The following is a 72,089-nucleotide window of genomic DNA, read 5'->3' on the forward strand; positions in this document are numbered from 1 at the left end:
GTGCAAATCAGTTATGCTAATGACACACTTTCTGTGATGTCAAGGGTATTGGCATATGCTAATGAGTTATGCTAATGAGTTTCAGCAGCTCTTTTTCTACAAAATGATCCCTGGAGGTATGCGTGCTCTAATTTTACAATGCTCATCCAAGTATATGTTTGCAGACTGTAAAAGCTTGGTCTAAACTCTTTGTTGTTGATTTCTCTAGGAATGCTGCCACTTAGATACTCCTGGTCTGATATGGCCCCAGAACTGGATATCCTTCAAGAGGATTACATGAACCCTAAAAATCGAAAATCTGCAATGAATGTAGTCAAAGCTGTTTCATATTCCATTTTGAACCATTGTTTCAGTGAGATGTTTTTTAAATGTACAAGGTGTATTGAAGATATTCCTGCCTGGGGGGCAGGGGCATGATTGCCTGACATGGGAAGAAGATTTCTATAACCAGAACTTGAAATATGTATCTACTAAACTCTCCATGGGGCCCATGCGCTATATTGTAACACTGTTAGCCACAAGTATCCACTGTTTTACAATGAATAAGCGGCATATTAGATGGCTAAGAAGGTATATAGAAGTAATTCAAAATGCTACAATTGCACAAGATGCTCTAAAAGGATTATTAAAGCAGTCCAGACGTTATATAGATCTCACTATGATGATTATTAGGGATAAATTCACACATCATAACTCCTTACTGAATTACTGTGGTATATGTGCTCCAGTATTAGAGATCAGGATGTAGCCCGAGTCTGATATATAACAGAGAGAGCAGTTTTCAATTTTTAAAAATGTGTTCATGCCATTTGTCTCACAGAGAACTGGCAGCCTTCAAAAAGGAGATTGTGCAGAATTTAGTCCATGTTTGTATAAATAAAGTTGCTTTTCAATCAGTTTAATTTGTTTATTCCCTTTGACTTACCACCAGAACAATGTCTGCCTACAGATGATAAAGAATGTGCCATTGTGACATTATCACGCAGGGTGGTCATGCTGCCAGTGGAGCGGCGGCAGCACTGGTGGCTGGGAGGCCACCCGCACCACTCACCTGCCCTGCTGAGGGGGCAGCCAGCTTGCTGAATGCTCCCTGTCCTGTGGGGCAGGCAAATGGCATGGGCAGCCTCCCAGCCCTCCATGCCACTCGCTTGCCCAGCAGGACAGGGAGTGCCCAGCAAGCTGGCTGCCCCCTCAGAAGGGCAGGCAAATGGCACAGAGGGCTGGGAGGCCATTAGACTACCCTGCAGGACAGGGAGTGCGTGGCAAGTCAGCAGCCCCATCAACGGGTAGGCGAGTGGCACAGGCATCCTCCCAGCTCTCTGTGCCATTCACCTGCCTGGCTGAGGGGATGGCCAGCTTGCCATGTGTTCCCTGTCCTGCTGGGCAGGTGCGGGCGACTGCTCAGCTGCCAACGCTGCCATCAGCATGCTCCCGGAAGCTGGCAGCTTTGCCTGGCACCCTCTCTTTGGTGGTGCTGGGGCAGACTACCCTCCCTGCCCCCCCAATCTGGCTCTGCTCCTTGTTGCCCTAGAGATCTGTATCTCAGTTTGTCATTGCCTATTTTTGTCATTGATGAGTCATATGTGCTTTGAATTCATGCTTTGTAAATTGTTTAAGACAGGTCTGTCATTATAGAAATTACTCAGTGCTAAATAAATGGATGAATGCTGAGATAGATTTCTCATGTGAATGGAAAATAAGCCTGGTATGTCATTGATGCATACCAATAAATAAAGTCCCATAAAATTTCATCATGTATTGTTTTGCACATCACGTAATGGCACATCACGTAACCCCACAGGACTTCTGAAGATGGCTAACATTCATATCCCAGTGAACGAAAATAGGTAAAGGTGGTCCCCTGTGCTACCACCATGTCATTACTGACATGGGGGATGTCACATCACAATGTTTTCTTCGTGACTTTTTACAGAGTGGTTTGCCATTGCCTTCTTCAGTCATCTACACTTTAACCTCAGGAAATTGGGAACTCATTTTACCATTTTTGCAATGATGGAAGGCTGAACGAACCTTGAGCTGGCTACATGAACTCGGCCTCTGCCAGGATCGAATTCAGGTCATGAGCTTGGATTGCAGTACTGCAACTTACCACTCTATGCCACAGAGCTCATATTCCAGGGAAGAAAGACACTAAATTGAGAAGTGATGTGGTGGTGGGAATGGGGCAGACATCAACAGATGGATAGCAACCATTTCACTTTGATGAAAGTCTCAATACATCTAAATAGGAAGGAAGGTATTACACAGGTTTTAAAACCTTCCTCTTAAGTTTGAAAATAAATTTATGAAACAGTTAAACATGCACAGTTATATCCCGGTGAACCCAAGGCCGAGCCTCATAGAATCTCATTTTAGAAGCTTTTTAAATTGTCCATTTAATGCAACTGGGAACTGCAACTCTACCTCTTTGAGTCAACATTTTAGAAAATTTTTCTCTTTTAAACTTTAAGAAATTCTGTGCTGAAAAGATGTATTGTTTCCCCCTTCATTTACTTCCACCAAGGTGCTACTATTCGTTAGGTTGCAGTTGCTTTATCCTCTTCAAGATTGTGGAGAATAATTTCCTATTTTTCTTCTCCAGTTCTGAGGACCATAGAAGGATTAGTATAGTTACTGTTTACATAAAATCATGAATGATCACTCAAACAAGTTCCTTAAATTGATGGCCAAATGTTAAAATGTTTTTGTCTCTCTTAAACTTGAGTCCATAGGGCAATGAAACTTCTATGTATCACTGAAAATATCTTCCAAATTAGATATAGTTTTTGGGTGATGCAATTAGTATGTGCAATGCACAAATTCAGTGCTGCTTAGAATACTGCAGCTTCTAACCCAGTTTATTTTTTTGGATTGAATGTGTTAAAAGGTTGTACCTGACATCACCCATTGTACTGTAAAAGAATACTTAGGCTGTATTGTCGAAGGCTTTCACGGCCGGAGAATGATGGTTGTTGTGGGTATGACACTGAGAGATCTCTGTCTTTTGGTGCTACACCTCTGAAGATGCCAAGACCCGGAAAACCCCGGAAAAACCACAGCAATCATCAATACTTAGGCTTTCCATGGCTGTATTGAGAGAGGACACTGAGAGAGCTCTATCTTTTGGTGCTACACCTCTGAAGATGCCAGCCACAGCTGCTGGCGAAACGTCAGGAACTACAATGCCAAGACCACGGCAATACAGCCCGGAAAACCCACAACAACCATCGTTCTCCAGCCGTGAAAGCCTTCGACAATACATTAAGACATCTCTGTATGAAGACATCTGTTAGGGATATCCTGTCAATTACCATGAAACACTCAAAAATGAGCATGACCTGGAAAAGAGAGATCAAATATTGTCTCCTTGTTTTCTCAAAAGTGATATGAATACATTATGGATCCTCGAGAATGTTGTTTTGTGTTCTTAGAACCTAGTAACATCTGAGCCCCTACAATTTAAAGTCCAATATATTCGTGTTCACTCTTCAATTCAGTAATGGCATTCTACTACCTTCACCTTTGGATTTCTTAAATTTGGATGAACCCAAATGCTGGCCATTTCTATGTATAATGAACTAGCACCTTTTCAGAGCACAGAACCACTATTTCTAAAGGCTGCCCTATAGGAATGTCACATCTAAACATAATATTTAAATTACAAAGGTTTGGTACCACATAAGATTTTGTACAGCTCTTAAAAGTCCTGTGAGTCAAGACTGTCCTCATGCACAAGCATAGAAAAGTAGACATCTTTCAGGTTCTTTGAAGACCCAGTCTAATACACAGAACTGGCTCCAGTTCCTCCTCTCTTGAGAAACAACCAGAGCAGGCAGAATGCTGGGCCAATGACTGTTGCAGTCTGTTGCAGAGTGAGAAAGAGAGGCCTTTGACGTTCCTGTGAGAAAGCAGCAGAGAGATAGCTGGCAGTTAATATGTTCTGTTACATTGAAACAGTCCATGTCTAACCACCGTTTGTTAATGAATATAAAAACCATTCACTTTTATGTGTCATCTTGTAAATAAAGTTTATTTTGTTTTGTTTAACCCTGGCTGGCTTGTAGTTGTTGGCTGAGTTGAATTAAAGAGTGCACACAAACCTCAGACCCTTTAATCAAGACAAGGGTCATTAATCTAAATGGTGGCAGTGTATACAAGATCAAAAAGAGTCCAGTAGCACCTTTAAGACTAACCAATTTTATTGTAGCATAAGCTTTCGAGAATCAAGTTCTCTTCATCAGATGCCTGTACATTGGACAAACCAGCCAACCTCTACGCAAAAGAACAAATGGACACAAATCTGACATTAGAAATGGAAACGTCCAAAAACCAGTGGGAGAACACTTCAATCTACCAGGACATTCCACCAAAGACTTAAAGGTCGCTGTGGTTCAACAGAAACCTTTCAAAAACAAAATCCAACGGGAGGCTGCTGAATTGGAATTCATATGCAAATTTGACTCTGTCAAGCTGGGACTGAATAGAGACTATGAATGGTTATCACATTATCACAGGTAACTGATTTCCTTTACAGAGGCATGGTCTGGGGGAGCCCAGTGACGCCTGGTGTGGGCTTTCGGGGACCACAGTTCTCTTTGTCAGATGCATCTGGCAGGGAGAGCTGTGGTTATCGAAGGCTTATACTACATAGGAATTGGATACTTTCACTGCTGAAAACTAACACGGCAAACTGACTCCACACCAAAAGGAGATGTTTACATTTACTAGCAAAGGAATGTTTGGGTTGCCTCCCCGCTAATTGCATCCTGTCCCCTTGTGATATATGTCCCCTTCTTTCCCCTCTCTCTCCTCCTCCTCTGTATTTGACCAGTTTGGATCAGGCATCTGACGAAGAGAACTTGATTCTCGAAAGCTTATGCTACAATAAAATTGGTTAGTCTTAAAGGTGCTACTGGACTCTTTTTGATTTTGCTACTACAGACTAACACGGCTAACTCCTCTGGATCTATGAGTGTATACAAGAGAAACTATTTTTCAGTTCCCTTTTCGAGAGCTCTGGACAGTACGTGAGTGAGAGGAAGTAAACACAGGGAGTGGAGTGCTTATCTGGTGGAGGCTCCAGGATAGGAGAGGGAACCCTGGGAAGTTTTGGGTCAGGGCTCTCTGACTTAAACTTAGAAGGTAGACAGCGTGTGGTAAATGTCTTTTTCTGCCAGGGAAGCCCCTGAACCAGTGAAAAAAGGTTTAGAGAGGATGGCAGGGTGTGGGAAGGCTGTTTCTTCCACTTTCTCTGAGTTGAAGAGGTTTTTCATTGCTTTTCATATTTCACTGCAGATGCTCATAAACATTTGTAAACTTCTTTGTGTGAGAAATGTCCCCCATTAACTAGCCTGGGAAAAATTGTCCATCTATCCAAATATTTCAGAGACAATGTGTGTTTGCAATTTAAAAATGTTTTTGATTTATTTATTCTTTTATTTAATAATAACATCTTAATGCCTTTTCTACAGAGGATCCCTCCTGAGGCATCTCACAACACAAAATAGTAGTTTCGCAAAACTCAATAGAAAGAAAACTCCAGTCGTGGAATAAAAAACTTCAAATTATTTTGACACATTCAGGGTTGTAAGCACAGTATAAAAAGGTGTTAAAACATCAACCATTTAATTAAAAGCCTGGGCAAACAGAAACATTTTGACTCTAGAAGAAAATTAATACAAATATTACTGAAAGTCGTTATTTTTTACTCAAAGTTTAAACTATTTTTATTGCTTACATCATTGGCCTCTGTCACTATGCATCATTGTGTGTTTTATCTTAAATTTTTGGCAGAGAAATTACCAAACACATTGTATCTAATTACAAAAAATTACATAACATTTCCCCTTTTATACATAATTCACATTTCAATGATTACAGAATTCAACATTTGTATACTTTACAGATAAAGTATTTGTATTTATCTTCTACTCCTCTGGTTCCACATAATCTCCGCTGAAAGAAAAATTTCTTTGCAACAGAGGATGTTCTGTAAATAAAAAATAAAAAATAAAATGTGTAGATTTTCAAAATGCTGGTAGAATTTTGGTTTACAATTCCCAATGGTGTGGGACTGCATAAACTGCTGTGCCCCCAAAATAATTTTGAGTGGCAGCTGCCCTCCCCATTGAAGGAAGGATTGGCATCGGTTCCCCTTTGGGAAGAGTCACAGGAGTTTGGGGATGCAAAATTTGTGTTGCAGCTGCTCCGTTTGCTTACTTGGGGCTTATACAGAAATTGCTGGAGGTATCCACATATAAAACCTTTGTTTTCAAACCCGTTATTTTTCCATAACATATTTTGATAGTTTATTGTTTTTTCAGAGTACTAAATGTGCTTAAGTTTGTTTTCCTGCTTAATCGAAGTACACAGAAACCAGTGGCAATTAATATACAAAAACAAAGAGCAATTGTGGTAGTCAAGCATAATCTTCATTTATTTCTCACAACCTGCCTATTGACCCTATTGTCAAGATAATGCATCACACAAAACTTACTCCCAGACCACATAAACCAAGAAAAGTAAGGGGCAACAGCTTTCCTCTTCCCCACAATGAATAAAACAATCTGGTAGTACAGTGCCATAGCAACAGCTCTACCATAGTATTTCTGCATTTCTTTTTTTCCATAACAGAAATACATGAGAAAAAAATGCAAGGAGTGTTCTCTTTGAAATGTTAAAACTGACAGTAAGGTATGTTCCTTGTAGGATATTATTATGAAGGCTAGTCTGTATGTCTGCCAAAGGAGAACTGCCATTGACACTGTGTTCAGGGAGCATTTCTTTTTTTTTTAAATAAACATAAATTACAAAGACAGTCTCTTCTTTTTCCTCTGGGGATGCATGAGTGGAAAGGAGGTTTATCCTTCCCTCCTTATTTACTACAACTCTAAGAAGCTACTGTTTCCCCCTTGGAGCAGATATACTAGTTTAGAAGTTGTTTACATAATTTATACTCAGCTTGTTCTCCCTGAGCAGATCAAAATGAGCTTACAACATTACTCTCCATTTCTGTATTTTATCCTCACAATAAAAAAATTAATACTTCCTCTACAGCTCTCTTGCACAAGCAGAACCATGAGAAAAGATGGTGATCTCTCTCTCTCACACACACACACACACTCAGAAGTGCTGGATGAGTTAGCCTGGGTGGAGCGGCCTACCACCCTTGAGGCCTTGATTGCACTCAGCCTGCAAATAAATGGGTGCCTGGAGGACAGATGCCAGGCTAGGAGTAGCAGCCGGGGCCACATGACTACCAATTACCCTTCCCCCAGGGGGGCCTGCAACCTTTGACTCATTCCCCAGAAGACGTGGTGGAGCCTATGCAACTTGGGGCTGCAAGACCACGCCTTACCCCAGCGGAAAAAGGCCAGCGGCACCAAGCTAACCTGTGCCTCTATTGTGGGGCACCAGGACACTTTGCCAGCACCTGCCCTGAGAAGCAGCAGACACCGGGAAATGCCAAGCCCCAGGGGCCTTGGGCCCTGGCTTCCTGGGGCAAGCAAAAGGGCTCGATGGACCTGGTGGCAGAGGACCACAGCACATCCTAGTCCCTGTCTGGCTACAAGCACCAAGGGGGGGGCATGGATCCTGTCCCATGCCCTAGTGGATTCTGGGGCCTCATGCTTCTATATGGACCTCATCTTTGCCACCCAACACCAGGTGCCACTACAGGACAAGGCTACAGCAGTCCAGGTGGAAGCTATTGACAGCTGGCCCTTGCGCTCTGGACCAGTCATGAAAGAGACCCAACCCTTGACTTTGTGTATCCATCAGCATCAGGAGACTCTGAGGTTGGACATTGCCCATATGCCCCGTTTCCCGATTGTACTGGGAATGGACTGGCTGATGTTGCACAATCTGCTGATAGATTGGACAGCACAAGAGCTTAGTTTCTGGGATTCCTGCCCTCATCTAGACCACTGCACCCTGTTAGGAGTGACTGCGCCTACGGAGACCCAGTCTCCCTGCACCGTATGCAGATTTTCAAGATGTATTTGAAGAGAGGGGGGCAGACCAACTTCCCCCGCACTGTCCTTTTGATTGTGGGATTGACTTGCAACCAGGAGCACCCCTGCCTGTTGGTCAGTTGTACTTGCTTTCCAAGCCGGAGTGCCATGCCCTCCGGGATTTTCTGGACAAACGTGGGTTCATCCAACCCTCTACCTCACCCACCTCAGCACCTGTGTTGTTTGTGGTGAGCTTCGTCTCTGCAATGATTACCGTGCCCTCAATAAGACTATGGTGAAGAATCGGTACCCCCTGCCATTGATCCCGGAACTGTTGGAGTGAGTGAGCGGGGCACAGCAACCTCAAGTGGAAGCACCTTGGACTGGGATACAGGAAAGTGGGTTAAACGCCTTGGACAGATCCCAGTGATGTGGACTGAAGTGTAAAAGTGAAGAATTGGAGAATCAGAGAGGTAGAATGCAGATTGTTGATGAACTGCCTATATTGCCTGCAATGTTGCAAACAAACTTGGGGAACCCAGTGACAGTTGTGACAACTACTGCAACTTCAAAGCCAAATGGTGATGGTGATTATCAGTTAGTGCATCATGGGGTATGCTCTGTGACAAATACTTATGAAGTTGTTGATTTCCTTGGCTAAGGGACCTTTGGACAAGTTGCAAAGTTCTGGAAAAGAGGAACAAATGAGATAGTGGCAGTCAAAATTCTGAAGAACCATCTGTCTTATGCACGTCAAGGGCAAATTGAAGTGAGCATATTAGCAAGACTAAGTAATGAAAATGCTGATGAATTTAACTTTGTGAGAGCATATGAATGCTTTCAGCATCACAACCTGCTTAGTTTTTGAAATGTTGGAACAGAATTTATATGATTTTCTGAAACAAAACAAGTTTAGCCCTCTTCAGTTGAAAGTTATATGGCCTATTCTGCAACAAGTGGACACTGCACTGAAAAAACTAAAAAGTCTTGGTTTAATACACGCTGACCTCAAGCCAGAAAACATGTTGGTGGATCCTGCCCTGCAGCCATACAGGGTTAAGGTAATTGACTTTGGGTCTGCTAGCCATGTATCAAAGACTGTTCAACATACTTGCAGTCTCGGTACTACAGGTATGACCTCACAAGTCTTGGTCTATCCACCATATGTTTATCAAACCCAGTCAAGTGCCTTTTGTAGTGTAAAGAAACTTAAAGTGAAGCCAAGTAGTTGTGTGTACCATGAAAGAACCTACCCACAGATCTGTGTGAATGGTAAAAATATTGGAATCATTCAGCATCCAAGCAGGGTTGGTACTTTTTTTCAGGCAACAAACCTATTGGACAGACCTCAAGGAGAGACTTGTAGGGATGTACAGATAAAGATTTTTTAACAAGATAATAGACTAAATTATTTACAAGTTTTCACTATATTGAAGTATGCCAATACATAAATATGATGTGAAGAAACCCATTATAAAGCTCTGCTCTTTGTAGCTTTCACCCTTTAATGCTAACTAATTGTTCTGTGCCACTGCTTTGAAGATTAGAAAAATAGTCTGATGTATCTGGGGTCTGAGGCACAGCCCTTGGACTTGCTGGGAGGAGGAGATGGGAGACAGCCAGGATACAGCTGCCCAGTTGCCCCAGCAGGCTACCAGGGCCAGAACCTACCAACACAGGAGGGAGGGAAAGAAGCATCCAAGCCTCAGAGGGTTAGAAGGGGCAGGTAGAGGCCAGCTAGTCTCACCCTCCAGTGGGAGTCTGTATCTCAGCCGATTATTTTGGATACACTGGAAAAATATCTTGCTGGACAACCAAAGGACATTATGCAGATTGATGAGATGATGCTGGTCAAAAAGTTGTTGATGGAGATCTGCCACTTTATCCACACCTACTGTTAAGGGAATCAACATGCAGTGGAACTTTGCAATTCTGCCTTGGGAGTTCTCTCTCAGCTGCAACAACTTCAATGCAATGTTCAGCCGCATTTCTACCCAATTACAGGAACTGACAGTGTGTTTTGAAGACAATGCCAATGTTCATGACATTGAACTTTTGCAATACATCAGGGTGGACTGTGCTAAACTGAAGCAGATCCTGCAAGAGACTGTTTAAATTCAAAGCCCTAAATCAAGTAACGCAACTGGCTGTCATTGACAGTCTTGAAAAGGCATTTTGGAACTGAGTAGAAAACTATACAGATGAGTTTATGAAACTGTACCAGACACCACAGATGGATCTTAAAGCCATATCTCAAGCTGCAAAAGAGTAGCCTCTTGAAATCAACCAGGATCCCCCACAAAGCCCACCCAAGAGCCAACAGAGACTGGGAAAAGAAGAAAACCGTAGCAGCCCCAAGGCCAATCTCTTAGCCAGCCCCTGTCTCCAGAAGCCACTGGGAAACCTCTCTGCCAACTTTCTCTGCTGCAGGAACGGCAGCCACACTTGTGTCAAAGGGCCAAACGTGAGGTAGAAAAAGAGCGCCTTGCCTGCCACCATCCACCAGGTGGAGGATGGAGGGGCTGTTGGACATCTGGGCAGTCATAAAACCAGGAAATACCAAGATCACCTTTTTGCAGCCCAGCAGTGTAGCAGCAACAGGATATCCTCCAAAAAGACATCACCTGGGACATCAATGGGAGGGTGACCAGGCGCAGGAAAAGTCACTGGACCTCAGGAAGGCAGATTCACCTGGAAAGGCCAAGAGAGGCCAGTGGGAGGTGCTACCAGTCTGAGCCATTTGCCTGAGGCATTGAACACTGCTCCATCCATAGTATGAGTGATGGCAGGGAGGGGGGGTTCCCAGGGAGGCCTCTGTCAATGATCAAGATTGTTGCTTTCTTGGAACAATGAGCAAGTGCGTTACTGGCTGACTGCACCAAAAACTGCCCCAGTGCCCCAGCTGTGACCAGGGTTCCAGAGCAGCCCAAAGTCACGCTTCCTGCACCTGCCCCATTTTCCACCTTAGGGGGCTGCAAGCCACAGTCTGAAAAGGCAATTGGGGGAGCAGTAGTGATGGAGAGCAGCAGGCTGAGCCGGTGCATGTGTTGGACATGGTGACAAAGCTTGAATCAGAGTGCCTGAGATGGCAGAGCAAATGCAAGGCAGGAAGCCTCTCAAGGAACAACAGCTTCTGGCATAATGTCGGGCGAGTGCTACTGGCAAGCAGAACACCAGCTGCGAATGAAGCTGTCAAGGTGCCTTCTGGAGTTCTTAACCAGGAAGAACAGGGCAGAGGTGATGATGGGTAGAGCTCAAAGCATGGCTCTGCGGTAGCAGATGACTTATGGGAAGTTCCACCTGTTGGCCAGTCATCTTCATTTGTGACTGCTCTTTAGGAGAACTCCAATCCTAAACTCAATCTGGAGTCTTCAGAGCCATCTGGTAGTTGGTGTGAGACTAAAAAGATCCCAACAACACTTCCCTCTACATATCCAGAAACCGCTCAGGACACCCGTGTTCTTTACATGGGAAAAATGCAGCTGTTGGTTGTATGCCTAAAGAACCAAGAGCTGTTCCTCATCTGAATTCACATCTAAGGACAAAAGAGTCTTTAAGCATTAGCATCTCTGTCACAAAGACAGATAAAGCATGTAGAAAAGTGCACCCTTCCAACTCAAGCTTCGGGGAAGATTCTCTTCCAGGGAGGTTATTCCTACTGTTGTCTGAGCATGAAATTCACCACAAGCACCTCCGTACAGGAGATGTTGCCACAGAAGAGCATCAAGAGGATGCTCATGGGAAGGAAGACCCAATGACACACCTTGTATGATAAACAGCATTTTGGGAGACCCTCCAGAATCTCCCATGGAAAGTGTTTTTCAGGCTCTTCACTCTTGCCATTTAAAGAGACAGAGCTCACATGACTTTCTGGAGACCAGGTTCAAGACCCAGCAGCTGCTGGAACCCCAGAAATATCTGGTCTTCCTGCCCCACCACAGCCTCATGAAGATCTTCGGTTTGCTGCCCACCCAGAGTCCACTGGCCTTCAAATGCACTTGTGGCTATTTCAAATTTATCATTACTACATCAGGCCGGCAGATTCCCGCTGGGTTCATGATCCTCGCTACCAGGAGGACCCTTGTAAGCAGTGCAAGAAAAAGTATGTCAAGGGAGATGTCTCTCTCTGTCAGTGGCACCCAAAGCCCTATTGCCAAGCTTTATCATACGGACCTGGCTATTGGATGTATTGCCACCACTCCCAGAAGAATGTCCCCAGGTACAAACTAGGCCTTCATGACCATCATTGGATCCCTGCCTGCCACAGCTTTAACTGCTATTCGCAAAAAACCCAGGGAAACAGAAGAGGACTGTTAGCCCATTCTGTGGCTTCTTTGGGAGCCTTGGTCGTGCGCGGGCGGAAGATATCACACCTTATGCTGTTTACACTGTACATAGTTTGTGGGTGTTTTTTTTCTTTTGTCCCCTTTCCACAGGGCTTTGAAACTGCACATACTTTAAATCACAAGAGCCTTTTAGAGGAAAGAGCTCTCGGCCCACCTGTGTAAATAACACTCCAGAATCTTCAGTCTTTGAATGTCTCAACAGCTGACTGACCAACACAAATTGCTACAACACAACGATGAAAGTGTTGCGGCTACAGTCCCATGTTTTAAAGTGTCTTGTTCTTGGAAATCTGTATACCCTGTATAATATATACATATTATATATATAAATATATATTAAAATGTTTCTGAAAAGAAACTCTAAATAGGTAAAGGTGAATCTTCAATGAGATGGTTTAACTGGTCCCACAATCCTTCTGGGGGCATGGGACCTCATTGGGGTCATCCCATGGGTGGTCCACCACAAGCATGGGGACATCCAATGCAAGGTGGTCCCTAGCCATGGGGTCACCCCTCAGGGCCCATGCAAGGGGTACCCTGAGGTAGTTCACTAGGGGTCCACAACAGCCCCCAGGCTCTGAGGTGGACAGCTTCTGGGGGACGGACAGAGCAGGGCATGAGCAGGAGCACAAGTGTCACCTTGCAGATATCCAATGGGTCACACGTCTTATACATAACTTCCAACATGTCTCTGAGGGTGGTGATTCCACTGGAGCTGCCTGCCAACTGAAACTGCCAACAGACACCCTCTCTGGGAGCCCAGCACAAGCAGTGCGGACTCTGGGTGCAGGCTGGTGAGCACATTCATTTGGGAAAGCGTTGTTTTGGGTTTACTAGCAGGGATGTTATAGTATTTGGCTGCAGAGTTCTCTTACCTTTTTTGTTTTTTAAGGAAGCAGTACAAAGAGAGGGTGGCTTTTTCAGTGGTAGGGGTGGAATGGTCTTTCTTTTCCAGTGGATTTGGACAGCTCCCTGCCTCCTGTAGTTGAAAAGCTGCCTGGGCATTCTTGGTTTCCTCTCTGTGTTTATCTGTGCCCTTTACCCCTTGGTAGGGTTGACCTCTTGCTGAAAAGGGAAGTAGGCCAAGAGGACTTTGCCTGCTGAGAGAAGCTGGGGAAGAGAGGAAGTGCAGACTCTCCACCCCAGTGCATGTTCTCTCTCTTGCACTACCTGGTGAAGTTGCTTAGGCAGGCCTTAGAAAAAGCTGCACTAGTGAAATGCACCTGCCTGAAGTCTGTTTCTGGTTCAGCCCCACAGGCCTGGGTTGTGTCATGTGCAGATGCAGGAGGAAAGAGTTGGGTCAGGAAGGCGGTTCTCCTTTCTGACTTCTCATCTTAGTGAAGCATCAGAACAACTTGCAGGACACCCAGAATCCCCCTGGTCTGTCTTGTTTCTGATTTTGCAAAGATGCCTGTGTAATCTGTGAACTGGGGAAGAAGTCTTTTTCAGGTTCTTGGTACATTTGTTTTCTATCCCTTTGTTTCTTGGAATCAATAGCCCTGGGGGTGCTTCTGTGCCCTGACCCCAGCTTTGCCAACTGAACAATGAATACTGGTTTGGTAGAGATCCAAACTGTGATTATAATTTTCTGAGGTGGAATTTGCCGCATTCTGAACTATACAAACAGTACAGGAAGAACCACTTGTGCATCTTCAGAGATGTTTAATTGTTCTTTCTCCAAGAAATATGGACCAAAAACTTCCATGTGACTTATATTGAAGACCACAGTGCAAACGGGACCTACATCAACTTAAAATTTTCAGTTGAACAACTGCTCCCTCAGCAGCCCTTGAATTGCCACACTGGCAATGGGGAGGAGGCTCAGCTTCCTTTTTCCTTTATTTGTCTTTCTCTGGACTTTTAAAAAGCGAACACCCCCCCAAGCCAAGTCCTTGCAGCCCACAAGAACAGCACCTTGACATTAGCTTAGGGGTTACTGGAGTGCTGCTCGCCAAGGAAGGCTCAGCTCAGACACAGAAAGTGTGGAAATTTTTGTAATAAGACTATGCTGATCACCAAACCTGAACGCATAGGAAATGGCAAGTGTCCATAAGCAAAGGTATTTTTGAACTTTAATTGCCTACCAAAGAATATGTCTAAAAAAACATAAAGGCAGAGGTGATTCATACTCAAACTTACAAAGAAGTGTAAAAAAACTTTTCAACCAAGGTATTGGGCTGTCAATCTTTTGAAGTTTTTATATGAAAGCTGGGAGTAGGGAGAGAAGAGATATAAAGGAACAGGTTACTACTCTCTTTACACACAATAACTCTGAAAAGGCTGCAGTAGCAAAGTCTGATTGACCCCTGCATGACTGGTTGCGCCGGGATTTACTAATGCAAGTTCCTACAAAACAGAAGTGAAATGCACTTCCTACTCTGTGCTAAGAGATCACTGGAAAGGGAAATGCTTAAACAAAGTATTCAAACTTGGCAGAACGGAAGTCAACTTTGGTAGCGTGGCTAGATCAATTTTTTTGTGTATCCTAAAATATTAAAAACAGAAGATGGAATCCATTTTCAAAGATAAGACAGAATGACTGGAATTAAAGGGGGAGGGGAACAAATACCTCTTTATCCCCAGAAAAGATTATTAAACCATCTAATTCTAGAATAGAATATTACATATGAGTTCTTCAAAGAATGAAAGTAGCTTATGTCTCCAATTGCTGGCCATTTACTTCTTGTAAATTTTGCAATGCAGGCAGCGACAGAATCAGACTAGCCAATAATTGGGGATTCCTTTAGCCAACCATAGAAAGTGCAGAGACAGCTGTTAGTTCTTCTAAGCTACTGGAATGGCTGATACAAGTAATTCACTTTTGAGTAAGTCTTTATAGGAGATATTTTAGTGTTTTTTAATTTGAGCAGGCTTCACATTTAGTAAAAATCTGTTTTCCAAAAGATTTAATAACAGTTCCAGTTCTGAGGAGATTGTTCCATTAAGCAATACTGATGGGTGAGAGTCTCTGGGGAAGACTGATGGAAATTGGAACAGACCTAGGTATCTCATCAGCTGCCCACATTGTCACCTAGCTTATCAGATTTCAAAGCAAATGGAATAAAATGGGCTGTGTCCTCTACAGTCTTTCAGAGTCCCCCCATTCCTATTTTCTAGCTTGAAAGAAAGGTTTGTTTATGAGAGGTGTCTGCATCCCAGTGCCGGTGCATAAAGGGTCAGGGAATGTGTCTTGTACTGTGAATGCAAATTGGATGTCAGTATGCCGAGCAGCATCTCTGGGATGAGTGTGGTGTTGCCCCATTGTGGTTCCTGGGACTGGATTTGGGCCCTGTCACTATTGTGTGTTTTGACTCAGGCTTTGGAGAGCACCTGATACCAGATACAGATTTTTGACTGAGGAGGAGGTTACAGTAGATTCCTTCTGATCTGATCTCTCTTCCCTGTCTGTCTGCTTTCAATTATTACCCACCACCTTCTTGTTCTGAGTCAGGCTTCTGCTCTAGATCCTGTAGTCAGCTTTGCCTTCCACCCCTGGGAAGAAGGCTGAACCTTTTCACCTGTGTCGGGGTTCTTCTTCTTTGAGAATTGGGTGCTGCTGAGCTTCTGAGCCTGAGCCTGCTTTAGTGCAGACTGTGGTGGATTTCAGCAGCTGCTTTGAAGCAGCCCCAGTGCTGTAGCTGTTCAACACAGTGAATCATCTTGGCTGAATTGAGAAGTCTTGTGGCCTTTTAACCTGTTCCACCAACATTTTTGAAAGTGTTCTGAGGAAGAAAGTTAGCCAAGTAGCTTTTATGAAGCCGATAAGTGTATTTTTTGTTCACAGAAGTCACTGACTGGCTTTTCAGTTACCATGCAATGTTCTGAGGCTTTTGTGTTACAATAAAAGACAAAACACCCTTCCCTCCTTGTAGCATCCCAAAAACGTTCAGCTCCTTTATTAAGACAACAGGTCAAAAGAAACTGTGTGAAATTATCACAAAAATTGCTTTTAGAAAGCTCTGGCTAAACTTTGCCCTTGCTTACATATAAAATGTACTAGGGTTGCAGCAGGTGTGATGGAGTCTGAGGCGGCAATACATCTGGGAGTCTGCAGCACCCGAGGGAGGATCCATGGCACTCAAGCCCTAGGATGACTTCCGGGTGCATAAACATATGCAGCACTTCAGTGCTTTGAAAAAGGGCCATTTGGGAGATGCTGTCAATTCCTACACTGGCCAGGAGGTTTTTTTACCCATAGGTACCATTCCATATATTATGTTTGTGGACCTAGCACTGCAGCATGTATTTCTGATGGAACTTTTCTACATGTGTCCTTTTTGTCCATTTCTAGTGTCTTGAGATTTAAAGTGGCATTGTCTTTGAACCAAGGATAAGCAGGTGTATCCCACAAGTTGCCCTTCTGTGTCCAAAATGAGCTGAGAGGGATTGCAATTGTACAGGAGAGTGCATCAGGAGAGAAATCTTACTCCAGCATGTGATTTTCTAATTGCTTTCTTGGTCTGTCTGCTTTCTCCTTAATAAGGATTTGAATGGTATTTTTAGTGGTAGAATTAGCTCTTACATCCAAAACAATGTAAGAATTCATGGTATTAAAGCTGTAATGATATAAAGGAGAAGGAGTGTTTGGGGAGATGTTTCTATATTTATGAGGAAGCTGAGATTGTCAATGGGTACTCTGATAATCCAAAAGTATGTACATTACACATTGTTGGAGGAAAATGAGCAGGAGTAATAGGAGGAAATGTGTGGAAGACTCCAGCACTAAAAATCAGACCAACATGAACCAGGCCCGGTTCTCTATAGAAGATTGCACACATGTCTGCAGTTGACTTCCCCATGTCATCTGGAAAATTCACCCAACATTCCAGCTGCAACAGCCCCTGAAGGACTCACTAACCAGGAGAGAAATGTGAGAGGTGGAAGAAGGCAACACAGTGACAGATACTGTGGCCACAATTCTGACAATACCACCAAGCCTGCAGACAGGATTTTCTCATAAAGGTCTGGAAAAAATGGAAACATCAATAAAGGCCTTTGACCTTATACAGGAATTTCTGATGGTGGAGTGGGGGCCAGCGGGGGGTGGGGGTAGAGCCCGAGAGCGACCTGGCGGCTGGAGGCTGCACACACCAGGAGCGAAGAAGACCCTGGCGGACGCAGGTTTCGCCTTACCAGACTGGGCCTACAAGCCCGAGTTGAGTCCTGGCTCATGGCAAATCCAGCTGTGGCATTTTATTCTGGAGCTGTTGCATAAAGAGGAGTGCCATGATGCCATCACCTGGCAGGGGGACTATGGGGAATTTGTCATCAAATCTCCAGACGAGTGGGGTCGCGAGCAACATGAGTGAGCCCAACCACTGGACCTTCCCCCTACTGTCGTTTTTCTTCTTGCCTCCCTCATCCTTTCCTTTTGCAGGTTTTCTCCCTTCCCCCCATGACCGGTCGAGTTTCTTCCTCACCTGCAACCCGTGCCTTTTCATTTATTCCTCCGTCACCTCAGCCGCGCATCGCCTTTTTCCTCCCCCTTTTTTTAAATCACACGTTGCAGACAAGCCAAAGAGAAAGGCTGAAGGAGATACCAAGGGTGATAAGGCCAAAGTAAAGGATGAGCCACAGTGGAGATCAGCAAGGTTATCTGCTAAACCTGCTCCTCCAAAGACAGAAACTAAATCTAAAAAGGCAGCTCCAAAGAAGAGTGAGAAGGTACCTAAGGGAAAGGGGAAAGCTGATGCAGGCAAGGATGGGAATAACCCTGCAGAAAATGGAGATGCCAAAACAGATCAGGCACAGAAAACTGAAGGTGCTGGAGATGCCAAGTGAATTGTGTGAATTTTTGATAACTACTTCTGGTGACTGTACAGTTTGAAATACTATTTTTTATCTAGTTTTAGAACAATGCAGAATTTTTGTTTTCCTTTTTTAAAAAAGCTGTGTTGTTAGCACACAGAGCGCTTCGTTGTTGTGTTTTGGGGGAGGAGAGGGGACAAATGTAATTGACTCTGTTACTTAGAACTTGAACTTTTAAAGGTCCTTCATCTTTGCAAGAGGGATTCTTGGGCTCCAGAAAGGGGGGTTTGCTAATACTGTAAATCTGTCATGTTCTCTGAAATGCCTTTGAGTAAATACTGAAATTCCCTAAAAAAAAAAAGTCTCCAGACAAAGTGGCCTGGCTCTGGGTAGAAATGTAAGCCCCAAATGAACAATGACAAGCTCAGCCAGGCACTCAGGTACTACTAGAACAAGCAGATCTGGCACAAGACCAAGGGCAAGCATTTCACCTACAAGTTCAACTTCAACAAGTTGGTGCTGGTCAGCTATCCCTTCATTAACATGGGCATGGGAGGTGGAGCAGTGCCCCAGAATGCCCCGCCGGTGCCCTTAGGTGGCTCCCACTTCCAGTTCCCACCCTCCACGCCATCTGACATGCTGTCCTCTGCTGATGAGCTGCACTCACCTGGCATATTCTCAGCAGTGGCTCACCACTTGGCCCGTGGCTCAGTCAGCGACTAGTGATGGGACGTCAGCTAACGCCAAAGTGGAGGAGTCCTTGGATGAGGAGCAGAGGCATGGTGGAGAGGGATGTTGTTTCCGTGGGGGCCCCGTGCCTAGCCACCCCTGCTTGACCCATGACAGCCTCTTCAGGTTTTATCCTCGCCTTCAGGTTCCTGAGCCCCTCAGTACATTTCCAGTGTCCCCCATGGCTGGACCCGCTGCCCTTCTACCTCCTCAGTTGTCCCCAGCACTCCCTCTCACTCAAACACACATGAACTACACTCCTTCACCCACCCTCAGCCCCATGTATCTAGGTGGCAGCCACTTCTTCAATCCTGACGACATGAAGCGCTATCTTCAGGCCCATACCCAGAGTACATGTAACTACCACCTTAGTCCCAGAGCTTTCCTACACAACCCCAACATTGTTATCCCCCAGCCCCAGCACCTTGACAAGGCCCCTCTTCCACCACTGCCACCACAGGCTGAGGATCCATCAAGCTCTTTCAAGTTTAAGCTGCAGCTGCCACTGCTGGAGTGCCACAACCGCGAGAAGCAGCAGCTCCCAACAGTGGCCCCTGGAGAATCCAGCAGCGGCCTCCCCTCTTCTTTAAATGCATCGGTGGCCGATCTGCCTCCATTCCCTCAAATCAAAGTGGAACCCATCTCAGAGGGGGAGTCGGAAGAGGATCTCACAGTGGAAATCACAGATATCAGCAAGGAAGAAGACAACAATGAGGATGTCTTCAAGGCCCCTCCTACACCCCCAGAAAAGGTTGGGGGAGAAGAGGAGATGCAGCCAGCAGCTCCCCCTATTGCCCGGGCTGGGGAAAGTGGGAAGTGTATCCCACTCAAGCTATGACTCAAGCGTCGTTGGAGTGAGGATCAGTGGCTGGAAGCTGGTGCAGGGGGCAAGGAGACAGACAACAAGAAGGTGAAGGGGGAAGATGACACCAGCAGTCACGGAGATGGAGTAAGCGGGTGGCGGATCAGCACGGAGCTGCAGCAGGCCACTGCTGAACTTACCCTTGAGAACTGGGACTCCTAGAGCTGTGATGCTGGCCCCCTCTCTTCCCAGGACAGACAGACTTACGGGTGGGGGACTGGTTTTGCTGCCTTAACTCAGAGATTATCTTGCTACTGTTGTCGATTCCCTTTTCTTCCTTGAAACTCTGTAAATTTTATTTTATTTTGCCTCCCTCGAAAGCCTGACAAATTTGGGGGTAGTGGTAATGTTGAAGAGTTTTTACTTGTCTATACACATACAAAGTTATATATATAAAAAACATTAAAAAACCTCTTTGTGGGGATGGGGGGATTTCTAAAATATTAATACACTGGGGCAACTTTACTTTTAGTGGTTATCTTTCCTGTTGAGCCCCCCCTAAAATTCTTTAAGGTATAGAGCCACCAGGGCATTTTTTTAAAGGAAAAAAATGAGTATTTTAAATTGACCAAGATCTTGTCTTTTCCGCTGCATTATGAGGAAAGTTTCCATTCACTTCAGTGTCGGATTGAGTCTGAGACTGGCATAAGCACAGTCAACCAGGAACTTCTCAAAATGCGGCTATGCCTGGACCCCCAGGAGCCAGCCTCTGAGTGTATTATTGATGGCATAAGAGACTGGGATAGCTACATGGTTTATTTGTTCATTAAAAGCAAAACTATATATGATGGTCCCTTTTCTTCTAGGAACCTGCATTGTACAGGACAGCAAAATTCAGTTGCCTATTTTGCAACTTTGTAAGATATGGGCTGAAGCTGTGTACTACGTGATGGGACTGAAAGAAGATTATAGCTGAATGTTCCGAGGGCAGAGAGCTGCCATGCTGAGTCTTCTTAGATACAATGCCAATTTAACCAAAATGAAAAACAACATGGTGTCAGCATCACAGCAGTTCTTCCAGCAGAGCATCCACCTTGACTTGGAAAGATACAGTGATCAAATAACCTACGGGATTATCCTCAGAAAAAATGCTGAAAGCCTGGAAAGAAATGGAAGAGAAAGCCTTGCAGTGTGAACAGGCTGGAGATATTGGCTACCTCGATGACCAGATCATGCCTTTGCATACAGAGATAGTAGAATTGTGAAGGAACCCCCATGCACGGCGTCAAGGCGATATACAAAGACCGATAGAACTCTACAAGCAGTTAAAGCCCTGGGCCCCAGATCATTCCTACAGCGACAGCACAGAGATGGTGAAGATCATCACTCAGATGGCTCAGAGTCAGGACTGGGTGTTCAAGGAACTCTACAGACATCTTTGCAAGCTATTAGGCTGCAAGCAGAACATAACTGATTTGCTGCCCAAGATTGAAGTGGCTCTGAATAATATCAAGGAAGCCAACATTTCTGTGATGCAGATGCAGAGAGAAATCTGGCATTTGCTCAAAATAGCTTGCACTCAGAGTTCTGCTAAATCTCCTAGTTCCAGTGTAGATGCTTCCCCGGTGTCTACGTGGCTCTCACAAATGTCTCCAGGAAATGGCTGCCATATCTCAGCCAGAAAGCAGAGGGAGCCCTCATTCTCACAGGTTGTGAACCATTTTTGCTTTTTAGAAGGCATGCTGGTTGACTGATCTGAGCCCCAAACAGAACTCTTTTCTGGCATCACTCACAGATGCCATGTTCTTTTTCCACAGCCCAAGCCACTGCAGCCTTCCAGGCCCAGTACTCCCGACATATTCAACACCAAGGTTTGCCTGCAGCTCAAGATCCAAGAGGTGTGGCAGAAGATTATGGAGGCAGCCACTCCCACAGAGCAGGCACCCAGCACACCAGAGCCTGGAAGCTCCACCGGCCAAGGTGGCTCTGCCGAAGGACAGCCTTTGGAACTGGTTCTTGCACAGGACTCGTCACCAGAAATGGAGGCGACAGCTGCAGCTGCTCCCACCCCAGCCCCCCCTTCCAACACAGCTGCTGGCTGGGACTGTAACCAGCAGTCTCTCCCCCCCCCCGGGGGTGGTGGCAACAGCAGCAGCACCAGCAGCAGAGATGAACAGCCTGCAAGTAGCTGAGCAAGATAAAAAACAGTCTTGTGGGAGGAGGGCGGGATCCTGGAGCTTCCCCTCATCTATCCTCCCCGCACATCCTCTTCCCCGCTAACTTTGCCTTCCCCAAAAGAGACTGAAATGGGAAATTGGTTACCCTTGCCCTGAGCACTTTCTGGCCTCCCTTTTCTTGCTCCTGCCCAGCTGGTTTGCTCTGCAGGGGGGCGGGTTGTGGACTCCTGCAGCTCCCTTCCACAGACGGGAGCAGTGGTGCTGAAATTGCAGCCATTCCAGGATGTAGGTGGAGATGCCGGGAAACTTCCAGGGGCAGGGTGGGACTGGGGGCGCCGTGGGCAGGACACCTGTAAAGCGACATTCTAGTCCTCACACCTCCTTTTAATGTTAAATATTTTCAGACCACCCAGCCTCCATGCATACTCATTGCTTCTGTGTCAGTAACTGGGGAGGGGGAGGGAAGTGTCTTTCCCCCCCCCCCATGCTGCAGAGGGGGTGCATTTATGGCCATGCCTCCTGAACAGGCAACTTGCTTTGGCTATTCTAAAGGCCAGGTTAGGAGAGGAAGAAGAAAGCAAATTAGGAGACTTTTCCCAGGTGTTCAAAATGGGGAGTGGAGTGGGACTGGGGGGAGAGGTTGATTGGCTTGCAGCACAGCCTGAATCCAACCGGGCGCAGAGACAATCTTTGGGTGCAGGAGACGATCCAGCTAGAGGGCTGTGCTGGCAGGTGGGGGCTCCCCCCAAAGCGTGAGCATGCTGGTGGCCAAAGCCACATGTTGACCATGTGTAACCCCTTCTGTATCGGCGTGGTCCCACCTCACATGCTATTAAAGCTCCTGAACAATCAAAAATCTAGAGTTGGACAGTGTGTTAGCATTGGATAGTGTGACAGACTGATTTACCTCAGTCCAGTCATTACAGGGGGATTCCCAGTATTTACCAAGTAAGAATAGAAAGTTTCTTTATGAATAATGCTGCACTGATAGCATGCCACCCCACCTGCGTTTTAACAGTTTCTGCTGACATGTCCTTTTTAACAGGTATTGGCACATTGTAGTATAGCCTGCCAACTGTCTCTGCAGGCCTTGCCCTTACGGTGGTGTCATTGTCCTAGCAGGGCTTGAAGTCACAGGTGGGTTTTAAAAAGTAATACTATTACAGAATGTTTTGTGCAAGACAAGAGATGCCAGCATAGCAGTGTATTTTACTGCAATGTCTTTTGCTGTTTAGATAACTGTTCTCGAGATTTTTTTCCATGATGTTCCTGGATGTTTATAAAACCAAACCTTACCCTATTTGTAAACATTTAATGAAATTTGATACTAAGTTGTATAAGATCCTTGAAAAAGAAATGGGGAAAAGGTCTGTCATTGTATGTAACATAATACCTCATTCTGTCTGTCAGATTATGTATTTTATGTTTGGGGAGATAACATGAATCTTCAGAATATATTAATGTATTCAGTCCAGCAGTTGGAACACTGCATTAGTATAGATATTGAAATGAATCCAAGAAAGCACTAGCATTGGTCAGCTTTAAAAAAAAAAAAACTTTGCCATCTCCTATTGATAACCCATGACGTACATCCACCAATGGTTCTCAGTCATATTCACTTCATGTCAACCAGTTTCTCTCCAAGGGACAATGCTAGTTATCATTGTGTAAATGAATGTAAGCACTCTCGCTTCTCCTTGCTCTTGTCCAGGAAATTACAAATATTGCTATGCTCAGCATATCATTTCATGCAAATCACAGCTATGGTTGGTTCTGTCTTAAAAGCAACTTAAATCTTGATTTAGAGGATAGAGACTAAATCTTAGCTTGTCATTTTGGCTGAATCATAAACTATGATAGATACAAAACCACTCTATTTATTAGCCTCATACTGAGAGAGTAGAGCACATGAACACAACAATGTCCCATAGATATATTTCTGTAGTGAAAAACCATGGTTTGCTATTTTGTGAATCATGGTGGGGCATCTCCCTTTTCCTACTGTGTGTTTTAGAATGCAGTGGAAACACCTTGTTGAGGGAGACTATCTATTCTACTATAAACATAGGAGCATGTAACATCTTAAGTATACTTTTTCCAGTAATAAAAAGTTCAATGTGTGTGAAACATAATGGTGTAATACTACAACTGTGGTAGAGGTTTCTCATTTAGCTAGTCTGACTAGCAAAAGAGAAGTATTGAATTCCCTATCTTTCATGGAAGTACTATTAGACATACTATGAATTACAATAGCTACAGCTACAAATGTTTTTGGATTCACCCATTAGAGTGTTTTTGCAAACATTTTGAATGTTTTTTTTTATTTTTCAGAGTTGTAGTTCTCTCTCTGTCCTTAAGACAAGTAGCTAGTCCTCTTGACCACAGAACTATTCTATTTCCTGCCTTTCCCTTACAAGGGACTACAGGCTAGTACAAGAAATAGATTTTAACCACAAGAACAGAAAATGTTGTCGGTGGCAGAAGCTAGAACTGTAAGGGGAGGGGCCCTAGGCAGGATTTTCAGTTATTGTGGGTCTGGGTAGGCATGCTGACCTTTAGCAGAATACATTTGGATAGGAATGTACATTTAGGAACTTGGGGAAGAACTCCAGATCACTGCATCAGAACAAAATCCACTTAAAACTGATTACAGTCTCATTCTTGTCAAAAGGAAAAGAATTTCTGTGCCAGCCTTTAAGAAGCTCCTTTCCAACCTGGCAAGCCCTGGGCACCAGCCAGAGCCAGCTGGCGCCCATGGATGGCTCCGATGCTTTCCCCAGCCGCAGCGACCTGTGCAATCACTGGAATGGTGCAGGGCAGTCAGGAGCCAGTAGTGGGGAGCTCCCTGCCACATCCCTCTGGGGGAGCACTAACTATTCCGCCAGCCTCTGGGGGGGCTCCCTGGGCAGCAGCGACAGCCAGGGCATGGGCAGCCCCTCTCCACTCAATGCATTCCTCTCTGTGGACCACCTGGGGGCAGGGGGGATTCCGTGTAACCCTCTTTCCTCCTTCAGCGAATGAAATTGTGACCTCAGAAGCTGCAAGGACACAGCACTGAATTTGGACTCACCCCCCCCCCCCCCAATCCCAGACCACCTGTATCTTCCAGGGGTCACCTGCGGAAACACTTACTTTTGTGTACATTTTCCCAATTTTGTGTTACCTTCAAACATGCCAGTTGGAATACTTGAATCATACAGACCAATTCTATAATGTGAAAAAAGTTACGTATGGAAACTCCCAGCTAGTGCTTTGGGCAGTTTCAAAAGCCTCTCCAGAGTCAGCTTGCTTTAAGTGTGCATGTGTCTGTCATGTGGTTTTCCTTTGAATTGGTTCCATTTGTGCTTTTTGCTGATCATACGTGCGTTTGAGCCTTTCTCGCTCTGCACAGACTCGGTCTGCTTCCTGCCTGGCAATACTGTGATGAAGAAGCAGCTGTTTGCATGCAGCATTTCCTAGTGGCTGATGTCAGGGCCAGGGGATTGCTCCACAGTGCCTGGAAGACCACCCAGCCACAATCAAGCACCTGACCAAGGACGAGGAGGATGGGCAAAGCCAGGATGCAGCCAAGATTTTGAACCCAGCCTGGTGCCCCTGGCAGGTTCTGCACTTTCAATAGGCTTCTGGGTTTTTTTAAATTTTTGTGCGGGGAGGGAAGGGGCTCCTGTGTTGGGGGCACTGCCTTGTTTACAGAAATTTTGGTGGGTTTTTTTGAAAAACAATGTTTACTCTTCCTTCCCTTTAAAAAATATTTTTTTTAAATGACACGAACAGAAGCAGGGCTGATTAAGATGCTTCTTTTTCTGGGAATCCCGATTAGTTCGTGGCCATGTTGTGTGCATGTGTGCATAGCCTCTCCTTGCTTCCTGATTCACAGAGCATGGCTCTCAGGAAAACCAAGGTCCCAGTCTAACTCCTATAGTTCCTTATAGGAAAAGAACATTTAGCACTGATCTTACGATTTGCTCAGTAAAACTTTCTTCTGCCAAAAATTGCTTCAAATCAATCGACCAGTCCTACTTTCCAAAGCTGGTGGGGTGGGCTTGGCCTCTGACATTCTTGATTCCTTCCCCACCTTTGTGAGTTTGTTCAGTGTTTAACCTTAAAGCTGAATTGAGTAACTATGCAGAAGTTCCTTTAAGACCAATATTAAACCAGTATGAATCCAACGGTACATTTCTCTTTTACATCTCAACAAGAGATGCAGCAATACTTTTGAATACATATCAGTTATACAAACATTTGAGTAAACCCTGTTTATGCTATTAGACAAGCCATTCTACATAACACACGCACTTCCAATTCTCAATACAATAAATTTTAAAATTTCTTAGAAGAAAAAAAAAGTGAGTTCTCAGAACCTTTTGTATTTCCTTTTTTGTACAGGAACAGATGTCATTATGGCAGATTTAGTTTCATGGTAACGAGATTCTGAACCAGATTTTTAATTGTTACATTAACTTAGAAGTAAAATAGGATCTTCTGGCTCACAGAAAGGGATTGAGCTGGCCTGGCTCTCCCCAGAATCTGAATCATGAGGAGCATCTGGGAGTTCCATGAAGCTGTATGCTAGTGGTTCATCTGCAACATCTGACCAGATATAGCAAGCAGAGTTCAAAAACTCCTCTTCATCTACACTGTTGAAATGCTGGGGGATATATAACACCGCAGGAACACCGAGTTCCTGCTCACAAAGTAACTAGTACTTTTAAGTGAGATCTTTCTAAATGCAATGAGATGCATGTGAGAAAACTTGGAATATTTGAAACATTTAAAGCCCAGGGATTCTACTGCAATTTTCCAGCTTTTCAGCATCATAGCATGGCGATTTTGATGGGAAGAGTCAGGAGTAATAATAAGCACCGGCACCTGCACAAGAAATACTGTGAAGTGGGAGACTTTGACAAAATCTGGCGTGAACATTGTGAGGATGAGGAAACTGTGAATATGCTGAGGCAATGAAAACCCTGGCAGACAATCACTGGACTAAAACCTGTGAAGGAGGGCCGTATTGAATGGTGTTGCAGTGTGTGTCAGGAGTATTTTCAAATTGGTGGGAAAAGGAAGGCACTCGAAAAAGATGAGAAACGAGCAGTTCTTGCTACACAAAGTACTCAAACTATGAGTGTTCACCTGACTCCAAAAATAGAGAATTCTTCTGAAAACTTCATCAACCCCACTTCTTTAATGGATGAATTGCTGCATCCTTCAGAGAAGGTCAGATTACTTGATGTTGTCAGCTGTTTTAATCCCTTTCTGAAGTTTGAAGAATTTTTGACTGTAGGTATTGACATTGTGCCAGCAGTTGAGAGCATCTACAAATGTGATTTCTTAAACCTCCAGATTCAGCAGCCTCTTTAGCTGGCACAAGATGCCATAGATGCTTTTCTGAAGCAAATGAAAAATCTTATTGACTCTCTGCCTGGAGAATTATTCCATGTTATTGTCTTCTCCCTTCTTCCTTTCACCCTCCCCCTTTGGAACAGGATAGTCACGGGGGAATTGGCAGCTGCCTCTCCAACAAATTCTCTCCACTTTTTTTTAAAAACTTTAAGATGGTAGACTTTTTTGCTCCCGCAGTCAAGTTATGAAGCGTCCACCTCTAAATTGGGCAGGGGATCCACGGGTGCTGCTCGCTGTGCTTCATCTCAGCATGGCTGCCTGCAGCATTGGCAGAGGTGGCTGCCAGATCTCCCATCTCTTCAATCTCTGGCTCTTTGCCTGGGCCTCTCTTGCACCCAATTAAAATCCCTGGCACTCAGTGCCTTGAAATAATTCTCCTGTATTCTGAATATTCAGAATAGTGAGATAGAAATGCAAAAGATGGCCTCACGTTTATCCTGCTTCCCAGACTGCTCTTCTGTGACTTTTGAAATGGATTGTGTACCTACACTTTACATTCAAAAAGGGCTGTTTTGGACTAATACAGGAGAACTGCAGATAACTGCATAAACACATGACAAATCTCTACACTGCTGGCAAGGAAGGACTGACCCATCATATGGGTAGAGAATACAGCAGCTTGTGCCTGCATTTCTTAGGGATGTAAAGAAAATTGTTTTCTTGAACCAAGAGAGTAGAATCAAATAGTATTTACAAGGTTTCTTGACATTGCTATATGCAAGGCTATACAAATAAGAAGTGAAGAGACCCACTGTAAAGCTCTCCTCTTGGTAGCTTTCCCTCATTTAATGCTAACTGATTGGCCTATGCCACTACTTTGAAGATTAGGAAAATGGATGGGGCAGGAATGTAAACCTCTGGGCCCTCATTAGGTACTCAGCAAGAACCACAAGCCTGCAGGAACATGCATTACACAGAGCTAGCATCTAACTCCTCTGCCATGTTGGCATCACCCATGGCAGACTGTTGCCTCTAGGGACCTGCTCCTACACATCTTCCTGGGCCATTTATGTCACCTGCATTGCTGGCCTTCTGTGTGCTCGGGCACAAAGGCCCTTGAACCATGTGTAAACTGCCACCTCCAGATCATGCTTGTCCAGTGCCAGAGATGGCATCACTACATCCTGACCTCCCCATTCTTGTCCAGTGCTGTGCAGCAATGGCTCTGTGTGTAATCCTGTGCACAGAGGATACACAAAGCAAGAAAATGACATGTACAGGGCAACGTTTCATACAAATTGAATGTGCACTGGTCATTGTGTTAACAGCCCTTAATCTGAGTTTTAAAAATTCCTTGTCAAAAGGAATTCCTGTGCCAGCCTTTAAGAAGTTCCATTAAGACCAATATGAAATCAGTATGAATCCAATGGTACATTTCTCTTTTACATCTCAACAAGAGACGCAGCCATCCTTTCGATTATGGGATGCTAAAAAAATTCTCAATTGAATGACAAAACGGATTTTTGCTGAGCAGAATAAGAGTTGACAGTAGCATATTCAGATATATGATTGATAAGCAACAAGAAATGAAGAACTCAATGCAGCCAAGTTAAGCACTTTACGTTTCCCTGGGAGAAATATTAAGAGAGAAATATTAAATATGAAGTACCTATAACATTGGCATCGCTGGGACTTTGCATTCATTGCAGCCAAACTTAGCACATGGTTCCCCTCCCCCACAAACTAGTATTTTTTAAGCCATAAAGATAATCTGACCTATACAGCTAAACATTATCACCGTTTTGCTGGTATACCATACCAAGCAGAGTGAAAGCTGACTTTTTAAATGGATTGTGTTCTTAACTCTTTACATTCTAAAAGGGCTATGTTTTGGACTAATACAGGAAAACTATAGATAATGGCATAAAGAGATGACAAAGCTCTTCACTTTTGGCTGGGGAAAACTCCCCATTCATATGGGAAGAGAATACAGCAGTTTCTGCCTGCATTTGTTAGGGATGTTAAGAGAATGGTTTGTTTACCATGTTTGTTTACATTCAATTAGTATTTACAAGTTTTCTTGACATTGCTATATGCCAGACTATACAAATATGAAGTTGAGACCCATTGTAAAGCTCTCCTTTTTGTAGCTTCCCCCCTTTAAGGCTAACTAATTGGTCTATGCCACTGCTTTGCAGATTAGGAAAATGGATGGGGCAGGAATGTAAACCTCTGGGCCCTCATTAGGTGCCATCAGCAGGAACCACAAGCCTGCAGGAACATGCATTTCACTGAGCAACTAGTCTACAAGTGATGTGATGTGTGAAACAATGGGGGGCAGAAAGCGAGGGTTTTTTTAAGTTTAAATGGGGCCAAGAGTGACTTCACAGGAAGGGACAGTTTTGTGGAAGGGAGGTAACTGAAGTGATATCACAAAATGGGCGTGTTCAGCCAGCAAGCAGGGGATGACATGGGCAAAATGTTACAGTTCCTGGCTGCCTGTGGCCACTCAGATCCAGCAGGATGTGATCAAAGCTTACGGCTTCAGTAACAATGGGGAAGGAGTCCTTGAGTTTGCCTGCTTGATAAAATCTTGTGAATCTCAGGACCTGGAGATTGCCAGCATGCCCGGGAGGCTGAAATCCATGTTACTCCCTCCAATGACGCTGCCCCCACATGGAGCTGGAAATGGGGGCCTGGCAGCATCCTGAAGCCCTCAGCCATCTCTCTGGCCCCTGTCAGTGTCCTGGCAAGCACGTTAGTTGCCTGGATTCTGGGACATTTGATTTTTTTGATTTCCGTATACTCTCTTGGACTTTGCCCTTTCTGTGACTTCCTTTTGTGCAGGACAAAGTTTCGGTGTAAATATTTTTTTTTTTGTCATTTTTTCTGAATGAGTCTGTGTCAAAGTTCACCGCAGTGGGGACCCATTTTAGGGGCAAATAAGATGGAAGTGTTGCTTCATTCTATGTAAACTCATCCTGGAACCCTAATAAGTGCTGAGACTTTATATACATGCACATGGATGGATATATATATATATAAAAATGTAATGTATATATATAAAAAATACTGGGCAGTTGGGCAAAGAGCAGAGAGAGGACCACAGAGTTCTCTGGGCTGGGAATGGTGTCTTACAATTAGGTCAGAGGGTTCAGGACTGGATAGAGGGGATGAGGGATAGTGGGGGAAGAAGCCGGAGCTGGGGTATCTGGAGGGGGGAGTGTACTGGAATGGAAAGGAAGTGGAAGCAGCAGGGAGCAGGAGAGGGAGAACTCCCAGCTTTGTGGGGAAAGGAGGATATAGCCCCAGATGCATTAACACAAGTGAAGCAAGAACAAGGACTTTTCCATTGTTGAGGAGGGTGGGAACAGGGTCCGGTGTCGTGGTTGTACTGGCTGCTCAACAGATTCCCTGAATCTCTTCCTTGGGGTGGGAATATCTCAATCCGATGGACAGCTCCCAAAGTCATCACCTTCCACAAATTCACTTCAGCAAGCGATGTCTGGAGTTATGGCATTGTGATGTGGGAAGTGACGTCCTTTTGAGAGAGGCCATACTGGGACATGACCAATCAGGATGTGAGTGACACTTTCAGGTCCTTGAAGGGGGTCCTCAACCTGAGGCCACCCACCAGATCTCTTGGATGGGGTCTCTGCCTGTTTTCCACCCACCCTCATGATGGCCTGTGTTGCTCTGAGGCTGCAAGTTCTTCTTTTCTTTGCTGCTACACTGATGTAGCAGAAAGGGTTATCAAATATTACAGTTCTTTAAAATTAAGCTTTTGCAATTTTGCAATAAACAGGGAAACTGTCTGCCTAATCAAGCTTGCTAGGCCTAAAAGTGGTCGGGCCAGAGTTTGAGTCTGCCTCAGTGGCTTTCAGTCAGCAAATTTTGGACCAGGAGTCCATCCACCCAGTTGAATGTTTGTTTCAGGCACAGCTGGAGTGAACGGAATAGAGAAAAGAATTTGGCAGCCAAAGCATCTGTCCTTAAGACAAGTCTCTAGTCCTCCTGACCACAAAACTATTCTACTTCTGGGCCTGGGACAATAAACCTGGGAAACCTGAGCATGGAGAAGGAGCCAGCTTGCTGCCAAAGGAGGCAGCCAGAGAGCCTTTGAAACTGGATCAAGGAAGCATGTCAGTCCCACAGATGCCTCGCGCTAAGCTGGAAGAGAGTGACAACTTGACAGAAGACTCGCTGGAGAGTCATCTGAATCCTGGGCCCAACTGGTGCCCAGGCTCTGTGCAGCGTGCCACCCTGGGGTTTGAGGAGTGCCTCTGGCAGGAACAGGAACTCCAACACGCCTCCCCTGTTGCGCCATTACCCATCCACAAGAACTCCAAGAACGAATCAGCAGCGGCTGATGCATCCTTGAAGGGCAAGGATGAAGAACCATCTCCTGAGCTGGCCCAGACCTCCAGGGATAAGGAGGCTGCAAGAGTTGGGTACACCAAGAATGAGACGGGTTCCGAACAGCCCACTGCGCTGTCTGTCTCTCCCCCTCAGGATGACCTGTTGGAGAGCTCTCATGCAGAGGTCTCAGGGTTGGCCAAAGAGCAAAGAACAGTGATTTCAATGGAAGGCCACAAAAAGATCCCTGCTCCTTGCCTTCTCCCAAAGAGAATTGAGATTATCGAGTACACCCATGTGGCCAGGTTGCCCAGTCTCTCTGGAGCAGATTTCCCAGCAACAGAGCAGAACCATGAATCTGAGGTGCCAGAGAAAGCCCAGGTGATAGTTGCAGCATCCATGGTTGATGAGAACTGCAATGCACCATTATGCTCTGAAAATCCTCTTGACTGTTATTGAGGCCTTCAAGACTGGAGCACAGGGACTTCAAGAAAGCTGTCTTCTCCTTGGGGAGTCTTGAGGAGGAGGACTTTGGGGCATTGACAGACCCGGAAGCTTCACTGTTAGTGAGCCAGGTAAGCTGTCCGCCCCCACTGCACTCAGATTGCCTTGCTCCCAAGCACTTTGTTTGCTTAAAGGGGGTCACGCAGGACAGCACAAGCTCAGACCCAGAGCCTGCCCCTTTGCAGGGCTATGCTGGAAACGGACAGTTTGCATTTGAGGAGTGAGGGGACACCTTTCGCTGAAGGAGCAAGGGGGCCCTAGCACAGTGAAGCCTGGGGGACTTAAACATGCCCTGTCAGCTAGACCCATCTGCTGGGGCAGCTCCAGAAACCATGGCTGCCTCCTCTCTTTGCTGCAGCCTCCCCCACAGCGCCAGCAGTGACAGCATGCAAGACATGAGTGGCAGCCCTTGCTCAGTGAAACAATGCGCAAAGGAAATGGAGGCCCAGATCCAGCAAGCAGGCCTCACCACGCCTTCCCACATGAAACGATCAGCGTCCTTAACCACGCTCGGTTGCCTGGATATGTTAAAGGACACTCTCTCTTCCTGCGCCAGCCCAGCCTCTGTTGACCCGCTTCCTGCCATCTGTGGCCAGAGAGAGCATGCAAATGCTTTGGAGCACAGTGCACAAGGCCTGGATGTGACACTTTTGCCCCCTGTCCTCCAGGCACACCAGCTAACAGTGCATTTTGTGGAGCTGCTCGAGATGACAGAATGCATCGCCCTCAGCAAACCATTGGAGGGGCCGCCAGCACAGTATGCCAAAGAGTTCAGTCTGACTCCACCGCTCTCAGAAGTGAAATTGACTAACCCCCAAATGGCTGGGTTGCCGGGTTTGCCGATGCCCCTAAGGCTGGCTGTGGTGCCCAGGTATCAACACGGTAGAACTCGACTGCCAAGGAGACTGAAAAAAGCAAATGACAGGAAACGTGCAACCAATCCCCTGTATAATACCACGTGATCTTTGGTCACCCCCCTTGCCCCCTCCATTAAAAAAAAAAAAAGAAATCCTTGACATTTTTTGCAAAACCATTATTGTGTTCTTCAGATGGGGCAGATGTGATATATATTGAAACATGCACATTATTGGTTAATTTTATATACGTTTGTCATTTTTACTGTTCCTGTTGCATGTAGGTTTCAAGGTGGCTGGTTTCTTGGTTCTCCCCCACATGAGTGACTGCAAAGTTGCAGTTTTATTATTTTCATATTCTACTTCCTGCCTTTCCCTTCCAAGGGACCACAGGCCAGTACAAGAAATACATTTTAACCACAAGAACAGAAAATGTTGTCAGTGGCAGAAGCTCAAACTGTAAGGGGCGGGGGCCCTAGGCAGGATTTTCAGTCATTGTGAGTCTGGGTGGGCATGCTGGCCTTGAGCAGAATGTACACTTCGATGGGAACGTACATTTAGGACCTTGGGGTAGAATTCCAGAACACTGCATCAGAACAGTGCATTCACAGGGAGAAGGCACAGCCAGCCAGTTGCAACAAAGATCTACTCGCGTTTATACAATTTTGCACTGACTTTCATTGATGATATACCCACATTCACCAAAAACTTCCCAGGGCACCTCATACACTTAGAAAAACATCTCTGTTTTGAAAAAGGCAGTCTTGACAGTAAATGCTAACAAATGCCACTTGGGGTTACCAGAAATCATATATCTGAGACACAGAATAGGAAGTGGGAACATACCACTGTTATAGGACACAGAGGAAGCAATTAAGAAACTAGCCATATCACAGACCAAAAAACAAGTGAGTGTACTCCACAGAACGGAAGGTATCTATAGATGATTCATCCCAAATTTTGGGGAGATTGCAGTTCCCCTACATAACCTCATGAGGAAGGGCAACCCACCCCACAGTAAAGTAGGCAGAGAAGTGTCAAGAGGCTTTTCAGTCTTTAAAAGAGGCCTTCATATCGAAGCCTGTGCTGTGAGCCCCAGAGTATTTTATGCAATTCATCACAGCAACTGATGCCAGTCAGGGAGCAGTTCTGATGCAAAACCAACATTGTCTAAGACATCATGTGTCTTATCTGAGCCGTAAGCTAAATGACAGATTGCAAAACTATTCACCTGTTCAGAAAATGTGCCTAGCCATCATATGGGCTCCCTCCAAGCATTATATTTGGCACTAAACACACATTATTAGGAGACCACCATTCTTTGAAATGGCTGCAAACAATTAGAAAAAACAACGCATTATTACAGAGAATGTCCTGGTGTATCCATGAATGCAATTTTAGTAGCCACTCATAAAAAACAAAGAGAACACTGTTGCAGATTTCTCAGTGTGAGGTGTAGGTCAGTGACCAGAGGAAAGTTCCCAGACCAGAGCAACCCATGCTGACTAATGGCCAGTGACAAATAACCAGACTAGAGTAACAGGTGATAAAAGTGAACCGATTCAAGTACACAGACCCGAGAAAACAGATGACCGGCACCCAGAAACAAGTACCAAGACGAGATCAGCCAGTGATGGAGAGTGATCTGAGGTGGATGTCCAGCCAAGACTGAGTAGGGGTGATCAGAGACCAGGAAGTCAAGACCAAGTCCGTGAGAGTTGACATCAGACCGGAGAACAATTGTGTGCCTGACAAAAGGGAAGAAGAGGATCCGACTTTAGCAGAGGCAATGGCAGAGACTCCCAAGGGGTACTGCATTGCGAAAGGGATGCTACATGCTGCCCTTCTGGGAGAGACAGTGTTCTGCTACGAAAAAGTGGGGGATCTGTAATGTTTTGTATTTAAATACTTTAGGCTTCTTTTCTGCTTGCTAATGTGGGTTAATTTATTAATGTTAGTTTAAATGGAGGCCTCTGAGGACAGAAGGAGGGGGCAGGATGGATGAGTGGAGTATAATCAGATTGGACAGTAGCTGCACCACAGAGGGTGGAGTGAACTGCAGTACTGAGTGCTGTGAGAGAGCCCAGCACAGGCTCATCCCTTCATGCCCTCCCTCTGCCAATCTGCATATATTCACATTGGTGGCAGGTGACTATCTAGCCTCTTCTTAAATGCTTCCAAGGAAGGAGAGCTCGGCACCTTCTGAGGAAGCCTGTTCCCCCAAGAAACCACTCTGTCAGGGAGTCCTTCCTAGTGTTTGGCCAAAAAATCTTTTGCTTTAATTTTGTCCCAGTGTTTCTGGTCCAACCCTCTAGACACTCTCCATCTTTGAATTGCTCCTTTGAGCATGTTACAGCTTGTCAACATCCTTCTTAAACTGTCATGCCAAAAACTGAGCACAGTACTCAGAGTGAGGTCTAACCAGAGCAAAGCGATACCATCACTTTGTTAGATCCGGATACCATATTTCTGTGGATACAGCCTAGAATCGCATTTGCCTTTTTATCTACTGCATCACACTGCTGACTTATGTCCAGTGTGTGATCTATTAAGCCCCCTAGATGCTCTTCATATGCACTACTGACAAGACAAGTCCCCCTCATCCTATAATTATGTCTTTGGTTTTTCCTACCCAATACAGAAGTTTACGTGTATCTCTGTTGAAATGTATTTTCTTAGTTTTAGCCCAGTTTTCCAGCCTGTCAAGATCATCCTGAATCTTGGGTACCAGATTGCATACAAGTAAGTTGTGTTAGGCCCAGATTTTAAGCTAGAGTCTCACCTGAGCTGTCTCTGATTCAGTGGTCATTCTGACAGCCTCAGCGTTTGTGGGATCAGGCACAGCTTAATACAAACACTTTCTTGCCCTAGAAAAGAACAAGGGAGGTTAGTGAGAGGGGCTGCTTGAGGGGACAGGCTTTGGCTTTGTGATAGTGCCCCCCTACTCAAAGTACACAGGAAAACCCTTTCATATAACCCTGTAAGGAGGGCAATACAATCAGCCCCACATTACAGATCGAGGACATTGATTGGGTGGATTATCTCAGGCCCCCTTGTGAGTTTGTGGCTGAGCTGAGAACTAGCCTTCTCCAGCTCCTACAGTCAGCCTTTCTGTCACACCACCTGCTGATAAGAGCATCCCAACTCCCACTATTTCGCTCATTTAATGATCTGACTATTTTGAAAAACGCAATCGTGGGGGTTGTGATATACAAATAAAGTGGCTCAAGAGTTCACTTGGTTTCATGATGGCAGTTTGTTCTAGATTATTGCCAGGTTGCAGTGAATCAGACTGCTGTTCCATTTGGCCTGCTACCACCTGCTCTGATTAGATTTCCTAGCCTGTCTTGGATCAGTGTTCTCTCTGTCTCTTTCTGGATTCTCTTTTCTACGCTACAGGACTGAAGTGGATGGAATTTGTTTTTATTTTACATATTTAATTTTATTAATATATCAGTAAGTAAAGCCCTGCAAACTCAGCTGCATACTCAGTTTTTCTAGATAAAAGGTGTGGGACTGCAGAAGTCAACCAGACTTCAGCGTTCAGAGACAGAAAGGTGGGATGTGTTTGATCCCGTCGTCACAGTCTCTGCCCCCCCAGCCAAAGCTCAGCCAGCAACAACAAAGGAACCCCCCTAAAAGACATATACTTTGCAAAAAGTGAAAAGAGTCCAGTAGCACCTTTAAGACTAACCAACTTTACTGTAGCATAGGCTTTCGAGAACCACAGTTCTCTTCGTCAGATGCATGGAGGGTATGAATCTGACTGTGGTTCTCTGTAGGCCGGAGTAGGCATGCCACACAGCCTCCATTAACTGCTCTTTACATTTCTACATTCCTGATCTCCTGGTCAGTTGGCACACAACAGGAATCAGGAAGTAGTTGTAACATGTTTCATCTTGTTCTCTCATCATTCACAGAGCACAACATTCCCATACACTCTAAGTAACATTCTCCTATGCTCAGAAGCTCATGATGTACCTTTCTTTCCGTCATGCTTCCTAGATAAGGCAAAAGTCTGATCACAGCATATTTTGCTTAGTTGGCTGAGAATGGAATGTGTAACTTGTAACTGTTGCTATAGCCATATTTGGGCATCCGGGACTTCCTGAATACAAGCTAATAAAACTCTCACCTCCATCTTTGGAGGGACAGACTTTGCATCCAGATCCTGCCTCGTGTCGTTCTCGAGAGCCTATGCTACAGTAAAGTTGGTTAGTATTAAAGGTGCTACTGGACTCTTTTCTATTTTGCTACTGCAGACTAACATGGCTAACTCCTCTGGATCTATTGCAAAAAGTGGAAACCCACAATTCAAGAGAAATCTCTGTATAAGACCACATACAAAAAAGAGATCTTAATAAATATTTATAAATAGATTATAAAGTCCAAAGTGACTAGGTGCTACAATACATTATAAAGACATTAAAGACAGTCTCTTCTCAATAAATATGAACTATTTACTTCAGAGAATATCCATATCTCACAATAAATATTCTGGCACAGAAATAGGTGTGTTTTTACAAAATTGGATGAATGGCCAAATTGGGAAAATGCACTAACTTCAGAAAGTAGGAAGTTCTTTCTCTTCTTTACTAGGTGAGATGAGAAAAAGCATTCCTGAAAGAGAATTCAACAGGTAAGTTCAACAGGTAAATATCAAAGATGAACCTACATGGACCCAACAAGTGGCCAGCGGCTTTATTTTGTTTCATTAAGTAATCGAGCCCAGACATGCGCAGAGCGTGAAGAGGCTAGCTCTGCATTCTGGCTGGCTGCATGACTGGCCCACAGCAGCTCTTCCCTGGACTGAGCTTCAGCTGCTGATCCTCAGCCCATCATGGTTCAGAGCGCCCACTGCACAAGCAGGCTCCAGTCTCAAAAGCCAAAGAGAGCCGAGAAAAATGGGCCACACTTTCCTGTCTCATTCCCAGCTAAGGCTGCCTATTACGCAAACTGGAGAAAGCCAGACTGAGACGGTTTAGAAGATCGTTAGCCTTATCCAAGATTTGGGTGTGATCTCAGTTGCACTGAAGCTGAACAGGCTACTTTCCTGGCAGAAGAGCCTTTTAGCAAGTTATAAAACTAAGGACTAGGAACAGAGGGGCACCTGCAAGTTTGTTTTCTGTTTCCCCTTCTGTGTGATTCTCTGTCTGTGCAGGCACGCAACCATTACGCATATGCAACACAGCCGCTCAATATATTTGATGCTGTCCCTGGTGCTGAACTGACTGTTCTCTCAACTATTTGTCTTCGGACAAAAACCAAAGATGAACAACTGTCTCTTAGGCAGGGAATCTGTGCCAGAAAGAGTGCAACAAGAAGCCAGAATTTGGTACCAAGGCAAACAGCAATCGCTCTCCTTCACTAAGGCGCAGCCACATCGGCAGAACTCTGCCCATTTCTGAACAGAAACAAAAGCAGGCAGAAGAGAGTGCAAGTTACACCAGATGTGTATAAAGCATAGCAGCTTACTATCTAAAGGACCCCCATGGGTGACCACACTAGGCGACACCAGTTGCTAAGGCACTGTGTTAAAGGCGCACTTATCAAATGCTTCAATATCTTGCAGGCACGGACACACAAGTTTTCAAACTCTGCATCTCACCCCTCTGAACTTCAAACAAGCCACGTATCAGTTCCTTCTGAGTTCTACCAGAGCAGACATTTCCCTACTTCTCCTCCTTTGGAAAGGCAGGTCTGTACTCCCCAAGAGCCACCACCACGCATGCTGACAGAGAAGAGCCAGCAGCCAGCACTCCAGTTTGTGCCTGCAGAGCACAAAATCATGCTCCCTTGGAACAATGAGGCTATGACCTAAAGGCTTCTGCAGATTATTACAGAAACATCTGATCTAAGACCTTGACGGAAACACAGGGACAAAGAGTTATAAATAAATAAGGTGGCATAAGGTCCTGCATTTCTTTCAAAACCGAACTCTCCGATTCTTTAGCTCAAACATCCGCCCAGCAGTATTCACACAGAAGGGGAAAAGGATATCAGAGAAGGGCTTCGATGGTTCACACCTGACCTGCCGCAGGGCACAGTTCTAAAGCAAAGAGAGGGCATTTCTGAACCAGCCCACGGCCGCAGGCGCTTGAACCAGCCATTCCCACCACCCACACAAACCACCCACTGCAGCGGGTGCCTCACCGGAGAGCCTTCGCCTTCTCGTCTAGGTGGACGGATGCAGGAGAGGTGAACAGTTTTCTAGTCACCAGAGTTAAGCTTCACCACAACGGCATCTGCATTCAGCACCTGCATCACCTGAGCAGACAGAGGAACAGGAATCGATGGGGAATCCCAATGCCATCCTGAGCTCTGTGGGCAGGAATGTTCTCTCATCTACAGGAAATCAACTACAGGGCCAAAAGGCTCCCGAGAACCCCTTTTTTATCAGCAAGTTTTAGGAGGAGGTCAGGATTTCTCCTACACAGCCCCACAGTCTCCCCACCCCACCCCAGGCTCAGAGCAGCACCAGAGGCAAAACAGGCTCAGCTGCCCACCCACCCCCCCGGGCCCAGAGATGCTGGCGGTGCCTGCTGCAGAAGGCAAGCCCGTGAGCCACACCAAAGCACTCCCAGAAGAGCAGACAGGCGTCTGTCCCAACCCCTCAGCCAGCCCTCAAGTGCAAGAGGGAGCATGAGGCTGGGCAGACCATGGTCAGCCCAGCAGAGCTTTGCTTGGCCTCCTATTCGGCCAGTCTCACCTTTCCCCAGATACACCATTCCATACTCCTTTCTGGCCTTGGCGAGTCTTGTGCTCCACTCTGAAGCAAGCCTCCTTTCCTTTCCGAAGGGATTCACGGGCTGGAAATCCCCACGGCTGGGAGGAGAAAGCAAGGCACAAGTCACTTGTGGATGAAGTCACTGCCATGCAATTCTAGCCCTACCCCTTCTTTTTGGACAAAACCGTACTTTGCTGTAGGAAAGCCACCAACCTTCCTGCTGACAAGAGGACACTGTTACCTTCACCTCACCTGCTTGACAGGCTATCCTGAAACATCACTGAAATCCACCCACTACCAGTCTTGCAATAAAAACATATCCCTCTGCCACAGATTAACAGGGCCCCACAGCAATCTCAGGGATGACCAAACCCACTAGGTATCAATCGCTCATTTCTATAAACCATGTCTGAGCAGATAAGAGTATACCCGTATGGCTGGCATTTCAAACATACGTACGTACATACATACTGCTTTTTCAAGCTTTTAAAAATCAATTAACGTTTTGCTGCAGCACAATACTGTTACAGCAACAAAGTGTTAATTTCAAGCTACCATTTTTTAAGTCTCTAACGCTCTTGATTGCAAAGTTGTAAGGGGAAGTGTGCAGCGTGCACATTTCACCTTATCAATCTGGAAGGAAAACGACTAGAGAGTGACCATTAGTTCTGGGGGGGCCAAGTGGGGTACTCTCCAGGAAGATCCGTACTTCAGTCAAAGGGCAAGGGGCAGAAGCACCAAACACACAACTGTTGCTTGCCTTTTGAATAGCGCAAGACCCCCTGGTGCTTTACTCACAGGTTCTATTAAAGGCTGAACAGAAGCATGAAGAAATTATCCTACTTGTTAATGATACAAACTGGCAGCAGCTACAATGACTGTAGAGGAACAGATACACATTCCCAGCAGTCTCGATACCAACCATGGCGAGGACCAGCTCTGCGCCTCCTTTTGTGTCACCAACAGCTAGGAGTCAGTGTGAACAGGCCTCTTGGCAATGCAAAGGGGTTCACCTTGGGAAATAAACATTATGGGGACAGAACTACAATTACCTTCATGAAGAAAAACGGGATGCCAGGGAGCAAGTCTGCTAGATTTCAAGTCTTGAAGTCTCTCTCGACTGCTGGCAGGAAAGTTCCCCTCAAGCATGAACAAACTTATAATCCTACAAAATTTGTTTCCATCCGTTACCTCCAGTGGGAGAAATGTTTTTGTGTCAAAGATACACAGGTTATACCCATCTTCTAGAAGATCAAGGACATACTTCACAGAGGGATATCTTCCCTTCAACACCCTTGACACCCAAAACCTTGAAAACGCAGCTTGTTTGACAGTGAGGTGTTTTATGGGATGTTCCTTTGGCTCAGATAGCTTATAATTTTTTTCATAGCATTTGACTCCTGAGATGATTCTCAAAGATTGGGGACCTTTATTTTATACTCTTGCCTCACCCTCCTCTTCCGCTCGGAGAGTATGCTGGGAGATGGTTCAGTGCCTTCCCTGCTGGTGCTGGGCTCAGACTGGGAACTGGGCTCTTCCATTGTCATGAGGGGGGTGGATCTCAACTTTGTCCTGAAGGCTTCTGAGAAGGGCCCCTCTTCAGTGGCAGAATCCGGCACAAACACACTCTCTTCCAGAAAAGGCTTTTCGACTGGTGGAGCTCCAGGTGAAGCTGTTTCTGAGGGAGGGCATACCAGGCTTGGCCTCTGGAGGAGGTCTTCTTTGCCATCTGCAGCCTCCGTTGCTGATGGTATTGCCTCTCCCTCACCTTTTTCACCTTTGTGTGGGTGGCCTTTTTCTGAACTGACAGATGTTCGCTGTTCAGAACATTTCCTTTTCCAAAATTCTGTGGATCCTTTTGCCTCCTCGATTGTTTTTTGCGGGAGCTCAATTGTTTCGTTAGCCTCCTTTTTTCAGTTTTTATTGAAACTGCATAAAATACAAAAATGCAAAAAACATTAGAAGTCGTAAAATGATAATTACAAATGACAATGAAGCAATACATAGTGCATTGAATTACAACAGATTGTAGCTGGTTAATTACAGATTACAGAGAGAATGTGCTTAACAATACCCAACATGGATAGCCTTAATGTAGTAAAACAATATTTAATAAGAGCGTAAAGATAACTTACACATTGGCACACACGCTTGACAGCTTGCTGTTGATTCTGTATTTTGTCCTTTACCCTTCTCTGAATTTCATCTAGCCTGGATTTTATGACATGGACCTGCTCGCTGAATGCCTTTATTTCACTCCTCCTCTCCTCAGCTTCCTTTTCATAATTTCCCAGTGATTCTTTGTGCCTCAAAAGCCTTTCTTCCTTTTCTTTGGCTCTGTGCAATATCCGCTTGGCTGGCGCTGAACACTTCTGAGAAGAACTCCTCTCCAACAGCAGAATCTTGCACAAACATGCTCTCTTCCAGAAAAAGCTTTTGTCATTCTGAGGAAGGGCATATTGGATTGGCCTGCTTTCTGTCAGTACGAGTGCTTTTTCATAATGTATCCTGAGAAGGTCTTCTTTGAGATTTGCAACATCAGTGGCTGATGGCACCACCTCTTCCTCGGTGTCTTCACCTTCTTTTTCCGGGCCTTTTAAAAAACTGACAGCTTGTTACTGTGGCTTAAACCAGCAGGTTAAAAATAATTTTCTCTGGGTGCTCCAGCCCAAGTATTTCTGAAAGAATGGTGCATGTTAACTAGTTAATCAATTGCCAAAGCATGTTTATATTACAACTAAACAGAGTATCTAAATTTTCCAGGATGGCATACTTTGATAGATCTAAAAACAGAAGCTTAATTTTCCCACAAAATGTTCACATAGACAACCATTCCGCATCCCCTAAGCTGTCCTTAAAATGTCTGAATCTATATTCATTGTAGGCCTGGAGTTGGCACGCCACGCAGTCTACATGACGACTTCCTGCATTCCTGATTCCTGGTCGATCGGCACACCACCCAGGAACCGGGAAAGTAGCGTCAATATGTTTCATCTGAGCGTAATAAAAGTCACTCATCCTTCTCAGAGCACAATACTCCCATACACTCCAAGTAATACTCTTACATGTCTTAAGGTCCACTGTGTTCCTTTCGCTATGCCTGATAGATAAGACAGAAGCCTGATCACAGCATATCTGCTTAGCTAGCCATGACTGGTTTAGAATGTGTAGCTGTTGCTATAGACATATATGGGCATTGCTCTTATCCGGGTTCCTGAAAGCTTTCTCAATAAAACAGTCGCCTCCATGTTGGAGGGACAGACTTTGCATCCAGATCTTGTCTCGTGTCGTTACTACAATTCATAATACGAGAGGCAAGCAAACCAAAGGGCTCAGATATTTAAGAGCAGGAAATTACACAAGTTCACAAGGTGGGCCCAGTGCACAATCCTCTAAATGTTACAGAAGATGACATCTCCAGGAGTCAGGGCTAGACCAGCCAGACCCTGGCTCCCACTATCAACAATAATAATAATGACATTCGATTTATATACCGCCCTTCAGGACAACTTAATGCCCACTCAGAGTGGTTTACAAAGTGTTATTATTACCCCACAACAATCACCCTGTGAGGTAGGTGGGGCCGAGAGAGCTCCAGAGAACTGTGACTCGCCCAAGGTCACCCAGCTGGTTTCATGGAGGAGTGGGGAATCAAACCCGGCTCTCCAGATTACAGTCCCATGCTCTTAACCACTACACCAAACTGGCTCTCAAGCCAATCACCATTCCTAAGAGTAACCAGTGTGGCTCATATGCCAATCAGGAAAGGAGCAAACCGAATCCACTCACAGGAAAGGGCTTCCAGATAACTGGGGGAAGGCTCAGGCATGCAGAAAAACAGGACTGTAAAGTTAACTATAAAAAACCAAAAAAAGGTCTAAGGAGGACTGAGTTTGCTCAAAGAAAAAAAATAAGGCATCATGAATAAAGCCACGAGTCTGCAGAATCCCAGAAGTGGGAAGGGGGGGGGGGTCCCCACTCCTGCAATCCCTCACGGATTTCTACTTTGTCACCCATAATGCAGGACACTCTGCTCATCATGATGTTTGAACAAGGTTGTTTACTCATGTTTGTTAGCTTATTAAGAAGAGCACTCTTTGATTGATACAAAACCATGATTCTGTTATAAACAAGCTACTTTGAAAGAGAACCTGAAGTATATTTTTTAAATCACCCACTTTTATTGACCCCGTAAGCCACCCAGTCATCATTCAAAACAATTTAGGTCTCAAAATATTCTTAACCGGAGCATGACTGGGCTCGCTTTTTCCCCCGTTGAAACCTTCCCCAAAGACTGGCAACTCTGCTTACTTGTACTGTGGCAGCCAAGAAGCATCTTCAACTCACCAGGATTCCTCCTCCAGACTAAGCTTAGGAAAAGAGGGCAACCCCATCCATTTTGCCAATTAAAGGAGACAGGGAGAAAAAGAATTGCTGTGGAAACAGAAGAGCAATACTAAGAACATAAGAGAAGTCGTGTTGGATCAGGCCAATGGCCCGTCCAGTCCAACACTCTGTATCACACAGTGGCCAAAAACCAGGTGTCATCAGGAGGTCTGGCAGTGGGGAAGGGACACTAGAAGCCCTCCCACTGATTGCCCCCCCCCAAACACCAAACATACAGAGCATCACTGCCCTAGACAGAGAGTTCCATCTATACCTTGGGGCTAATAGCCTCTGATGGACCTCTGCTCCCTATGTTTATCCAATCCCCTCCTGAAGCTGTCTGTGCTTGAAGCTGCCACCACCTCCTGAGGCAGTGAATTCCACGTGTTAATCACCCTTTGGATAAAGAAGTACTTCCTTTTATCCATTCTAACCTGACTGCTCAGCAATTTCATTGAGTGCCCTCGAGTTCTTGTATTGTGAGTAAGGGAGAAAAATACTTGTTTCTCTACCTTCTGTATCCCATGCATAATCTTGTAAACCTCTATCATGTCACCCCTCAGTCTTTGTTTCTCCAAGCTAAAGAGCCCCAAGGCAGCCTCTGACTAATTTGATTCCTTGCCACAGACAAGCGTGCTGTCCTCACATGAAGTGCAATGGGACTATGTAGTTCTACATACGCACCCCTCTGTCACTAAACACAAGTACTGTTCATTTTTGAAGTGACTAGACCAAGTGTGGACCCTTCTCTTTTTTTAAACAATCCCTTTTACCTGGGTGAAGGAGACTCCACCCAGGGAAAGGGTTTCATAACAACAGCTACCAACGTTTACTCGTGCAAATTAGCCAATACACTCTATTTGAAGCAAGAAATCTTCTGAGAAGGACGTAAAGAGACTGTTCAATGTCACCTCTTTACTGTTCATTGCTGAATGCAAATATTTCCCCCCATGGCTCCCAGATCCACAGACAGACTACTGGAGAATGTAAAAGGGTTTCAGGAAATTCTAGCAGCAATCTTTAGCACAAAGCCCAAAAGACTGCATTGGCACCACTGGGCAAGCTATTCATATATACCCCCTGGAAGGTGCAGAGTCATTAAAAAAAACTGTCAGAAAGTTTCAAAGATACTTTTGGTTTGGGGTAAGCAAATTCCACTTTCCAGACTCCTACCTGTGTGGAAGCTAAATTAAAAGGAGTGAAATTTATTAAGTATAGTCCTGTGACACTTTCAAAACTGACAGATTTATTTTTGCACAAGCTTTTGGGGAGCAGAACCAACTTCATCAGGTGCATGGTTAGGTGTATGTTAGACAGAGAGAAAACATTTTCTTCATATCCATGTCAAATGTTAGAAGACTCCTTTTTCTAAGTTCCATTCTCCAGTGGGAAGCAGGCCTAGACTCTGAGGAATTAAAGCAAGAGGGCTCCATGTTGCTGACCAGCTTCCAAAAAACAGTGGGATGAGCAGGGGCCCAGTTTGGTGTGGTGGTTAAGAGCACGGGACTCTAATCTGGAGAACTGGGTTTGATTCTTCACTCCCCCGCTTGAAGCCAGCTGGATGACCTTGGGTCGGTCACAGCTTCTAGGAGCTCTCTCAGGCCCACCCACCTCATAGGAAGTTGTGGGGATAACAACATACTTTGCAAACCGCTCTGAGTGGGTGATAATTGATCCTGAAGGGCGGTATGTAAATCAATTGTTGTTGTTATTCAGTTACCCAGTTCTCAGGATCCACGAGAGGCATTCAAGGGACATTTCACGGTGGCTTTTTTCTTCTAGGCAACATACCTCCAGTCCCAACGCAAACCTTTCCTCCCTATGTCTTCCAATTTCTCACACAGAGCAGAAAGCCAGCACTAGGAGTGATACAGCCTGCCACTAGAGAAGCTGAATACAAGGAAGCCTCACCTATATCCTATGCTTTCTCAGCTGATACTGATAATGCAGTTAGATGTTTCTTCTCGAAGGGAAAAAACCCTTATTCATGGGGTAAAAAAAACACATGTGAACGTATGGCAAGCTGGGATTGCAGCAGGTTGGCTGTATAAGCAAAACCACTTTGGCTGCAGATATTCACTGGCCCAGACTGTAGGAACTTGGGTTTTAGTCTTTTGGAAACCATACACCAGGCACCACTGGAGCTTAATGTGATCAAATGCTCTGTGGGGTTTCAAACTGCCCCCCCTCCAAGTAATTTATTGTAAATCACTGACTGTAGCCTGGGGGTATTTGGGACATTTTATCCCTATTGCGCTGAGAAACTTAAAGGAGTATACAAGGTGAATCTGACGGTACACCATATTTTCTCCATTTATTTATATAACCTTAGTCCCTGATCTCTTTGCTACTGTGCTGTGCCAGCATTGTCAAAGGGAAATACTTAATACTTTACACAAAGGGTAAGAGGGTTTTTTTCTTTGTGTTTGGTATGCTGAATGCATCATCCAAGGTTTTTTTAATTATTGTTTTTATGGCTTTGGAAGATATTAGTAAAACACACTCTTAATCTGATTGCAAATTTAACATTAACAACCGGAATTAACTTTGGTACATCGTGCTACGTCTGAAACTGTAAACTGGAAAGTTAGATGAAATAAAGAAATTCAAAGTTGCAACGGAATTGTGATTCTATAAATTCTTTGCCTTCTGAATTAACACTTGCAACTCCCTATTCGTTCAAGAATCAGTTACTATTAAAATGCCAGGGTACCCAAGTCAAAGTGCTTCTTGCTGTTGGGAAAGGCTTGTGTTACCCAAACATCAAGATCTGGCCCCATTTGGTCAAAACAGTCTTTTCTGCACTGGAATAGGTCTGTTTTCAGAACACAAATTGATGCTGGAAGCAGGAATGGAAATTGCCTCTTCAGGCCTCAGATTTACATTTGCATTCTTTCTGGGAGGTCAGAAGGAAGACAGACTCAAACTTGGAAAAACAATTCTGCTTAGCAGCACTAGGATCTTACACCTACATGTTCGTTATCAGCTCTGTGAAATACAGCTGAAAAAACCACTATCAAAAGCCACTTCAGCCTCACTCCTGCACAGAGGAGCAATGACCCTTCAAGCTTCTCTAATGAAAAGTGTATGAAATGAGAATTACACTCAGGTTTAACGTTACAGAAAGATTCCAGCCACGAGTCCATGAAATGTCAGCTCTGAGTGATGGTGAGAAAGAGCAGAAAAACAAGAGTGTGCTGCTTTGGTGAGACCAAGATCAACCAGAAACAATATCAACCTAAAGCATGTGCCTTAGTGACAATAAGTGCCCAATGCCATTCAACAGTTCGGTCATGTTGTATTTTTAATGCATTTTGCATTAAATTAGGCAAGATCCTAGTTTTAGCAGAGTGCTACAGAGATGCTTGCACGCAGTTCAGGAACTAACATGGCACAACAGGAGCTACACAGCTGCCACTAAAGCTTAGATAAAATCCAAACTGAAACACAGCAACAATCTCATTAAAAAGAAACAGCTGCAGGTAATCAATCAAAACACCCCAAAAGCTGGAGACACAAAAAAAATCCTACAGGCTATCCATCACTATACAGGACACGGCCTAATACCACTGGGAATGTTGTTTGGACCAACTTCCACCTCTATTTTTTCTTTTGACAGACTCACATCAGCAGATGAAATCACAATGTCTCTGCTTAAGACTGTTGTCCAAGCAGAGGGTCTTTTGGACACTCAGCAACAGACAAAACCCCTCAGCACACATTGCTTAGAATAGAAGTGATACAGGGTGCTCTGAAAAGTGGCACTTACTGAAGTGTTCTATCAGCATTCTGCTTGAAAAAGTACATTGCAAAAAGGCTTCTCCCACTCATGGCATAAGACAGAGGCAGTGTGGTACAGTGGTTAGTGTCCTTCCCTCACTGTCCCTCCTACAAGCCTGCCTGCAGTAAGTTTTCAGTATGTCCAAAGCCCCTGTGTGGGCGGGAGGAGATTCACACCCTTGCAGAACTGAGGGAAGGACACTAACCAATGAACCACACCACCCCTGTTATACTATGAGCAGGAGAAACCTTTTTGCAAGGTTCTTTTTCATGCAGAATGCTAGTAGAGGAGTGAGAAAATTTTCACTCTGTTCTTGGACACTAACCATTATACCACCCTGCCTCTTCACCAAGCCATCAGTAGAGTGAGCGGTTATTAATACTACTTCGCTTGCAGAATGCTAGAGCTGCAGTGAGTATCTCCAAAAACCCTATTGGGGGGGGAGGGAACTGCACCTTGGCAGAACCGAGGGAAGGGCACTAACCACTGTACTACACTGCCTCTCTGTTATGCCATGAGTGGGAGAAGCCTTTTTGCAATGCGCTTTATCACGCAGAATGCTAATAGAGCAGTGAGAAAATGTTCAGTGTCTCCTTGGACACTAACCACTATACCACACTGCCTCTTCATGGAGCCCTGAGTGGAGGCAGCATTTATTAATGCTGCTTCTCTTGCAGACTGCTATAGCAGCAGTGAGATAAGTTTCAGTGTGTTCCTGCATACTAAAACTGTCTCTCACTGCTCTACTCGCATTCAGCATGAAAAAGAAGCAAACTCTAAAGCTTAGATAAAATCCAAACTGAAACATAGCAATAATCTCATTAAAAATAAACAGCTGCAGGCAATCAATCAAAATATCCCAAAAGCTGGAGACTCAAAAAAATCACTATACAGAACACGGCCTAATGCCACTGGGAATGTTGTTTGGACCATCTTCCCCCTCTATTTTTTCTTCGGACAGCCTCACAACCATCAGATGAAATCACAATGTCTCTGCTTAAGACTGTTGTCCAAGCAGAGGGTCTTTTGGACAGTCTGAGCAGCAGACACACCTCGCTCAGCACACCTTGCTTTGAACCTTATTTCAAAGAATAGAAGTGAAACAGGGTGCTCTGAAAAGTGGCCCTTACTGAAGTGGAATCAATGCTTGAGCTTCTTGATCAAAATCGTTACTGGGAAGATTTTTATAGCGTTTTCATATAACTCTTAAAGCAGACTACAAAATCCATTAAAATGCAAATTAGCAAAACATGCCTTCCTCCACAATAGCTACATGAAATCAGGTTCAAATCATCTAAGCAGAGGCTAAATGGCCCTCTGACAGCAATGCTGATTCTATGAACCAAAGCAGAGCATGAGGGGGAGGGCAGGAAGGGTTGCATCAGTGCATAGTTCTCGTGGCCCTTTCTTACATGCCCAGGGAGATGTCAATCACCATTTGGGAGTCAAGAAGCAATTTTCTCCAAGCCAGTTTGGCCAGGAATCCAGGATGTTTTTTGCCATCTTCTGGGCATGGAGCAGGGTTCACTCGGGGTGTAGGAGGGTTAGTTGTGAACTTCCTGCATTACGCAAGGGGTTGGACTAGATGACCCTGGAGATCCCTTCCAACTTCCTCCAAGCAGCAAGAAATATTTGTATTCGTATGTGGTAGGGTGCTTTCATTGTCAAAACCAGAATTGTCTAGAATAAAAATAACATTCTGGTTAAAACTTTCAATTTAATCATGGCTCCTTTTCCCCCAAAATTGACAAGTTGATTTTCTCCCATCTCACTAGATCGCTTATAATTTCATTCCAGTTCTTAATATAATTATTTTGATACAACATACAATTCATATTTTCAAAACAATACCCAAATATTGTACTTTTTTCTCAATTCCAACTCAGCCATTCTCTCAAGTTCTATTCAAATATTTGTATTGAAGAATGGAGAGCGCATCACTATCATATCTGTATCTTCATTTCATATACACTTTTATATAAATTATTACACTGATCAAGGAGAAAGTGCTTAAGTAAAAAGACAGCAAAGTATTTACCGACTCCATGGCTGAAAGTAGCAGTTAGCAGGCCGTGGATAAAATCCAAAAGGACGTCCCCTCCTCCAACCAAGTTCTGTATCCTGAAAGGCAAAAGTTAGCTGGTATAAATATTAAGACTTGTAGGCCGACCCTCGGGGTGGGGGGGGGGGGGAGCATGTTAAAATTACTCTGCCTGATAAATCCATAAAAATCTCTTCTGAATTCTATTCTTGCGGTGCTTTGCTATTTCGACAGCCCATTATTAGGACGGGTAGAAAAACACTGCCAAGAGGGAGTGTAATTAAAGTGTCATAAATATATATATATTAGTGATAGAAAAGGGTTTCCTGGCTCGAGGCCTGACCACAGGTCCCTTCACAAATGACCGCAATCTCACTGTCACGGTTGTGCTCCTACCTCCAAGATGCAATTTCTTCTCAGAAAAGGGTTCAGATTCAAAAACAGAGAAGAGTGCAAATAATAGTTGACAAAATCCTGTCAAAAACCCAGGCTAAAATGAAGACATTTGCCTTCCTTGTTTGGGGCAGAGAGCATTTAAAAACAAAAAACATTGCCATTTAATTTGCACAAACCCTTGCAATGATGCTGATTGCAATAACACAGTAGGCTGCAATAAGTTTTACAAGACCAGAAAATTGGACACAATGCTCACAAGAATCAAGAGAAAGGGATACAATTTCTCCTACAAAGAAAAAAATTACCACTGCAAATAAACTTTGAATTTATTTACTGTCCAAGTTTAAAAACACAAGCAGTAACCGATGCTATCAACCCAAGTTGGTGCTTACAAATGTGCGTTATGTGCCATCAAGTCACTTCCGACCGATGGCAACCCTATGAAGGAAGGACCTCCAAAACGTACTATTGTTAATTGAGTTGGTCAGATCTTGCAAACTAGTGGAAGAGGCTTCCTTTATTGAGCCAAGCCATTTCCTTTTAGTTCTTCCTCTTCTCCCACTGTCTTGCACATTCCCTAGCATTACTGCATTTTCCAGTGAGTCTTTCTTCTTAATTGTACCTACTTTACAACTATCCCATACTAGCCATTCACTACAAACAGTAAGAGGAGAAATAAAATACCCCCTCCTTTTAAAATATTACCCTTATAGATTTAAAAAAAACCTAACCACTACCAAAAAGAATATCTGCTGTCTGCTTTTACTGTTCTAGAAGCAGAGAAGCCAGATGTTAAGTTTAAAAAGCCAACACTAACTTATAAAAGGAAAAGATTTGTGCATTTGAAAGCTACATGTACAATCTTTACTAGAGAAAGAATGCAGGAAAAATTACATTTGAGCAATGCAATAATTATGGCTACAGAATGGTCTGAAGGTTTAGTTTGGCAAGAACCCTTGGAAGGGAGACCACATCTGACCCCTATGTAATCCTCCAAGGAAAGCATGGGCCATTAAATTTAACAAAAACAATACAAGTGAGAGTCTAAATCTTCAGAGGCAAGCATTCACATGCTCACTAAGCTACAAAGCTCTGAGAAATTAGCTTCAATTGTGCATCTTGATAGTGAAACCACCATCAATGCTGTAGAGCAAGAATTGTAAAGTACTTTGTACAGCTAGACATTTAAACAATAAAGAGGTTTGATGCTTTCAGAGAGACAATGAACATATCCTTCCCCAAACCAGCTATGCCATTTAGCCAAGGAAGAATTCTCTCGGGTTTGAAAAATAACTAGTTTTCTTGTAACTATGGGTGGAAACCACTGCATGGCAATGTCTGTGTATTTGCCTAATTCCAACCACGTCATATATGCCAGTACAACAGAGTCAAGAGCATTGATAAAATATGAAATTGAACTCACGTGCTGCAATGCATACAAGCTGATCTCGACAGCAGAAGGATAAAAACTATGCCAAGCCAAGTACAGAACAGTACATTTTACAAAAGATTTTTAATGTTGCACTTCTATTTCTGTTAGCTGCCGGGGGGATCTTTTGTGGTTCTAAAGAGAAAGCAGGCTGTGTGCCATATTGAGAAGAAAACAGAGCAGGTAAAACAACACATTTGATCATGCCAACCAGGCACAACCAGTTTGTGGTATTGGTTAAGCGTGTGGATTTGGTTCCACTTGAAGCCAGCTGGGTGACCTTGGGTCAGTCACAGCTCTTTCAGAGCTCTCTCAGCACCACCTACCTCACAGGGCGATTGTTGTGGGGACAATAGCAACATACTTTGTACACCGCTCTGAGTGGTGTAAAGTTGTCCTGAGGGGTGGTATATAAATCCTATGTTATTGTTATTGTTGTTGTTGTTATACAGGCTTACAAAGATTACAGAACTTGCAAAAATTACACTTTTTAAGGCACAATTTTTAAGTCTCCGCCACTCTTCTTTGATTGTTGTGTTGTATATTCCCCTAACTCATGAGGTTATCTTGCTTTACCTTCACAACAACGCTGTGAGGTAATAAAGACAAGGAGTGATTCTCCCCAAGGTCTATAGTGAGCCCAATATAGTGCCTTAATATAAATTTGAATTCAGGTCTTCACAGTCAAATATTCTATGCCTGTATTTTTAAATTCTTCTATGAGCTTCTGAAAGGATTTGAGTTAAGCTCTTAGTTACACAAAACTTCAGTCTATGACATCTGAACAGTACGAGGTGCTCACAACTCAAGAAGTTTAATGTCACTGGGTTGGCACATCAATGCTGGGCTGTTAGTCACCATTCTAGTATTAAGAACTGATATTTTATTCTGCAGTCCCAGATCCCATTTATGCATGTATTTTCAAAAGATGTAGGGCAGAAAATTTTGTGGTATTTAGTTTTCTACAGCAAATTTTCCATGACTAAAGATTCATTGTTTCATCAAACTAACAACAGTGAACGAATGCCACTGCCAACACAGTATTAAGCAAGTTCGGCAGTGTCCAAGTTGAGATTAATGTTTCTACATGACTATCCCTAGAAAGAATGTATGAGTGTGTACAGGTATGTTTTATTGACTTGAAAATGGGGCGCAGTGGCACAAACGCATACAATAATCCAAATTAAAAAATCAAGTTTTTAAACTGGCTGCTGCACAAGTCAAATCAAAACTGAAATTCAGATTTTTATCTATGTCTCATCTCACATGGCAAATGGGATACTTCGATCACCGACCTGATATGGAACTAACAAGCAATGCGAATGATGCTGAGGAGGGTGAGAGTCCAACAGAGGCCTCCCTACAAGACGGTTGCATTCTGTTGAAACAGATGAGTAGGAAACTTTTTATGCTCGTTTTGTGGTGTGCTAAAGTTAGTGTTAATCAATTTTAGCACGCCCCAAATCAATCAATTTTTTTCAAAGATTTAAACAATGTAACAGAAGTGCATGCAATATTGCCTTAAACTTTACAAGTATTACTCGAATAACAATAATTTCCAGATAAAGTTTGAATGTAAATGTAAAAAATAAAACACACTGTTTTTTTCCATAATCAAATATTTCAGTTCAAGAATTTGTTGCTAGGGGGCATAAAATGAACATGGGGTATATTTAAAGGTTTACTAAATGAAAGTCAAAACAAATGTGCTAAAACAGATCACATTCTGTTTAGAGCATCCAAATGTTTTGCAGAGAAATTCTGGAAATGTTTTATTTTCAGAAATCCCGCATCTTTTTCCCCCCTCTCACTCAGGACAATGTTTTTACACTTTACAATGCTTCCTTGCCAGGTCTGAGAACGAATGCTGCTGGGACACCTGGAAGGCTGTGCATACTGGTGGTGGTGGACAGCACTAGCAATTCGTAGCTGACTGATGGTGCTGGAGTCTGCATAGTGATTTAGGTCTTCTTTGGAAGTCTCTCACCCAATTAGTAACCGAGGCTAACCCTGCTAAATGTCCAAGATCTGAAGAGGTGGGGCTTGCCTGCGCTATCCATGTCAAGGTACCATACATATTACTCACATTTATTGGAGGGGGAACAGTAACTCTCTGTAGTATTGTGGGTCAGGACAGTGTTTCAAACATGGTTGACAGTCTTTACCGAACAGCCACGTTTGCTGAACAAATCTATACATGTCCTGGATCTACAGCACATTGTAATGGGAGCTTTTGCTCACATTTTATCTGCAAGCCTGAATCAAGGCCATATATGACACGACTTGGTACTTTTTAATAGAAATTAGCTCTTTTCAAAATTTACTTACAAACTATGTCCTCCAAAGGGTCTTATTTTCTGACCACCTCCAATGCTTAGCAGCTCTAATATGGACTCTGAAATTAAAGAACTAGGAGGCACTTTCTTCACCAGCACCACCAACAGTGAGGTTATTAACTAGAACAGAGGATATTTGAGGAAAGAGAAATGCGCCTTGTGTGTCTTACTTAATGGTGTCCAGTTTTAAGAAAACATCAACAAGTAAAACAAATTAATTGCTCAAAGCTTCACACCAGTCCACCTTAGCCAAGAACTCAGAAGGCACACCCCAGAAGGTCACTGAGCACCCAATCTTCCCCCTTAGCTTGGCCTCTCTCTGCAGATCAAGACAGCCACGAGCTGATCAGTGTTGGCCACCTGATTTCCCCATCGTGGAACACATTCAGATGCTTTGGTTAGGGCTACTGAGTCCCACAAACAGTCACTGCCTGGCACATGTGTCAACCTGTCCCACACTGAACACCACTGCCCTAACACAGAGACCAAAATAATCAATGGATGTCAAACAGGCACACACAACGCCCCCATTAACAAGCAGCCTAGGATTTATACAACACAAGGCAGAATTAAAAACACATAACACCAAACCACCCTTTGGTCAAGCTTCTCTGACAAGTCTGAAGAGTCTCACATGGAAGCCTTTTTAGGCTGAAGTTCACTGCCTTTCCAGCATACCGCACGTGCTTTGCTCCACTTCTCCCCCTCCCCCCACTCAACACCAGAGAATATAATGGCCTTTAAACCAATCAGGGATATTTGCAAGCTTCACAAAAAAGAATTTAGTAACATGCAGTGGCCTGGTCAGCTTTTGCCTCCAAAGCTAACTCCCATTACTCTAAATGAACCCTCAAAGCAGCACACACCCACGAACCTGAACACTACGGGGAGCCCTAAAAAGAAGGCTTGCCTAAGCAAGACACGTGGCAGCACCTTGGTGATAGTAGACAAAAAGGAGAACACTCTCACATTCCTGACAAGGCAACAAGAGCAAACCACACTCAGGTCCTGAATGTTAAATTCATTTAAATATTGCATAAAACCAATTCTCTAGAAGGATTTATCCCTAAAAGGGCAAGGGAAATATAAAACTAAAATTCTTCCATTACTCGTATTGCTTTGAATTAAAAAGAGGAGGTAGACACAGCTTGCTTGTGTACATGAGTAGACAAAGCATTTGCAGTTCAATGACCTGGAAAAATGCTCACATGTGGCTCACAGCCACAACTCTGTCTTTGGGTGCTACAACTCTGAAGATGCCAGCCACAGCTGCTGGCGAAACGTCAGGAACTACAATGCCAAGACCACAGCTATACAGCCCGAAAAATCCACAACAACCATCATTCTCCGGCCGTGAAAGCCTTCGACCACAATTCAGTGTTTGCACAAAATGAAGCACTGACGTCTGGACTAAATGAAGCTCCTCCCTCTAAATCAAGCCTTCCAAGCCACTTTTTTATCAATAGAAAATTGTCTCAAAATAGCCTCTTCATTCTTGAGAAAGAAATCCTGATTTAGCATGATGCTCTGAACAATTATACTGCATTGAAATTGGATGGTCTAGCTGTTTTGCTGCCACAAACTAACAAGGCAAACTCCTTTGAAGCCTCACACAAGCCAACTGATCCCAACACCAAAAGGAGATGTTTACCAGTGCAATCCTACACAGAGTTACACCGGTCTAAGCCCATTGAAGTCAATGGCCTTAGACTGGAGTAACTCTCCATAGGATTGCACTGTACATTTACTAGCAAAGGAATGTTTTGGTTGCACCCTCCCTCTCTCCCCCCCCAATTGCATCTTCTCTCTCCTCCCCTCCTCTTCTATATTTGACCAGTTTCTGTACCATGCATCTGACGAAAAGAACTTGATTCTCGAAAGCTTATGCTACAATAAACTTGGTTACTCTTAAAGGTGCTACTGGACTCTTTTTGATTTTCCTTTAAATCAAGCCTTCCAAGCCACTTTTCACTCTTCATTCTTGAGAAAGAAATCCTGATTTAGCATGATGCTCTGAACAATTATTTTTTTTCCTTTTTTTCCTTTTACAATGAGATGCCCAAGCCTTGAGAAAACTTTGAAGCAAATATTCTTTAAGAAAAGCTGGAAGTGATTTGCTTAAGGCCACTTAGTCTTTAATATCCAATTTTCTGCCAATATTGGCTCCCAAAGCTATCTACAATAATTAAAATCCACCACAAAGATAAAATGTATTAGTAAATCGACACCTGTTTGGGGCATGTTCTGAATGCCCTCCTCCTTGAGGCTTGTCTGGCACCTGCTTCACTTTCTTTTAGGCGTCAGGCTAAAACACACAAGTTTGTCCATGCTTTTTAAGGGGTGGGTAGGTGGGTGGGTTTGCCAGATTTTTAATGGTCTGATTCTGCTTTATGGATAGGTCTTATGCTGCTTATGTCCAGTGGCTGGCTTTTAATGGCTTGTTGGAATATTAGGGTGATTTTACTGGTGAGCTGCCTCGAGCAGGACTCTGAAGAGGCGGCACAGAAACCTTGTAAATAAATGAAATTCTGCATACATTTAAAATACTACATTGACAGTAGCACTACATGCTATTGCAACATTTATGCCATTTAGGAGGATGGGAATGTCACAAATCCCAAAGAGCCAACAACACCCAACGAGTTGGGAATCTCTAGTCTGACCAAACAACTCTCCACCCATCACTTCCAAAGAGATGCAAGCAAAAACTCATCATTTTTCAACTGTGGAGTTAACCCCAAGAGGTTTCTAGCACACAAGAGGCATGCATGGCTCTGACAGAACCCCAAGCAAGGGAGATGCTTCAGGATGTGAAATTGAAAGAGTGAGTTACATACCGAGGTTGTACCAGACGCTCATCTCACCGGTGAGGGTTCTTGCTGTAATAATGGTTTGCCTCTCCTGCAAAGTCATCCAATTCCATTTTGCAATGCAGCTTCATGTGGAATTTTAGATCATGATCTTCATCCCAGGCTCTTACTTTGATTCTGTCAATGGAGATATGGCACTCATTGAAAACGACACACAAGGGAAAAGACTGTGGTTCCAAGACACTGCAGCCACAAGGGCAAGAGCACAACACCCCCTCAGACCAACAGTGTCAGAGTACCCCAAACGTGGGCTGAACTGTTCGGCCTGCATGTCAAAGGCCGTCTAGAAGAAAAAACCTCTCACATTTTAAACTCTGTCCTTCCTGCCAGGGGCCCAGGGCAGCACACACAATTTGCTAAACCAGATTTGGTATGGGCAACGTCTTCTTTGCCTTATAGGCAGGTTAAGCAGACAACAAAGAACTAGCCAGTGAGCCCCTGGGCCCATGGTGTATCTCACAGAGCTGTTGTGCAGAAGAAACAGAGGAGAACAACGTATGCTGCTTTGGGCCTCCAATGGGGAGAATGGTGAGATATAAATGAAACAAACAAACTCATGGAGCAGGGTAGCAGGGAGAATAAAATGTTTAGGCAAATGCCTTGGGCCCTGACCAGGATGGCCTAGGCTAGCCTAGTCCCAGAAGCTGAGCAACACTGCCCTGGTCTATTACATGGCTGGGAGACCACCGAGGAAGTCTTAGGTCGCTACACAGAGACAGGCAATGGCAAACCACCACTGTCCACCTCTTGACTTGAGAACTCCATGAGGGTTTGCTGTCTGTCAGCTCTGCACTTCCCACTCAGTGACTTGGAGACAGAACCGAAAGCTCATGAAGTGATCCTGTGCACCTCTGCAAAGAGAAAGTGAAAGGCTTCTTGGGGAGGACGTGGGATAGCCAGGGGCTTTCAAGTACCTGTTCAAAAGCAACTGCCATAAAGCCACAGCTACGCTATTCTATGACATTGCTTTGTTTTCTTACAGGAACTCAGCAGGTGGCCTGGAGTCAGCTGCTCCACTGGGGCCCACCTCCCCAGCTGTATTGTGGGGACAATAATATACCGACTTTGTTCACTGCTCTCTAAGCAGGCACCAATCTGTCCAGAAGGACACTACATGAGCACACTGCTGTTGTTGCTGTAGTTACCTCTACTTCGTGCATAATTTTTAAAACCTCCATCATGTCCCCCTTGACTTCTCTCTTTTAAAAAATCATTCCTTATCATGGGAAATAGTTGTCTGTGCTTCTTGTAGATGAACTGAAGTTCATCTGGGTGGGCCAGTAAACATCTGAGTAAAAATGTCACATTCCCTCATTAGAACACTGAAAAAGGCAGAAAAACCCTGAAAGCCAACGAGAGGACACAATTTTGCCCACAAGCAAGGGGTGCTGAGCAGTAACCAGCATTGACCGGATGGCCCTTTAGGAATTTGGAAGGGAACTTGATACAAGTGAAAGCTTGAGCAGCAATCCTTGGTGCCCAGCAGCTTGTTAGGGTCAGGTTTAATAATCATGAAAAAGGCTCATAAACAGACAGCAGTTTCAGCAGTAAAAACTGGTGTGACCTTGTGGTTAAGGGGACCTGGAAGTAGCAAGCTAGAGAAAGCATGAAAGAGCAAATGGAGCAGTGCAAAGACTAATCGCCTCCATTCATTCCCAGGAGCCTCAAGAGAATCTGCTCTCATCTCTTTAAAACATCTCCACTGATCCTTGTCACTGACTCAGTCCCTTGCCTTTCTCCCCCATCCTCCCCCCCCCCTTTGCAGACTTACAGTGAAATCTTAAACAGAGTGAATCCAGTCTAAGCCCACTGAAATCAGAGGGCTGAGACTGGACTAACTCTGCTTAGGATTTCACAGTTAGAATATTGGGGATAACCCGATCTGCATCCTTGACCCAGGAATTCTGAGCAGAAGACACAACAACAAATACCGTCAGTAGAAAAGAACAGAAGAGGCCAGAAACATGAAGCCAGAGCAAGGTTCCCTTCTTAAATGTGGGTGTATGGTGCCCTCAAGTCACAGCTCACTCAAGGCGACCCCCGGGGGGGGGCTTTCACGGCAAGAGAGTCACAGAGGTGGTGCGCCACTGCCTGCCAATGCAGCCCTGGGCTTTGCCGGACGTCTCCCATCCAATGACTAACCAAGGCCGACCCTGCTTGGCTTCTGAGACCAGATAAGATCAGGCTCACCTGGGCTAGCCAGGTCAGGGCACAACCCTTAAAAACAGAACTGGAAATGCAAACCTAATCAACAAGGGGCTGCAGAAGGAACCAGATCAACGATGCCAAATGTAGCGCAGATATTGGGAACCATTGCAAGCCCCTGCTCCCTGCAACATGAAGGGAAAAAGTCTAGGCCGTCCCCTCTAGAGGAGCTGCTTTTTCTGGCACTGACCAGCGGGTGGGCGACCAAGGGAAGTAGTCACAACCCGCCCCCCAGGCTAAGGCTGCCCCACGGCGGAGGGCCAGGCGGCTCCTTTGCTCCGAGGCCCGAGCGAGTCTTCCCCCCTTCCCCTCTTGGCCAGTGCTGGCGGCGGGCCTTGCCCCTCAGGACTCCCCTCGTCCCTCGCAGGGCCAGCCAAGGGGGCCGAAGGGGCTTGGGGGCTGCCCGCCCGCCCGCCTTTTCCGCCGCTCTTTCGGCAGCGGCGGCTTCCCCCAACACTCCCAGAAGGCGCCGGCCTGGGCAGGGGGCGCCCCTCGGCTGACGGAGCTCGCTTACCTGAGCTCGCGTGCCGGCTGGACGGGGCGCTCGCCGACGCCGGCGAGCCCGGGGATGTCCTCCGCGGGGGCCCGAGCGAGAGAGGCACGCGCTGCGGCCCTCAGGCAAGGCCACGAGACCAAAGCTTCCCGCGCGGCCTTTTCGCAGCCGCCTCGGGCGCCACGTGGCGCGCGGGGCCAAGATTCCTCTGCTGAAGGCGGCGGAGGGCCGGGCCGGGCGGGAAAGCAGCCGCCGCAGCAGGTCCCCCGTCTCCCAGCCCGCGCTGCGCCCTCGGCAAGGCTGCCCCGTAGAGGCCCGTAAACGGGGAAGGGGCGGCAGGGCGCGCGGGCGACAAGCCCTGCCAAGCGCAGGCGTGAAGGCGGCGGCTGGGAACTCCTCCTCCCCCCCTCCCTCCCGCGGCGGCTCTCGCGGGAGCCTGGCTGGCTGGTTGCTTGGCTGCGGCCCTCTTTCCTCGTTGCCCAAACCGGGCGCTTCATTCCCAGCCAAAGGCCATCGAAGCGCAAGAAAGAGGGGCGCCCAAAACGCCTGTAAGAAGCGGGCTAGCACTGGAGCATCTCAGAGCACCAGCCCCTCTGGGGCATGGAAGTGCTTCATTTCAAAGATCCGGGCCCATAGCCCACCCGCGGAGGGTTGCCAGCTCCAGGGTGGGAAATTCCTGGAGATTTGGGAGGCGGAGCCTGGAGAGGGAAGGGACCTCAGCAGGATAGAATGCCATAGAGGCCTCCCTCTAAAGCAGCCAGTTTTTCCAGGGGACCTGCACTCTGTCACCTGCAGGCCCGTGGAAATTCCAGGAGATATCCAGCCACCACCTGGAGGCTGGCAACCCTATGCAGCAAATGAAAAAGCGCACAGTAGAATTGGCTGCCGATTTAGAAATAACCTCCTGGCACCTCCTGACCCTCTTTGCTGAGAAGCATAATTCCAGAGGGGCAGCAGTGCCGGCTGTTTTAGCACACCCTTGTAAAATAAAACAGAATTCTTTTTCTTCCAGGCAAGAGAGATGTCAGATTCGACTGCTCCTCTCTCTTCAAGTGTGCATGCTGCAGTGTCTACAATGTATTTTGTTTTCTCAGTGCAGAACTGGCACTTCCTGGATACAGAATTTCAAAACTTTTTGAAAATGTGAATGGGCAGTTAGAAGCTGGAGTTGGTTACTTATTCCCAGTTCCTTCTTCGCACTTCCTTATTCCTTATTCGTTATTCTCAAAGCCAAAGAAAAATATTGTGGGAAAACTGAAAAGCTCTACACTCCAAAATGAAGTTTGGAGGGGCACATATTATACACCTTCATATTCACAAGACTCAGCACTCTAAGCGGACCTATACTGGGTCATCCTACAAAACCCAGACCTTGAGTAAACAGCTTCAAAACAGGATGCCCCCAGAACAATTCAATAAGAAGAAACGGGCAGCAGCCGCAGGAGGAAAGAACTTTGGATCACCCCAAATCACACCGGTCTGAAGTCCAGAGCCTGTCCCCCACAAGTTGACATGTGCTGGTGCTGATCCAGTCTCTGGTTCTGGACCCAAGGCCTCGCATGTGGCCTGTCTCCAAGCACCCAGTATTAGACCTTTTTTTTCAATAAGGAAGGGGTGAAAATATAAGCCCCCTGCAACACCAAATAATCTTTGGATCACCCCAAATCACACAGATCTGAACTCCAGAGCCTGTCCCCCACATGTTGACATGTGCTGGTGCTGATCCAGTCTCTGGTTCTGGACCTAAGGCCTCGCATGTGGCCTGACACCAGACAGCCAGTATTAGAATTTTTTTAATAAGGAAATGGTGAAAATGTAAGCCCCCTGCAACCCCAAATAGTCTTTGGATCACCCCAAATCACACACCCCTGAACTCCAGAGACTGTCCCCCACAAGTTGACATGTGCTGGTGCTGATCCAGTCTCTGGTTCTGGACCTCAGGTCTCGTATGTGGCCTGCTTCCAAGCACCCATTATTACACATGGCTTTGACTATGGAACTGGTGAAATATAAGCCCCTTGTAACCCCAAATAATCTTTGGATCACCCCGAATCACACAGATCTGAACTCCAGAGCCTGTCCCCCACTAGAGGACATGTGCTGGTGCTGATCCAGTCTCTGGTTCTGGACCCAAGGCCTCGCATGTGGCCTGTGTCCAAGCACCCAGTATTAGACCTTTTTTTCAATAAGGAAGGGGTGAAAATATAAGCCCCCTGCAACACCAAATAATCTTTGGATCACCCCAAATCACACACCCCTGAACTCCAGAGACTGTCTCCCACAACAGGACATGTGCTGGTGCTGATCCAGTCACTGGTTCTGGACCTATAAGCCCCCATTATTACACATGGCTTTGACTATGGAACTGGTGAAAATATAAGCCCCCTGCAACACCAAATAATCTTTGGATCACCCCAAATCACACACCCCTGAACTCCAGAGACTGTCCCCCACAAGAAGACATGTGCTGGTGCTGATCCAGTCTCTGGTTCTGGACCTATAAGCACCCATTATTACACATGGCTTTGACTATGGAACTGGTGAAAATATAAGCCCCCTGCAACACCAAATAATCTTTGGATCTCCCCAAATCACACAGATCTGAACTCCAGAGCCTGTCCCCCACATGTTGACATGTGCTGGTGCTGATCCAGTCTCTGGTTCTGGACCTAAGCCCTCGCATGTGGCCTGCCACCAGACAGCCAGTATTAGAATTTTTTTTAATAAGAAATTGGTGAAAATGTAAGCCCCCTGCAACCCCAAATAGTCTTTGGATCACCCCAAATCACACACCCCTGAACTCCAGAGACTGTCCCCCACAACAGGACATGTGCTGGTGCTGATCCAGTCTCTGGTTCTGGACCTCAGGTCTCATATGTGGCCTGCTTCCAAGCACCCATTATTACACATGACTTTGACTATAGAACTGGTGAAAATATAAGCCCCCTGCAACCCCAAATAATCTTTGGATCACCCCAAATCACACACCCCTGAACTCCAGAGACTGTCCCCACAAGTTGACATGTGCTGGTGCTGATTCAGTCTCTGGTTCTGGACCTCAGGCCTCGCATATGGCCTGCCACCAAGCACCCAGTATTAGACCTTTTTTTGAAGAAGGAAATGGTGAAAATATAAGCCACCTGCAACCCCAAATAATCTTTGGATCACCCGAAATCACACACCCCTGAACTCCAGAGCCTGTCCCCCACAAGAGGACATGTGCTGGTGCTGATCCAGTCTCTGGTTCTGGACCTCAGGTCTCGTATGTGGCCTGCTTCCAAGCACCCATTATTACACATGGCTTTGACTATGGAACTGGTGAAATATAAGCCCCTTGTAACCCCAAATAATCTTTGGATCACCCCGAATCACACAGATCTGAACTCCAGAGCCTGTCCCCCACTAGAGGACATGTGCTGGTGCTGATCCAGTCTCTGGTTCTGGACCCAAGGCCTCGCATGTGGCCTGTGTCCAAGCACCCAGTATTAGACCTTTTTTTTCAATAAGGAAGGGGTGAAAATATAAGCCCCCTGCAACACCAAATAATCTTTGGATCACCCCAAATCACACACCCCTGAACTCCAGAGCCTGTCCCCCACAAGAGGACATGTGCTGGTGCTGATCCAGTCTCTGGTTCTGGACCTAAGGCCTCGCTACTGGCCTTCCTCCCAGCACCCAGTATTACACATGTTTTTAAATAGAGAAGTGGTACAAATATAAGCCCCCTGCAACCCCAATTAATCTTTGGATCACCCCAAATCACACAGATATTTTATATTTTAAGATTACAGAGATAAAGTATGTGAAAGGGTAGATAGCTGCATGTCTTCTGTACTCTGAGCATGCTTCTAAAGCCCTGCATATCAGGAATGAATATTGAGCAATTCCTTGCTAAATCCCGTACACATGAAACTGTCTTATATTGAGTCAGATCATTAATCTAGGAACAGGACTGTCTACACCAACTGCAAATGGCTCTCCATGGTCTCTTCACATCATCTACTCCCTGATCTTTTAAACTAGAGATGCCAGAGTCCGAATCTGGGACTTTCCATATGCGAAACAAATGCTCTACCACTGAATTACAGCCCCTCACCAATATTGCACTTAGACCTAAGAAAACTTGGATACAGAGGCCATTTTGGCCATGAACTCAATGGCCATGGGATGATCAGTCTCAGTTTGCTTATCTGTACAATGGGAATAATAATAGCCTACTCCATGTGGCTGTTGTAAGGATGTAACGGGCTAAGGTTTATAAAGGAACTTTGAGACTGGCTAAATGAAAGATGGAACGCTACATAATTGGATCTTCCCAGCATTCTCTTTGCATTTTATTTTATGTTTTATATTTTCACAGGTGAAAATATAAATATTTGCAGGTGAAAATATAAAACATAAAATAAAATGCAAAGAGAATGCTGGGAAGAACCAATTATGTAGCGTTCCATCTTTCATTTAGCCAGTCTCAAAGTTCCTTTATAAACCTTAGCCCGTTACATCCTTACAACAGCCACATGGAGTAGGCTATTATTATTCCCATTGTACAGATAAGCAAACTGAGACTGATCATCCCATGGCCATTGAGTTCATGGCCAAAATGGCCTCTGTATCCAAGTTTTCTTAGGTCTAAGTGCAATATTGGTGAGGGGCTGTAATTCAGTGGTAGAGCATTTGTTTCGCATATGGAAAGTCCCAGATTCGGACTCTGGCATCTCTAGTTTAAAAGATCAGGGAGTAGATGATGTGAAGAGACCATGGAGAGCCATTTGCAGTTGGTGTAGACAGTCCTGTTCCTAGATTAATGATCTGACTCAATATAAGACAGTTTCATGTGTACGGGATTTAGCAAGGAATTGCTCAATATTCATTCCTGATATGCAGGGCTTTAGAAGCATGCTCAGAGTACAGAAGACATGCAGCTATCTACCCTTTCACATACTTTATCTCTGTAATCTTAAAATATAAAATATCTGTGTGATTTGGGGTGATCCAAAGATTAATTGGGGTTGCAGGGGGCTTATATTTGTACCACTTCTCTATTTAAAAACATGTGTAATACTGGGTGCTGGGAGGAAGGCCAGTAGCGAGGCCTTAGGTCCAGAACCAGAGACTGGATCAGCACCAGCACATGTCCTCTTGTGGGGGACAGGCTCTGGAGTTCAGGGGTGTGTGATTTGGGGTGATCCAAAGATTATTTGGTGTTGCAGGGGGCTTATATTTTCACCCCTTCCTTATTGAAAAAAAAGGTCTAATACTGGGTGCTTGGACACAGGCCACATGCGAGGCCTTGGGTCCAGAACCAGAGACTGGATCAGCACCAGCACATGTCCTCTAGTGGGGGACAGGCTCTGGAGTTCAGATCTGTGTGATTCGGGGTGATCCAAAGATTATTTGGGGTTACAAGGGGCTTATATTTCACCAGTTCCATAGTCAAAGCCATGTGTAATAATGGGTGCTTGGAAGCAGGCCACATACGAGACCTGAGGTCCAGAACCAGAGACTGGATCAGCACCAGCACATGTCCTCTTGTGGGGGACAGGCTCTGGAGTTCAGGGGTGTGGGATTTCGGGTGATCCAAAGATTATTTGGGGTTGCAGGTGGCTTATATTTTCACCATTTCCTTCTTCAAAAAAAGGTCTAATACTGGGTGCTTGGTGGCAGGCCATATGCGAGGCCTGAGGTCCAGAACCAGAGACTGAATCAGCACCAGCACATGTCAACTTGTGGGGACAGTCTCTGGAGTTCAGGGGTGTGTGATTTGGGGTGATCCAAAGATTATTTGGGGTTGCAGGGGGCTTATATTTTCACCAGTTCTATAGTCAAAGTCATGTGTAATAATGGGTGCTTGGAAGCAGGCCACATATGAGACCTGAGGTCCAGAACCAGAGACTGGATCAGCACCAGCACATGTCCTGTTGTGGGGGACAGTCTCTGGAGTTCAGGGGTGTGTGATTTGGGGTGATCCAAAGACTATTTGGGGTTGCAGGGGGCTTACATTTTCACCAATTTCTTATTAAAAAAAATTCTAATACTGGCTGTCTGGTGGCAGGCCACATGCGAGGGCTTAGGTCCAGAACCAGAGACTGGATCAGCACCAGCACATGTCAACATGTGGGGGACAGGCTCTGGAGTTCAGATCTGTGTGATTTGGGGAGATCCAAAGATTATTTGGTGTTGCAGGGGGCTTATATTTTCACCAGTTCCATAGTCAAAGCCATGTGTAATAATGGGTGCTTATAGGTCCAGAACCAGAGACTGGATCAGCACCAGCACATGTCTTCTTGTGGGGGACAGTCTCTGGAGTTCAGGGGTGTGTGATTTGGGGTGATCCAAAGATTATTTGGTGTTGCAGGGGGCTTATATTTTCACCAGTTCCATAGTCAAAGCCATGTGTAATAATGGGGGCTTATAGGTCCAGAACCAGTGACTGGATCAGCACCAGCACATGTCCTGTTGTGGGAGACAGTCTCTGGAGTTCAGGGGTGTGTGATTTGGGGTGATCCAAAGATTATTTGGTGTTGCAGGGGGCTTATATTTTCACCCCTTCCTTATTGAAAAAAAGGTCTAATACTGGGTGCTTGGACACAGGCCACATGCGAGGCCTTGGGTCCAGAACCAGAGACTGGATCAGCACCAGCACATGTCCTCTAGTGGGGGACAGGCTCTGGAGTTCAGATCTGTGTGATTCGGGGTGATCCAAAGATTATTTGGGGTTACAAGGGGCTTATATTTCACCAGTTCCATAGTCAAAGCCATGTGTAATAATGGGTGCTTGGAAGCAGGCCACATACGAGACCTGAGGTCCAGAACCAGAGACTGGATCAGCACCAGCACATGTCAACTTGTGGGGGACAGTCTCTGGAGTTCAGGGGTGTGTGATTTGGGGTGATCCAAAGACTATTTGGGGTTGCAGGGGGCTTACATTTTCACCATTTCCTTATTAAAAAAATTCTAATACTGGCTGTCTGGTGTCAGGCCACATGCGAGGCCTTAGGTCCAGAACCAGAGACTGGATCAGCACCAGCACATGTCAACATGTGGGGGACAGGCTCTGGAGTTCAGATCTGTGTGATTTGGGGTGATCCAAAGATTATTTGGGGTTGCAGGGGGCTTATATTTTCACCACTTCCATAGTCAAAGCCATGTGTAATAATGGGGGCTTATAGGTCCGGAACCAGTGACTGGATCAGCACCAGCACATGTCCTGTTGTGGGGGACAGTCTCTGGAGTTCAGGGGTGTGTGATTTGGGGTGATCCAAAGATTAATTGGGGTTGCAGGGGGCTTATATTTGTACCACTTCTCTATTTAAAAACATGTGTAATACTGGGTGCTGGGAGGAAGGCCAGTAGCGAGGCCTTAGGTCCAGAACCAGAGACTGGATCAGCACCAGCACATGTCCTCTTGTGGGGGACAGGCTCTGGAGTTCAGGGGTGTGTGATTTGGGGTGATCCAAAGATTATTTGGTGTTGCAGGGGGCTTATATTTTCACCAGTTCCATAGTCAAAGCCATGTGTAATAATGGGGGCTTATAGGTCCAGAACCAGTGACTGGATCAGCACCAGCACATGTCCTGTTGTGGGAGACAGTCTCTGGAGTTCAGGGGTGTGTGATTTGGGGTGATCCAAAGATTATTTGGTGTTGCAGGGGGCTTATATTTTCACCCCTTCCTTATTGAAAAAAAGGTCTAATACTGGGTGCTTGGACACAGGCCACATGCGAGGCCTTGGGTCCAGAACCAGAGACTGGATCAGCACCAGCACATGTCCTCTAGTGGGGGACAGGCTCTGGAGTTCAGATCTGTGTGATTCGGGGTGATCCAAAGATTATTTGGGGTTACAAGGGGCTTATATTTCACCAGTTCCATAGTCAAAGCCATGTGTAATAATGGGTGCTTGGAAGCAGGCCACATACGAGACCTGAGGTCCAGAACCAGAGACTGGATCAGCACCAGCACATGTCAACTTGTGGGGGACAGTCTCTGGAGTTCAGGGGTGTGTGATTTGGGGTGATCCAAAGACTATTTGGGGTTGCAGGGGGCTTACATTTTCACCATTTCCTTATTAAAAAAATTCTAATACTGGCTGTCTGGTGTCAGGCCACATGCGAGGCCTTAGGTCCAGAACCAGAGACTGGATCAGCACCAGCACATGTCAACATGTGGGGGACAGGCTCTGGAGTTCAGATCTGTGTGATTTGGGGTGATCCAAAGATTATTTGGGGTTGCAGGGGGCTTATATTTTCACCACTTCCATAGTCAAAGCCATGTGTAATAATGGGGGCTTATAGGTCCGGAACCAGTGACTGGATCAGCACCAGCACATGTCCTGTTGTGGGGGACAGTCTCTGGAGTTCAGGGGTGTGTGATTTGGGGTGATCCAAAGATTAATTGGGGTTGCAGGGGGCTTATATTTGTACCACTTCTCTATTTAAAAACATGTGTAATACTGGGTGCTGGGAGGAAGGCCAGTAGCGAGGCCTTAGGTCCAGAACCAGAGACTGGATCAGCACCAGCACATGTCCTCTTGTGGGGGACAGGCTCTGGAGTTCAGGGGTGTGTGATTTGGGGTGATCCAAAGATTATTTGGTGTTGCAGGGGGCTTATATTTTCACCCCTTCCTTATTGAAAAAAAAGGTCTAATACTGGGTGCTTGGAGACAGGCCACATGCGAGGCCTTGGGTCCAGAACCAGAGACTGGATCAGCACCAGCACATGTCAACTTGTGGGGGACAGGCTCTGGACTTCAGACCGGTGTGATTTGGGGTGATCCAAAGTTCTTTCCTCCTGCGGCTGCTGCCCGTTTCTTCTTATTGAATTGTTCTGGGGGCATCCTGTTTTGAAGCTGTTTACTCAAGGTCTGGGTTTTGTAGGATGACCCAGTATAGGTCCGCTTAGAGTGCTGAGTCTTGTGAATATGAAGGTGTATAATATGTGCCCCTCCAAACTTCATTTTGGAGTGTAGAGCTTTTCAGTTTTCCCACAATATTTTTCTTTGGCTTTGAGAATAACGAATAAGGAATAAGGAAGTGCGAAGAAGGAACTGGGAATAAGTAACCAACTCCAGCTTCTAACTGCCCATTCACATTTTCAAAAAGTTTTGAAATTCTGTATCCAGGAAGTGCCAGTTCTGCACTGAGAAAACAAAATACATTGTAGACACTGCAGCATGCACACTTGAAGAGAGAGGAGCAGTCGAATCTGACATCTCTCTTGCCTGGAAGAAAAAGAATTCTGTTTTATTTTACAAGGGTGTGCTAAAACAGCCGGCACTGCTGCCCCTCTGGAATTATGCTTCTCAGCAAAGAGGGTCAGGAGGTGCCAGGAGGTTATTTCTAAATCGGCAGCCAATTCTACTGTGCGCTTTTTCATTTGCTGCATAGGGTTGCCAGCCTCCAGGTGGTGGCTGGATATCTCCTGGAATTTCCACGGGCCTGCAGGTGACAGAGTGCAGGTCCCCTGGAAAAACTGGCTGCTTTAGAGGGAGGCCTCTATGGCATTCTATCCTGCTGAGGTCCCTTCCCTCTCCAGGCTCCGCCTCCCAAATCTCCAGGAATTTCCCACCCTGGAGCTGGCAACCCTCCGCGGGTGGGCTATGGGCCCGGATCTTTGAAATGAAGCACTTCCATGCCCCAGAGGGGCTGGTGCTCTGAGATGCTCCAGTGCTAGCCCGCTTCTTACAGGCGTTTTGGGCGCCCCTCTTTCTTGCGCTTCGATGGCCTTTGGCTGGGAATGAAGCGCCCGGTTTGGGCAACGAGGAAAGAGGGCCGCAGCCAAGCAACCAGCCAGCCAGGCTCCCGCGAGAGCCGCCGCGGGAGGGAGGGGGGGAGGAGGAGTTCCCAGCCGCCGCCTTCACGCCTGCGCTTGGCAGGGCTTGTCGCCCGCGCGCCCTGCCGCCCCTTCCCCGTTTACGGGCCTCTACGGGGCAGCCTTGCCGAGGGCGCAGCGCGGGCTGGGAGACGGGGGACCTGCTGCGGCGGCTGCTTTCCCGCCCGGCCCGGCCCTCCGCCGCCTTCAGCAGAGGAATCTTGGCCCCGCGCGCCACGTGGCGCCCGAGGCGGCTGCGAAAAGGCCGCGCGGGAAGCTTTGGTCTCGTGGCCTTGCCTGAGGGCCGCAGCGCGTGCCTCTCTCGCTCGGGCCCCCGCGGAGGACATCCCCGGGCTCGCCGGCGTCGGCGAGCGCCCCGTCCAGCCGGCACGCGAGCTCAGGTAAGCGAGCTCCGTCAGCCGAGGGGCGCCCCCTGCCCAGGCCGGCGCCTTCTGGGAGTGTTGGGGGAAGCCGCCGCTGCCGAAAGAGCGGCGGAAAAGGCGGGCGGGCGGGCAGCCCCCAAGCCCCTTCGGCCCCCTTGGCTGGCCCTGCGAGGGACGAGGGGAGTCCTGAGGGGCAAGGCCCGCCGCCAGCACTGGCCAAGAGGGGAAGGGGGGAAGACTCGCTCGGGCCTCGGAGCAAAGGAGCCGCCTGGCCCTCCGCCGTGGGGCAGCCTTAGCCTGGGGGGCGGGTTGTGACTACTTCCCTTGGTCGCCCACCCGCTGGTCAGTGCCAGAAAAAGCAGCTCCTCTAGAGGGGACGGCCTAGACTTTTTCCCTTCATGTTGCAGGGAGCAGGGGCTTGCAATGGTTCCCAATATCTGCGCTACATTTGGCATCGTTGATCTGGTTCCTTCTGCAGCCCCTTGTTGATTAGGTTTGCATTTCCAGTTCTGTTTTTAAGGGTTGTGCCCTGACCTGGCTAGCCCAGGTGAGCCTGATCTTATCTGGTCTCAGAAGCCAAGCAGGGTCGGCCTTGGTTAGTCATTGGATGGGAGACGTCCGGCAAAGCCCAGGGCTGCATTGGCAGGCAGTGGCGCACCACCTCTGTGACTCTCTTGCCGTGAAAGCCCACCCCCCCCGGGGGTCGCCTTGAGTGAGCTGTGACTTGAGGGCACCATACACCCACATTTAAGAAGGGAACCTTGCTCTGGCTTCATGTTTCTGGCCTCTTCTGTTCTTTTCTACTGACGGTATTTGTTGTTGTGTCTTCTGCTCAGAATTCCTGGGTCAAGGATGCAGATCGGGTTATCCCCAATATTCTAACTGTGAAATCCTAAGCAGAGTTAGTCCAGTCTCAGCCCTCTGATTTCAGTGGGCTTAGACTGGATTCACTCTGTTTAAGATTTCACTGTAAGTCTGCAAAGGGGGGGGGAGGATGGGGGAGAAAGGCAAGGGACTGAGTCAGTGACAAGGATCAGTGGAGATGTTTTAAAGAGATGAGAGCAGATTCTCTTGAGGCTCCTGGGAATGAATGGAGGCGATTAGTCTTTGCACTGCTCCATTTGCTCTTTCATGCTTTCTCTAGCTTGCTACTTCCAGGTCCCCTTAACCACAAGGTCACACCAGTTTTTACTGCTGAAACTGCTGTCTGTTTATGAGCCTTTTTCATGATTATTAAACCTGACCCTAACAAGCTGCTGGGCACCAAGGATTGCTGCTCAAGCTTTCACTTGTATCAAGTTCCCTTCCAAATTCCTAAAGGGCCATCCGGTCAATGCTGGTTACTGCTCAGCACCCCTTGCTTGTGGGCAAAATTGTGTCCTCTCGTTGGCTTTCAGGGTTTTTCTGCCTTTTTCAGTGTTCTAATGAGGGAATGTGACATTTTTACTCAGATGTTTACTGGCCCACCCAGATGAACTTCAGTTCATCTACAAGAAGCACAGACAACTATTTCCCATGATAAGGAATGATTTTTTAAAAGAGAGAAGTCAAGGGGGACATGATGGAGGTTTTAAAAATTATGCACGAAGTAGAGGTAACTACAGCAACAACAGCAGTGTGCTCATGTAGTGTCCTTCTGGACAGATTGGTGCCTGCTTAGAGAGCAGTGAACAAAGTCGGTATATTATTGTCCCCACAATACAGCTGGGGAGGTGGGCCCCAGTGGAGCAGCTGACTCCAGGCCACCTGCTGAGTTCCTGTAAGAAAACAAAGCAATGTCATAGAATAGCGTAGCTGTGGCTTTATGGCAGTTGCTTTTGAACAGGTACTTGAAAGCCCCTGGCTATCCCACGTCCTCCCCAAGAAGCCTTTCACTTTCTCTTTGCAGAGGTGCACAGGATCACTTCATGAGCTTTCGGTTCTGTCTCCAAGTCACTGAGTGGGAAGTGCAGAGCTGACAGACAGCAAACCCTCATGGAGTTCTCAAGTCAAGAGGTGGACAGTGGTGGTTTGCCATTGCCTGTCTCTGTGTAGCGACCTAAGACTTCCTCGGTGGTCTCCCAGCCATGTAATAGACCAGGGCAGTGTTGCTCAGCTTCTGGGACTAGGCTAGCCTAGGCCATCCTGGTCAGGGCCCAAGGCATTTGCCTAAACATTTTATTCTCCCTGCTACCCTGCTCCATGAGTTTGTTTGTTTCATTTATATCTCACCATTCTCCCCATTGGAGGCCCAAAGCAGCATACGTTGTTCTCCTCTGTTTCTTCTGCACAACAGCTCTGTGAGATACACCATGGGCCCAGGGGCTCACTGGCTAGTTCTTTGTTGTCTGCTTAACCTGCCTATAAGGCAAAGAAGACATTGCCCATACCAAATCTGGTTTAGCAAATTGTGTGTGCTGCCCTGGGCCCCTGGCAGGAAGGACAG

At 45.7% G+C, this 72,089-nt stretch overlaps 5 pseudogenes; all 5 read left to right on the forward strand.

Annotated features, from left to right (window-relative positions):
- The first annotated feature begins 7,635 nt into the window (after window positions 1-7,635).
- LOC129327026 (F-box only protein 34-like) lies at window positions 7,636-12,269 on the forward strand (annotated as a pseudogene).
- Window positions 12,270-17,406: 5,137 nt separating this feature from the next.
- LOC129328916 (ETS domain-containing transcription factor ERF-like) lies at window positions 17,407-19,799 on the forward strand (annotated as a pseudogene).
- Window positions 19,800-19,806: 7 nt separating this feature from the next.
- LOC129327028 (inhibitor of nuclear factor kappa-B kinase subunit alpha-like) lies at window positions 19,807-24,775 on the forward strand (annotated as a pseudogene).
- A 1,808-nt stretch (window positions 24,776-26,583) lies between these two features.
- LOC129327029 (S-adenosylmethionine sensor upstream of mTORC1-like) lies at window positions 26,584-29,808 on the forward strand (annotated as a pseudogene).
- Window positions 29,809-30,663: 855 nt separating this feature from the next.
- On the forward strand, window positions 30,664-32,934 carry LOC129327031 (protein phosphatase Slingshot homolog 2-like; annotated as a pseudogene).
- Window positions 32,935-72,089: the final 39,155 nt, after the last annotated feature.

This window comes from Eublepharis macularius, chromosome 4 (genome assembly GCF_028583425.1).
Source record: "Eublepharis macularius isolate TG4126 chromosome 4, MPM_Emac_v1.0, whole genome shotgun sequence".
NCBI classification, from domain to species: domain Eukaryota; kingdom Metazoa; phylum Chordata; class Lepidosauria; order Squamata; family Eublepharidae; genus Eublepharis; species Eublepharis macularius.